Genomic DNA, 63,657 nt, shown 5'->3' on the forward strand with positions numbered 1-63,657 from the left:
AGGCCCTTCTATTCCCCCCACCCGCCCCTCCAGATCTCTGCCTCTAAACCTTTGCCCCGCCCAGAGCCACGACAGAAGCCCCCTCCTTTCAGGCCCAGCCCCTCCTGTTGGGGTCTCTGCTCCCGTCTCCCAAGAGTCCCCTCAATCCCAGCCTAAAATGGCCCCCCCAAGCCCACCCTAAAGGTTGAGGAGCACTGACCTCAACACCCCTCAACCCATCCAGGGGTCCACACTGCTCAGGACGCAGGTGCTGAGCTGCCTGGCGGAGACCTCCACTTGGGAATGGCAACATAAGAAGCGTCCGAACCTCGAAGAGTCTTTATGAGTTTGAACCAAACTGACAACAACTGCAGGGAAGCAAAACCTCAAGGCACTGAGAAGACGCTCTGGAAAATCGCCGTCTCGCACCTTCTTTTGTACGTTATGGTCAAAAGAAGAGGCGTAAGGGGCCCGTGACCCACTGGCAAGAGGTCAGGGAGGCAGAAAGCGAGGCCAGAGGGGACGTCTGGGCCTGGGTAAAAGAGTGAAGTGGTAGACACTGCTTTGCACAGGTGGGCACAGGACAGCTAACAGCTCACGGGGTGACCGTGACAGCAGCCTCGAGGGGCTCTGTGACCGCAGGGGCCCTGGCTGTGCCACTTGTGCCCAAGGGGTTTGGAAAAGGGAAGTCACCGCGCAATTCCACAGGTGTGTCATCGTAGATGCAAAGAGACAACGCAGGCTCAATTAAGGTCAAGGCTGACGTAAGTCAGGGAGGGTCCAAGCCTGGAAGCCTAGGACGGGACTGCCAGCCTTGACCCGCTTCTAGTCAGACAGCTTTAGTTTCAGAGTCTCCCGTGTGGTTGCTTCAGGTCTTGGAGTCTGTGAGGCTGTCACGCAGGCCTCCCCCGAGCCAGTTGGGGTTCTCCTGTGGCCCCTTTTTCGTCCACAGGACGAGTTGCTCTTTCCCCACCCCAGGTGCCCAGGCCCCTGCTCTGCAGAGCATGCCTGTCCACAGGGACCCCTACGCCCGTGCCTGCGTGTTCCAGCTTGTGCCTGTCCTCATCCCCTGCGGCCCCGGGCGGGGCGGGGCGGGGTTGGCTGTCTGACCCCACAAGTGTGGAGACGGCTCCCGAACCTGCCCGAAGCCATTTGTTCCTGCACAGAGCATCTCCCAGGAGCTGAGGCATCTGCAGGCACACCCGCAGACAGGAAGGAGCAGCCAGGAGGGGCCAGCTCTGTCCCTCCAGCTTGCACCCAGATGCAAGCCTGCGAGCCTGCCCCCACCCAGGCATGTGGTGCTGGGCAGGAAGTGAGCTGGGGTGGGTGGGCCGAGGAGTGTGTGAAAGGACACAGCGGCCCCATTTGCTATTGTGGCACCCCTCGCCCAGCAGGCCTGTGACCTTGTTAAACCTGACGCCATTTTACTCCTCTGAGCTTGTCCCCAGGACTGGAAACGACTGGACTGGACGCGGGAACAGAACTGACCGCTCCCTGAAGCCACGGGTGGATGGTGCCGTGGGAGCAAGCCTCGCATCCTCACGCCCCTGCAGCCCAAGGGCTTCACCACAGCAGCCCCCCGCCCTTTTTGATCCAACGGTAATCCAGGAAGAGCCCAAAGCCCCCACCCCTCCCCACTGCGCCCCTCTCCTTTCTTGGAGAGGGAATAAACACTTGACTCTACACTTTCTTCACTTTGTGAATTCCTTCACAGCCCACGTGGCCGACCCCCCTGCCAGTGTGGAGGAACGCACTTTCCTCTGCCCCCAGGTCCTTCTGGCCAGTCTAACACCAAGTAGACGCGAGACAGATGAGCAGCAGAAAACAGCTGACTCCATCCGGGAACCCCGCAAACAGGGGGGTCCGACCCACAGGCACGAGAGGTCCGCAGCCGGAAAGGGAATGTGGGCAGCGGAGACCCTGAGCTAGGCAGAGGGGAAGAAGAGCAGGTGCTTAGTGAACAGAAACTCATCCTGCCCTATGACCAGGTCAAAAGAAGGGAGCTCGGACCATCACTTGCCACAGCCAAGCCCGGGAACTCGAGTTCTCCAGGCAGGTGTGGGAGGGGCACACGTTTCTTCAGAGCCTGCAGCTGCAGTTGCCTTTAGCTCAAAACACTCCGCCTACTTACTGCTGAGGCCCGTCTTGGGGGACTTGACCTGGACCCCCACTGCAGGACCTGGCAGAGCTGGCTCTGAGGTCCCCATCCTACTTCTGGGGAGTCCCCAGCAAGGAGGTGACAGTCTTGGCCTGCCCTGCTCTCTCCTTCCCCTGCAGGCCTGTCTGGACCTTACCAAGGGCTGGCGCAGAGTGTGGCGGTCACCTCCCCCGTCGTGGAAAGTCCCAGCAGAGGGAACCAGAGCTGCAAGGCCCACCTCTGCAGGATGCCCCGTTAGTTCTCTGCACAGGCCGGAAACCCAGGAGCAGCTGGGTGCCTGCCTTCCTCTCTGCCACTGCTGCCCATCAGGCGCTGCCTCTGGCAGCGGCAGCCCAGGTGGCTCCCTGGAGGCGTCAGCCCCACTCTCCCCAATGGGTCTTGGCCTGCCCAGCGAAGAAGGCCCTGCAGCCCACGGCCACTCCTGCCCCCAGGCTGCCTGACTGCTCTGGCACACACCTTCCTGCTCCCACCCCAGGGCCTCAGCACTTCCTGCAGCCCCTGCCCCTCCGTCTGACACAGCCCCGCCCTCGGTGGGGAAAACAAGGACTGCGCTGCTCACTCCTCTAACCCAGTAGCACTGGGGGGACAGGGGCTGTGCCCAGTCCCTGCATGTCCTTGCTGTAGACCCTGCCTGTGGCCTGGCCCAGCACCGAAGGAGGACCAACACAAATGGGGTGCCACCCACTCCACGCTCAGGCTGCCCCCGCCCCCGCTGGCTATCTTCCCTGCCACCCTGGCAGGGGGACAGGGTGGGGCTGTCAGCTCTGGGCCACAGAGGGCAGGCCTGGGCTCCTGGGGATGAAAGGCTGGGACCCGCAGACCCCTAGACGGGCCCTCAGGCCCTGGCAAGTCCCTGACCACAAACAGGCAGGTTAATCTAGAAGAGTGTGTGGGTGGGGGCGGGGCAGCAGGGTCTCTGGGCCCCACTGCTCTTGGATGCCCCGCCCTTTCTCACTAAGTGCGTGGGGTCATGTTGGGGGCCTTGGCGTGCCCCCACCCCTGCCCCAGGGCCATGGCAACCACCCCCCTTCCTGTCCCAGCCTGTGTGTGGGTAGATCCAACAACCGAAAAACAGCCAAAGGTGGGGGCAGCCCCGGGGGACGGGGGCAGAGGCTGGGGACAGGGCCCAGGCCCATCTGCTTGCTCCTCAGGCCCAGCAGAGAGCCCTGGGCTGGACTCAGGGGTGAGGTCAGAGGTCCCGGGAGCTGCCCTTTTCCTTGGGGTTAACACGACCGCAATGAGCTGGGGACAAAAGGCCCTTCTTCTCCGCAGAGGCCTGGATTGTGCGGGGGAGGGAGCGTTCTCAACCCGGAGTGGGCAGGGGCGGGGCATGCAGAGCAGTGCCCCGGTTTCCCGGAACCCTCTCCACCTGCCCTGGACAGACAGGCAGTGGGCCCGCTCCAGGAAGTGATGCGCGCTGCACCGGGCTCCCGACTGGGCCAAGGCCGCAGTCCCAGGGCCAAGCAGCAGGGGAGAGGCCTGGGGGCCTGCCGTGTCCTGGCGCCTCTGTCCTCCTCTGGGCCCTGGCGCCCCCGCCTGCCTCTCCTCAGAGAGGAGCTTTCCGGATCATTATGTTTGTGCTTCCTCTGGCGTCTGCCTCAGGCTCAGCCCTGGCCCTGACCACGGCACCTCTGGCCGACCCCGACCTCCCCGGGGACTCTCTGTCTGCCCCTGTCTCCCTGGGGCAGGTGGGAGGGCTGCAGGACTCCTAAGTGAGATGTGGGGCAGAGGGCGTCTCCTGGGGGCCAGGCGGGAGCACAGTCGGTGTGAGCGGCTGAAGTGATTGCCACAGAGCCGGGCGGGAGTTCCCAGCCAGGGCAGGTGGCCGAGCTCAGGGAGGGCTGGGCAGCGGCCCTGGCTGACGACTCCTGAGGCTAGGCGTCCCATCCCTCCTCCCTCTGATGCCAAGGCTGGAGGCAGGAGGGCGGCTGCTTCCTTGAGGGCTTGAGTCACGGCCAACAAGACCCACTCAGTTTTTCCAGAAGGGACGGAAACTTCCCCGTCAGCCCTGCAAAGCAGGCCTTGCTTTTTGACTGGGGTCCCACCCGCTGGGCGGGAGTAAGGGACAAGCAGGGAAGCCAGTGCCTCGCCACAGGGGGCCTGCCACGGCCCAGCTCCTGCCCCAGGCAGGTGGATGCCCAGGGAGACGAGGGTGAACCAGGAAGCAACTGTGTGTGTCTGCAGGGGTGTGCCCCCGTCCCAGGCCCCAGGCCTCCTTCAGTTGTGGCCACTGCCTGGACGGTCTCTGCTCTCAGTCCTCATCCCCACAGCAGCCCCAGGGAGCCATGGGGCCAAGTGGGGTTCCTCCGGGCAGCAGCCCCTGGACTTTGGCGGCCCAAGTCCACTGCTCCCACCACGAGGCCCAGGCGGAAGCACCAGGCAGTTTCTGGTCCCGCCGAGGCCTGAGGTCTGTGGAGCTGAGCCAGCACGGCCACTGCCAAGATTCCCGGCGAGGGGTGGGGGCAGCGGGGATCACAGTTCTCATTTTGTTCCTGCCCCAGCTCCTCAGGCTCACGGAGCCACTTCCTTTTTTAGGCAAAGTGGAGCTCAGCCTGTCTGCCGGCTTCTCACCTGCCAGAAAGAGAGGAAGGAAGACCATTGAATCCCATCCATCTCCTTCCCAGAGGAGTCACCACGGGAGCGGGGGGTGGGGGTGGGGGGAGCCCTGTGTCCCCAGCCCCACAGGAAGGAGTGGCTGGGAGGGGCCAGTGGCTACCCCACAGGAAGGCATCTTAGGAGTGAGGTATCAGGCTCTCCTCCCCCTCACCTTCTGCCCAGGGGACACTGCCCTACCCCGGGGGGCTAGTGCCCCTTGGGTTGCTACCTCTGGTCTGGCCTAGCAAGGCTCATGAGTGGGTCCCTCCAGAGGGGGCTCCAGTGGGTTGCTGGGGGTCTGTCCTTAGGGATGGAGTCTGACCTCAGCCCTTGGTCCCTCACGGGGCAGGGTATATGGGAACAGCAATAGGCCTAACATGGTCACACGGGACAGGGCCTGGACTGGCCTTGTCCAGCTCCCATACCTCTTCCTCCCGGAAGCCAGCGGGCTGGGGATTTTGTGTTCCCCAGGAAGTCCACCTTCAAGTGTCTCGGGCTTGTGGGCTGTGTCCCATGCCCTGCATTTTTTCTAAATTTGGCCCTTCCAATCCCTGTTGGTACATCCTTGGGGACACATGTCCCAACCCCCATCACCTCCCCCTCCCCCAGCCCTGTGACCCAGGGGAGGCCAGAGTTTGGGCCTTTTTAGGGGCATGTTGTTGTTCGAGTCACTCCCACTCTCTTACACTTCCTGGGCCCTCTTGGGTATGCTGGAGGGACTTCCAGTTCCGTGAAAGCATGGCCAGTGGGCCTGGGGACGACTCTGCTCGTGATTGGGGGCAGGGGGCAGGGGGCGGGGGGCGGGGGCAGGGGGCAGGGCAGACCTCACAGTCTCACCACCAGAAAGAAGGACTGCCTTGTCTGTTAGCGTGTGTGCCCAGGAGGGCGCGTCCGAGCCCCTCCTCCGTGCGCGCGCCACCCGAGTCCGGGCCCTTGGGCAAAGCACGCGGCTGAGCGCGCACACCGAGGCGGGGCCTCTCGGGGGCGGGGCCCGGATCCAGCTCCTGCGGCAGCGCGCGTCGCCGCCCAAGAGCGAGCCAGCAAGAGAAGTGCGGGGTCCGAGTGCGCCTCGTTCAGTCGCGCGCGATGCTGCCCTGGACGGCGCTTGGCCTGGCCCTGAGCCTGGCGCTGGCGCGGAGCGGCGCGGAGCGCGGTGAGTGCGGCGGGCGCTGGGGCCGTGCTCCGACGCCCCCGCCCCCCACCCCAGCCTGGAACCATCGCTTTCCTCCCGCGGCCGCGGGGCCGGGGTGTCTGGCAGGCGGGTGGACCCAGATATCCCAGGAAGCTCGACTGAACGTGGAGGCTGCGTTCTGCCCTACCGTTCTGCCCGGATCGTGGGGCCTGGAGGGGAGAGGGAGGTGTCTGTCGAGGAGGCTGTCTCTGCCTCAGTTTCCTTCTCTTGGAATGACCCTTAGTAGTGGGATGACAAGAAGGTTAGAGTTGTCCCACTGAATTAGGGAAAACTGAGGCCCCGAGAACGAGTCCAGAACCAAGATACCCCAGGCCCCATCTGCCAGTGGCCCAGTGGTGGTGGGGCCTATCTGCCCCCAGGGGTGCCAGGAGGAGGGGGGAGGCCCAGGAGGCGCTGGTGGAGCTCTCACACTTCTGTGTCAGGTACCTTGCTTCCTGGGTGCAGACAGAGCCCAAGGATGGGGCCCGGGAAGGGGTGGCACCATCCCCGCCTGGCCATCTGGGCTGTGGGAGGGGCTGTGACCCATGCCCTGCCTCCCCTACTTCTCATCCTCCACCCCCAGTCTCACCAGCTGCTTTGTGCTCCTCTCCACGTCCCACCTGTTGCCTCACCTGGGGGCTGAGCTGCGTGGCTGAAATCCAGCCTGAGGCTGCTTCTCTGGAAGACAAGCCTGAGCCACCCCGGCGGGTCCACCTGCCACTCCCTCCAGCTGGGGGCCAGGATCCTTGGCTCCAGCCTGCTTGCTGTCTGCTGCAGAAAGGGGATGGGGGTGGGGGCTTGGAGGGGTCTGCTTTCCTTTGCAGATGGGATGAGCCCAGAGACCACCCCAGGTCCATGGCCAGGATGCTGAGCTGGGGCCCCCTGAGAGTGTGGACCTCTTGTTAGCTCAGACCCTTCTGCACCCGGGACACCACCCCCAGGGCCTTCGGGGTGGGGCTGAGCAGGCCCTCAGGGCTTACGTGGGTGAAGGCCAGCACCAGCTCAGGGAAAGCCCAGGCCCTGGGGGCCCTGCCATGGGTGTGGACCTGTCTGGCAGCCACCACGTGGGGCTGAACCCTCCCCCTTTCCCGCAGGGTCCCCGGCGTCAGTCCCCCAGGGGGACCTGCTCTTTCTGTTGGACAGCTCCGCCAGCGTGTCTCACTATGAGTTTTCCCGAGTTCGGGAGTTTTTGGGGCAGCTGGCAGCCCCACTGCCCCTGGGCCCTGGGGCCCTACGTGCCAGCCTGGTGCACGTCAGCAGCCGGCCACACACCGAGTTCCCCTTCGGCCAGCACAGCTCCGGCGCGGCCGTGCAGGATGCCATACGTGCTGCAGCCCAGCTCATGGGCGACACCAACACCGGCTCGGCGCTGGCGTACGCCAAGGAGCAGCTGTTCGCCGAGGCGGCTGGGGCCCGGCCGGGGGTGCCCAAGGTGCTGGTGTGGGTGACCGACGGTGGCTCCAGCGACCCCGTGGGGCCCCCCATGCAGGAGCTAAAGGACCTGGGCGTCACTGTCTTCATCGTCAGCACCGGCCGTGGCAACCTCCTGGAGCTGTCGGCTGCCGCCTCAGCCCCTGCGGAGAAGCACCTGCACTTCGTGGACGTGGATGACCTGCACATCATCGCCCAGGAGCTGAGGACCTCCATTCTCGGTGGGTGGGAGTTGGCGGGGCCGGGGTGGGGGGGCCCAGGTAGAACCAGGAAGAGAGCTGGGTGAGCCTTTAGGAAGAACAGCTCCTGGCTCTCTGACCGGCCCAGCCCATTGCTGGAGGCCCACAGAGTGGGGCCAAGGTGCGGGCCTGGGGCCCAAGGGCTGCAGTGGTGTGACGTGGCCCAGTGGAGGGGAGCAGGAAGGAGGTCCCAAGCCTGAGGACTCTGCAGGTGGGCAGCAAGTGCTCCAGCACCAGTGCCAGGGCCCACCGTGTCTGGGGCTGGGAGCCAGGCCGGGGGCAGGACTGCTTCCTGGGGGCCCCACTTTCCCATACTGCCCCCCAGGGTGAGGACAGCTAGAAGGCTTGAAGCAGGTTTGCTGGCAGCCCCCCACAGACTTTCTTCTGGTCTGATCCAGCCAAACCCCACAGGGGCGGGGCTGGAAATGAAGGGCCTGGGCGCTGGCTCAAACTACTGTAGCCACTGAAAAATGCCACTAACCCCAGGGTTCTTCCTGAGAGTCCGCCTGTGGGTTAATCATCCACCCAAACCTGGAAGAGGTTGGGCTGTGGCTTGTGGAGAGGGGTCCAGGGTGCTTCTGAAGATTTTCTCCAGGGACACCTGGCCCCTTGTCCCAGGTGAACCACTGTGACTGAGCCTGGGATGGGTGAGGGGGCAGAAGGAGAAAAAGCAAGCAGCTGGACAGGAAAAAAAGAGGCTGCAGGGCAGTGTGGGGGCTCCAGGGTTGGGAGTGGGCCTGGGCGGGGGGATAGGCAGGAGAGTGAGGGCCAGGCTGGCAGCCGGGGCGCCCAGCCTCAGAAGAGGATGAACAGGGTGGTGACAGGTTTAACCCTGCCCAGACACGCCCCAGCCGTGCCCGTCAGCACGGTCACAGCTGGCTCAGGAGTAACGCACACTTGGGGGAATCCCACTTTGGGGGTCACATTCTCCTGTGGTTCCCGGAGTTGCAGCATCTCCAACACCCTTCAATGTGTCCCCTGGTGGCCTCCCCTCTCCCAACTTCGCCACTGGCTTCCTGTGCCTTGACTATCCAGAGCTAAGCTGTCCCCTGACCCTCTGCCACCCTGGCTGTGGCAGGGGTTGGTGCTCTGTTCTCAAACACCACCTGGGTCCCTGCCACCTTTCAGGGACCCTTGTCCAGGTCACTGGACTGGGTAGGAGGTGGCTGAGAGACAGCTTCCCAGGAGAGCTGGGGCTGAGGCAGGCAGGGAAGCCTCTGATGGGGCCAGAAGTGAGGGGCTGCAGCCCTGCCCATCCCCCATCCTGTCACCAGTTTAGGTGTTATTAGCATCTGCTGGCCTGGCTCCCCAGCACTACTGTTCCCTGCATCTTCTGGGCTGATGGCCCCACCCTCTACTCGGATATTTGGGTCTCCGGTATCTCCTGAGTCAGCAGTTAGGGTCCCAGGCCTGGGCGGGAGGAGGTGACCTTGGTTCTCCATCCCCCTGCACCACCCGCAGACGCTTTGCAGCCGCAGCAGCTCCGTGTTTCTGAGGTCACGTCCAACGGCTTCCGCCTGGCCTGGCCGTCGCTGCTGAGCGCGGACTCAGGCTATTACGTGTTGGAACTGATGCCCCGCGCAGAGCCGGGAGCCGCGCGCCGACAGCAGCTGCCGGGGAACGCCACGGGCTGGGCTTGGGCCGACCTGGACCCAGACACGGATTACGATGTGGCGCTGGTGCCCGAGTCCAACGTACACCCTGTGAGGCCGCAGCACCTGCTGGTGCGCACGCTACCGGGTGAGCCGGCGGGACCGGGGGCGGGGACGCGGGCGGAGGGGAGCGGGGCGCGGAGTCGGGGCGGTTAGGGTTAGGACCCCACCCACTCACGGGCGCTTCCCCCGCAGAAGAGGCCGGGCCGGAGCGCATCGTCATCTCGCACGTCAGGCCGCGCAGCCTGCGCGTGAGCTGGTCCCCGGCGCTGGGCCCGGCCGCAGCGCTCGGCTACCACGTGCAGTTCGGCCCGCTGCGCGGCACCGCGGCGCAGCGCGTGGACGTGCCCGCTGGCCGCAACAGCACCGCGCTGCAAGGCCTGGCGCCGGGCACCGCCTACCTGGTGACCGTGACGGCGGCCTTCCGCTCCGGCCGCGAGAGGGCGATGTCGGCCAAGGCCTGCACACCGGAGAGCGAGCGCAGCCGCGCCCCGCGCCCCCCGCCACCGCCCGGGCCCGGGGGCCGGGGGCCGTGAGCCCGCCGCCCCGCGCGGTCCAGGGCCCCTTCTCCCGATGCCGATGCGGGAGGCGCCCGCCGCCGAAACCTGGGTCTGGGCCTGGGGGGCTGGGGGTGCGGGCCGGGTCTTGGCTGCGCGACGACTCCGCAGGACCCCCAAGTCCTCTCTCCGCAGCCGGACCCTCCGATGCGCTTCTGGCCGCAGCGCTGGCCCTCGCGACCCCTCCCCTGCCTGGCTCGGAGCTGGGCACTCGGTGGTGTCCTTTGGGCGGGATTTAGCGGGGAGATGGAGAGGGAGTCTGGGCGTGGATTGAGAACATCGGACCCGGGACAGGCCCTGGGCCGGGTCTGGAGGACAGATCTCCCCCTGGTATGAAGGGCCAGGCCCTCTTGGGGCGAGAGCTGGCTTCGGGAGGTTGGCCCAGCTGGCCACTCAGGTCCAGGGCCTTGACAGAAAGAAGGGGAAGAGCGGGAGCTGGCTCCGGCCAGGCCCCACAGGCTCCATGGATGGAACGGGTCAGCACAAGGGGGGGGGGTTGTGAAGTGTGGGGAGGTGGACACAGCGGTCAGCAGCTGCTGGGTGGCAAGGTGGTCTTAAGCGGGACACTGAGCTGGCGGCGCAGGGCCAGTGCCTGCCAGGGACAGGGACCCTGCCTTCCTGTCCCAGACCTTGCTGGGCCCTGGTAGGGGCACATTGTGGGTGGACCAGAGGCTGGCATCAGGTCCTGGGGACAGCACTGGCAGGGAGCCTCCTCTTGCTTCTGGGCTGGGGGGGCGGTGCTCCCTTGCTGGGGTGGATTCACTCCAGCAATTCTCTGCATCTTCTGACACCCGCTTCTGCCACTACTTCCTCTCGGAGCCACCAGGCGGGCCGGAGCAGGCAGCACTGCTCTCCCTCGGCCCCAGCGGGCATGTCCTCGGCCTCTCCCCCACTAACGCCCCACACTTGGAGACGCTGTGAGCCGGCGCTCACTTGGGCAGCACACAAACTAAAATACAGTGAGTCAGACGTGAACCGAGTCCTGCGGTCTCCTCGGAATACTTTGCTCCTCATGGAACCCCCAGCCCGTGAAAGGTCCCTGGGGGGGCCATGGTGCGCCGGCTGACGCTGGGGAAGGGGGGACCTTCTGTGCACCTGCTGTTCAGACAGCCCTGCCTGTCCCTGTGGGCCTGGGTCCGCAGTGTGGATGGGGCACGGGCAGGCGCAGTGGGGATGAGCGCTGCCGCGCCCTCTGCTGGCGGCGACGCCCTCGACCACACTGTGACTTCCTGACTTTCTTCTGCCCCAACCAGCAACTGGGTTGAGAGGTGGTCTCCGGCCCGGACAGGGCTCTCAGGCTGGCAGTGTATGTGAGTGTGCGAGTGTGTGCACAGTGTGTGAACCTTCGCTCCCCGACCATCGCACGATCACGTGGCCCCTGCCCAGGCCCTGAGACCCGCCCCATCCACTAGTTCCGTGTGCTAGGCATCGGTGCTGCCACACGGTCAGCCCATCGTCATGTTTGCCTCTGTGATGACGGGGCGAGAGACAGAGCCACCCCCCCCCCCCGGCCCTGACTGCGAGAGCTGAGGGAGCAGGTTCAGAAGTGGGGCTCAGGTGGTGGGTCCAGGGCCCCAGAGACAGATGGCCGGACCTGGTGGGGAGCCTCTGTCAAGTGAGTGTTGGGGTCCTCCTCCATGTCCCCCGACCCCACTGAGTCAGGCCCAGGGGACCCTGAGTGGGACGGTGGCCTGTGTGTGCACTGTGGGTTTCTGCTTATGCCCTGACTGGTGGTCAGCAGGCTGCTGAGGGTCAGAGGCTTCTGTGATTTTAGTAGGTGCCCTCTCCTGAGACAGGTGGGTGTGAACAGCAGGGTCCGTGGCAGCCAGGTGGAGCCCTCCCCGGGCCCTGGCCTGGGCCTTGGGCCTGACCTGCCTCTGAGGGTCGGAACTTCCCCCATGCAAGCTCATGGCTCCCACGCTGACTCTTCTGCGTGCACACAGATCCAAGACCATTGGCCACTCAGAGAGGTCCCCTTTCCCCACCGAGCCCCTGCCCACTGGCCGGTCCTTTCCCAAAGGCTCCATCGCCCACTCGAGACAACCTGAATGACAAGCGTCTTCCCCCCAAACATGCCTGCAAGCCCAAGAGAGGACAGCGTGGCAGGAGACAGGCCCACACCCTGGAAGGAAGGGGGTGCGGTTCCCCTCGTCTCTTCTGGACGCTGAGGCGCAGGGAGAGGGGCCCCACTCCCATCTTCCTGCCAAAGAATGTGGCTGCTGGCGTCCCTTATCTTGGAAGTGCCTCCCTTCCCGTAGTTCCAGGCAGTTCTTCAGGGGCTTTGAGTCCGCGCCACAGCAGGGGACAGGCTGGAGGAGACATTTCTGTCCCTGTCTCCTCCCCTCTTTGACGAGTAGGCCCTGACCCCTCACTCCCCTCTGGGTGCAGAGCCCCGCCTGATGCCCTTCAGGACTGACACCCTCCACCCCACAGCTCGGGCACCCATGGGCTTCCCCACACCCCTGAGAACCAGAAGGGGCTGTGCTGGGGTTGCTTCTGGTTAATGTTCCAACCCACACAGCGGGCAGGCGCCCTGAGGCAGGCGTGGGTGGGGACCCCAAGGGGAGGCCTTTCTAGCGCAGGCGGGCACCCTTGAGAGAGCTGTTTTCACAGCTGTGCTGGTTCTGCTGACGTCCCCCATGTGATGAGAGATTGGGCGTTCACCGAGGCCGTGTGTGTGCTCCCCCTCCTAGGGGCTCTGGGCTCTCCAGCTTCATGAGCTCTTGGACAAAGGCCATCTGTGGGGGCTGGGTTCTGGAGCCCTGGGTCCGTGAGGTGTCCACTGGGGGGCGGGGCAGCCAGCTCAGGACCCCCTGGGGCAGAAGCTGTTGACATGCAACAGCCCCTCGCTGGGACATGCCAGGGGCCAGTCCTCAGCCTCCTACTGGGGAGAGGGAACAGTTTAGGAAAATAAAAACTTTAGTGCACAGCTGTGCGTCTGCTGCTTTTTTTCTGGGATGAAAATTTTTCTTCCAACATTTATTAGAACAAACGGAACACAAGTGGAAGTCTCAGCTCCCCCCAGAAGCGAGGGTGCCGAGGTGTGCACACGGGGAGGCCCTGCCCCTTAGGACCCAGCCCGGGGCTGGGGGTCCCTGATCCCACTGCTGTTCTCCAGAAGGGCTTGGTCTCCTGGGCAGGGGCCGGTGGCAGCAGAGGGTGGCGGCAGCGGCGACCCCTCTGCACTGTGCTGTCATTAAAACACCCTCCACTAATTGCCCACGTTTCAGAAATGCAGGTGAAGGCACCCGTGACAAATGGTAGCATCTTAGCCACCAGTGTGCAAGCTTTGCTGGAAGAAAAGGCCCAGTCCCCACCAGGTGTGGGCAGAGAGAGCCCCTGACTAGTGTCCAAGGGAGTGGAGGCTACATCCTACCTGAGAGCACAGGGCTGCGGAGGAGGGGGTGCAAGCCACGAGCTCCTCAGCTGACGACCACGCAGGCCCACCAGCTCCCGCTCCCGCTCCCTCCTCTGCTGCAGGACCAGCCTCTACCGGACAGGAGAGCACTCCAGGCCAGGCCGGGGCTCCTCCCGGGGCCCCTGCCCTCGCAGGTGCTGCTCACTCTTGGTCCCTCCTGGAGGACAGACACCAGGGTTCCCTGACTGGCCGTGGGCTTTGAGTGGCTGTTGCTTCTGAGGTCGTTCCAGACCGTGCAGCTGAGCCATTTTGCTCCTGGGGAGAGAGAGGCATGTCTTCTGTCATCGGGGCAGGTGGCCAGCCTGGTGCCTGCGCTGAGGGCCCCCGCCCCGGCTGCCTCTGGGGATGGCCTGGCCGTGCTGACCTTCCGGGTAGCTCTCCTCCCTGGGCCTAGCTGACGGGGTGGCCGGGGAGCCTCCATGGGGACAGGGCAGTGGGATGGGGCACCCGAGGAGGCCACTGTTTATCTAAACACCTTGTGGGAGGACAAGCCCAAAGGGGCGGCAAGTGTTGGGCAGGTCCTCAGCCCCTCGCCAGTGCTGGGCCGGAGGCGGCCTGTGTCTGAGTGTGGCGACCCCCAGCCTCTCCCTGACCCTGGGCCTGTGGGGGGCAGCAGCAAGGTGCAGGGGCCTGTGGAGAACTGGGGGACCGCTCCCCCTGCTCTTTTTCACCCATTTCACTGTTCTTTTTTGTTTTTTAAGATTTTAATAGTTATTTTTAGAGAGAGGGGAAGGGAGGGAGAGAAGCATCAATGTGAGAGAGGAACAGGGATCAGCTGCATCTCACAGGCGCCCCATCTGGGAACTGAACCTGCAACCTGGGCGCATGCCCTGGCCAGGATTCAAACTGGCGACCCTCCGCTTTGCGGGACAATGCCCAACCCACTGAGCCACATGGGTCAGGGCCAGCCATTTCTTTTTATTTACAGTTTGTGTTCAATGCAAATCAATTCTGTACCATGAGAAGTTACTATGAAGCAAGGCCTAAAGACACAAACATCATGTGCAACCCAGCATAGGCGCACTGCACTCAGGCCCCACACCAAGGGCGGTGTCCCTTCACACAGCAGCTCGAGATCCGAGGGCCCCAGGCGGGCTGCCGCAGCACTCTCCAGCCGCGGAAAAAGGCATTTGGTCACCTGGCTTACTGTTTTCGCTCCTTCACGTACTACTAGCAATTCCAGTGTTAAGATTTGTCAATTTTACCTTCAAAATAAATCTTTTATTAAAAAGGTTCTATTTATTTTTAGAAAGGGGAAGGGAGGGAGAGAAACATTGATGTGTGGTTTCCTCTCACATGCCCCCTACTGGGGATGTAGTCCACAACCCAGGCCTGTGCTCTGACTGGGAATCAAACTAGTAACCTTTTGCTTCGCAGGCCGGGACTCAGTCCACTGAGCCACACCAGCCAGGGTTGAAACTGGCTTTTTAGATGCAGAGCTATATTCTCAGTTATTCCTTAGTATATGAAAATACAGAGGCTTGCCAAACGCTGGCCTGTGGATGGAGCTAGAGAGGTGCGTGGGTGTGGCCCAGGGTCGTTTGGCCAAGAGCACCATTTCCTCCTCACCCCTCTAAGCGGGCCAGGGCCGCTGCGGAGTGATCGGTGCTAGTGCATGAAAACCTCGATGACGGCCACTGGGGGGCATCTGGCTGGAAAACTCATTTGGTTTTTTCTTCATTTTGGGGGCGGGGGGGGGGGAAGCACAGAACTGTCGTTGAATTTTTTTCCCCTATTTTTATTCAGGCTCACAGTTGTTTTCAATCTAGTGGGGAGACCCACTCCACATAATTCCGGGAACTCAATCAATTCTGTAAGGAAAGAATAAAGGGGCAACTCGGATGTTGGCCCAAAGACAAACTTTGCTAACTTTGGACACTGCGGGTCCTAGAGCAACGCAGGCCTCTGTCCACCCTTATCTCCCTCTGTCCAGGAAGAGTCCTGCCTGCCCCTTTGTCCAGGAAGCAGGCACCTGGCCTTCGGAAGTTCTGAAGCAAAAGTCCTCACCAGTCAGTGACCAGAAGCCAAGACCCAAAGCTGTCCAGCCAGGGCTCCCTCTGTGGGGCTTTGGGGGACCTGCTCTGCCTTTGCAGGCTTCCGTGGTCGGAGATCAGTCATCTGTCCCCCTCCCTTACGAGCCACTTCTGAGTAACACAAAGAATCACACAACCACCGACCACTGTGCCTCGCTGAGACAGCGACAGGACGATCGGCGGGAGTGGGGTGGGAGGCCTTTCTCCAGTCCGGCCCTTCATCCAGGGACGGTGGCAGGAGACTGCCTGGGACCATGCTCTACCCTCGCGTCACCGTACCGAGCGCAGCCTCATGCTCCAGAGCCGGGCTCGCCCCGATCCCGCCCGCCGCGCTCAGGGTCCATCCCCTCGCCACCGCAGTGCTGTGCCAGGGCCACTTGGCCACAGGCATGGGTCAGTGAGGGGAGCGGTCGGAGGGCCCGCTCGGTCCTTGGGTGTCCAGGCCCCGCCGCGAGCCCTGGTTGGGGTTTTCCCCCGCGGGTCAGCCTCCTCCCGCAGATTCTTCCTCTCGCAGTCTCTCCCGTCCCGGCCGCATATCAAGAAGCCTCTGCTCTCTCGGTACCTGCCCGTCCGCCACCTCCACGTCTGGACCTCTGCGGGCGCCCGTAGCAACGGGACGCCGTTGCTACCTGTAACTGACGTATCCCAGGGCACAAAGACTTCCCAGCCCGTGAATTATGTCCCTGACCGAACGCCGTAACCAGGGGTCTCACCGCCCCCCCACCCACGGCGACCCGCCCCCAGAGCCAGTTCGGGCAATCACGGAGCGGGTGTCGATGATGTCACGGTCATCCTGACCAATCCGAGGGCGGCAGGCGGGACGCGGCCCTCCTGAGCTTCCGTCGCCCAGGAGCAAGAGGCGTGTGTCGCGCCTGCGCAGTTGCTCTGACCGCCGGCTCAGATCGCGTGGGGAGAGCTCGGAGTCGCGCGCTTTAGCTCGACTTCGGATCCTGGCGGCTGGTGCGGCGCGTGACGCTCGTGGGCTATGTCGTGGCTCTTCGGCATCAAGGGCCCCAAGGGTGAAGGCGAGGGTCCACCGCTGCCCCTGCCGCCCGCGAAGCCTGGAGCTGAAGGCGGCGGGGACCGTGGCGCGGGAGACCGACCAGCGCCCAAGGACAAATGGAGCAACTTCGATCCGACGGGCCTGGAGCGCGCGGCCAAGGCGGCGCGCGAGCTGGAGCACTCGCGTGAGTGCGGCGGCGTGGGCGAGTGCGGGACGGGTCAGGGGCTCCTCCGGGGAGGGCCAGTCCACCGAGCTCCTTGCATGCCGGCCTTCGGGGGCTTTTAGCCACTTAGTCGTGTGAGCGATGGAGTAGCAAGTGACTGTCGACAGTCGTACTTGTCAGGGGAGGAAACTGGCCTCCAGGAGTGAGTGTGCCCCAGCTACTGTGCGTACGGGGAGGTTCGGGATCCTGTCGCCCTTGGCACATTCTCAGCTGCCACGTGCCCTGCAGATGAGGAGACCAGTGCGGAGGGGACTTTGAGAGGTCACAGGTAGCAGCTTCCGGGGCTGGTCTCTGGTCTTCAGTTCCTGCCGTGTGTAGGAGCTCCTTCCCCTCGTGCCACCTCCACGTGCACCGGCCAAGGCGTGGCCAGATCGGGGGCCCATTTGTGCTGGTTGCTGGCAGTTTTCCACTGAAAGGACGCATGGTGGAGGGCCATCGGTTTTTAAGGAGGAAATAGAAGACTTACATTTACTATTGGGATACACTAGCTTTCCTGTAGGACAGGCTGTAAACGAGTCAGACAACCCAGGCCCAGCCTGGTGACCCTCCTGACCCTGGGCCCTCCATTCTTCGGCAGCAACTGGAGCTTCCCTGAGCGGCACCTTTCCCACAACTTTCCTTTCTCCTGTGGCTTTAAGCACTTGTCTCAAGTTGTAGTGCGTTTAAGAGCCTGGAACGAAGAAGATGCAGAATAAACGATGCTTGAAAGAATACAACGGCTCTCAGACTTTTGTTGAAGCAGAAGTGCCTTTTTTTCAAAGGAGATCCTATAGAGAAGCCTCGTAAGAGGTACAGGCGGCACCGGCCCTGCACGCTGTGGCTCAGTCCAGCCCTTCCCCTGTGGCTGCATGACCGTCTGGACAGAAGTCTCTGGGCCTGTGTGGCTCTCAGATCCTGGAGGGACATTCACAACATCTAGACATTTGGGCCCAGGCCCAGGACAGCCTGTTGTGCCTAGCTGGGACTCGCTCATCCCAAGCCAGGTGTGTTAAGTTCTCCAGGGAATTTTAATCGTCGGGGTGTGTTGAGAAAACAGTGGCCAGGGTCAGAGCCCCTCAGATGATGACAGACTTGGCTCTTGACAGGATTTCTTGCTAAAGGCTTAGTTGGGGGACACTTTTGTGGCTCAGCTCTCATAGGGTTTCACCCACTTCCAGAGTGTCAGAGTTTTCCCGCTTTTAGAAGGTAGAGCCGGCACCTTTCCCTGACTTTCGGCTCCCCCGTTGCCCCCCGTGGTTATACAGGGCACGTGGCCTTGGATGTGTCGGGGGCAGCGTCACGGCCTCCCTGTTCTGCCTGCTCCTGCTGCCGAGTTGCTCTTGTGTCTCCTGTCCCAGGACACTCTCCCCCTGGGTCCCCAGGGCTTCCCTCTGCTCTCCCACAGCCAAGCCTTTACTCCCCCACCAAGCAGAATGTTCTCTAGTGTCCTCAGGTGCCACCACCTGGAGTTACGGTCCCCCCATCAGTCCCCACATCTGGTGACTACCCCAGATTTTGGCTCTAACTTGTTTTTGTTCCTGCCGTCCTCCCTGGTCTCGCTGCTGCTCGCTGGGAGAGGATTTACCCTGGTGGTCCGCCCCTTCCTGTCCCCAAGCCCTTTTCCCACAGCACTTCACACTCCTGTGTCCCAGAGCCCCCGTGCAAGCCTGTCCTCCCCAGACACTCGGTTCAGGCAGCCGCGCCTGCAGTTCTCGGCCTTGGCCTGCCTGCTCAGCCAGCCAGAGCTGACCACTGCTCCTGGCAGCAGGACCGCCTGCTCCGTCCCTCAGGCCCCTGCTGCTCCCGGTGTCCAGGTCTCCAGTCTCCCCCCCATACACTCAGATGGCTGGTGCCTAAAAGAGCGCCTTGCCTGTAGTGGCTGCCACTTGATGCTTCGGAGTGCATTTGCCCTGGTGCCGAGTGGTGTTCAGGTGACAAGTGTTACTGTTGGCCCTGAAGTTGCAGCCCGTGGGTAGTGGGGCAGCTGGGCACCAGGCCTGTGCCGAATAGTAGCTTGTGTTGCCAGTTCCCTCCAAGAGTGTGGGGGGAGGCTTGACTTGCCCTGTTGTCAGGTGAGGTGCTCAGAGGTTCACCTGGCTGGCCAAAGGTTACGCGAGCAAACCGGCTGGCCGGGATTCGGTCCCATTGTGGTGGGCCTGTGGTGCCCACGTTGTGTGTGGTGCCCTCTGTTCCCTTAGGTCAGAGTCTGTTGTTAAAGCGGCTCTTGCGGTTTGATGCTTCCTGCCAAACCGCACACCCCAGCAGGCCGTGCGGACACGGAGGCTCCCGCCACCTCTGTCTAACGCATCGGGCGTCCCCCAGACTGTAAACACGTCCTCTTCAGTCAGTGACACACGTGTGCGCCACAGCGTCCTGGGCGCCGGGACTACAGCTTGCTCTGACAGCACGACAGATCACGCAGGGGCCGGCGGGTGGGCGGGCAGAGGGAGCCGCCTGGGGACGTGGCAGCTTCAGGAAGCTGGGTTTGTGGGGCCACCCTCTTTCCAGCTCTTGTGTGACAGAAGAGTTCCAGTGAAATACAGCTGACTCGTGAGCACACAGGGGTCCGGGCTGCCCACCCCACACAGTTGAAAGCCCCCCGCCAGCCCGAGTTGGCCGTGCACACATGCGGCCTCCCAACCTTGGAGAGCATGCTGTTGTCCACCCACAGCTGGCTGACTCCGCGGCGGCGAAACCCAGGGATACCGAGGACTGACGGTGTCCTCATTGAAAAGAATCTGCGTGGGAGCAGGCCTGCGTAGCTCAAGCCCATGGAGTTCAGGGGTCAGCTGCGTTGGGCCTGAGAGGCCTGGTCTTCCTCAGCTGACAGGGGCCAGAAGTGGGTTTTTTTCCACAACACCCAATGTGGACAGATGTGAGTTCGCTTCACAAGGGAAGCGCACGTTGAAGGTGTTACGGCACATGTGTTTTTAGCGTGTGCTCTGTGAAGAGCCTCCTGGTGCATGTGGCTTGTTTCCGACCTCTCACTTCGCCTTCACCTTCTGCGTGTGCCTGATGGCTGGTCAGGACGCGGCCGAGGCTTCAGAGAAGCCTGTGGATGGTGAGAAACCAGACAGTGGCCCCGAGCTTCCTGTCCGTTTGGTAGGGAGAGGACCACGCGCTGACCTCAGTGGCCTTCGGACGGAGCCCTGTGCAGGGGGATGGCCCCCGGAGGGTCTTTTTCTTGGGGGTGGAGCAGACATAGGTGACGTCACTGGGCAAGGTCTCCGCAGGAGGAAGGTGGGCCCGTGCACTTTGAGGGTGAGGAGAGCTGTGGTCTCCCTGGCGGCCGCTTGGCAACGAGACTGCTCGCCCGGTGCCCACATGTCCTAAGGCTCCCCCGCTCCCCGCAGGACATGCCAAGGAGGCGCTGAGCCTGGCGCAGATGCAGGAGCAAACGCTGCAGCTGGAGCAGCAGTCCAAGATCAAAGTGAGTGGTGGCTGAGGGGGGCTTGGCCGAGAAGGGGGTTCGGGGGGTGGATGAGGGGTGTACCTCCTTCCTGGGGTGTCGGAGGGGAACGGAGAGGTCAGAGCCTGGCCCTGGTCGGTGGTGAGTCTGGCGGCAGTACCTCTGCCCAGATGTGTGTGCCCCCCGAGGCCCCCGGGCGCGGGCAAGGCTTGTCCAGCAGGGTGCACCCAGGCTGGGAGTGCTGAGCGGAGGCCTCACGGGTCCACAGGAGTACGAGGCTGCGGTGGAGCAGCTGAAGAGCGAGCAGGTCCGCGTGCAGGCTGAGGAGCGGAGGAAGACCCTGAGTGAGGAGACGCGGCAGCACCAGGCTGTAAGGGCCGTGGGGCCACACGGGCACTGGGGGGCCTGGGTGACCAGGAGGGCTATGGGGGCGTGCCGTGGTCCCACGGGGAGTCAGGGTCTCCTGTAGTCCCGTCAAGGACATAGGGTGTCCTCGGCACATGCGCCGGGACCCCTGGGTCACTGTGCTGAGCGTGATGGGAGCCCGTGCCTGTGTGCCGGTGGACGGCTGCCCGAGGCCCTGGCGCCCAGGCCAGTCTGGGCCCAGGTGTTGGTTTCAGGTCGTCCACCCGCTTCTCTGGCTGAGCTGGGCTTGGGTTGCTCTCCCCTCCCTAGAGGGCCCAGTACCAGGACAAGCTGGCCCGGCAGCGCTACGACGACCAGCTGAAGCAGCAGGTGAGTCCGCACACCGGCACGTGGGGGCGCCTCGGCGTCTTCTGGGGCAGGTGGTGAGGACGCTGGGGCCGCGCTGGGGCCTGAGGGAGCGCTGGCACGTGCCCGCAGGCCACGCTGCGCTGCGGGGCTTCCACGGCAGAGGTGGCTCCCGTTGCTCCTGGGGTCCTCCCAGATGGGGCGTGACTGGGAATTGGGCCGTGATGGGTTCATGGGGGATTTCAAACGTTTATGCCTGTCATGGGCCTCGCAGCTTCCAAGTCTGACAGGCGAACACCAGAGTGTTTTACGACAGCCGTGACCCCAAGGCCAAGCTATGCTGGGGGTGGCTCGTGAGTCTGGCCCTTCAGTCATGTGTGTTCCTGGGTGGGTGCGACTGTTCCCTAGTTTTGAAAGCTCTTCCTTTTTCTTGTGGCTGCTTTTCAGCAACTTCTCAACGAGGAGAACCTGCGGAAGCAGGAGGAATCCGTGCAGAAGCAGGAGGCCATGAGGCGAGGTAGTGTGGGCAGCGCGTCCAGGGTGTTGAGGGCCATGTCCTCAGAGCCGGCCTCGGGGGCTGTGGCTGGAGAAAGGCCAGCAGGCCCGCTGGTGGGCAGGGCAGGCGAGGGCAGGCGCCACGGTCAGCACTGCGGGCCGCCATGTGTTCAGCGACCTGCAAGGGGCCTCTGCTTTCTGAGCTGGGGCTTTAAAGCAGAAACCTGCGGGCTGGCGTTTGGGGCTCGCTTTTCTTCTGTCCCGGGCACCCTAGGGTGCCACATGGGCTGCCGTCCTGTGGGAAGGGTTCCTGGGCCCCGGGGCTCTGACCTTGGGGCTCCCTGCCTCCCCGTGGCAGCCACTGTGGAGCGGGAGATGGAGCTGCGGCACAAGAACGAGATGCTGCGGGTGGAGGCCGAGGCGCGTGCCCGGGCCAAGGCTGAGCGCGAGAACGCAGACATCATCCGGGAGCAGATCCGCCTGCAGGCTGCTGAGCGCCGCCAGACCATCCTGGAGTCCATCAGGTGCGGACGGGGGACGGCCTCTCTCCAGCCACGTGCACAGGCCCAGTCCCTCCTGGTCACAGCAGTGCTTCCCCTGCAGGACAGCTGGCACCCTGTTTGGAGAAGGATTCCGTGCCTTTGTGACAGACTGGGACAAAGTGACAGCCACAGTAAGCACCGCTGCCCCCATGGGGTCTGTGGGGGCCTTCGCCAGGCTTGTGCCTGTCCTGCAAGGTGGTGGCTGCTGGTCCTCCCACTGCCCCCACATGTGCTGGGTGTGATGGAGCATCTGAGTTTGGGTGCTTGGGATGATTCTGTGTCAACACTGATCGTGTTGGGTGAAGGGCCTTGAGGGGAGGGGGCGCTGGAGGGGGTTCTCCTTCACCTTCGGGAAGTTTAACTGCAAACCTGCCCAGCAGCCTCAGCGGTGGGTCCCACCTGAGACACGGGGGGGCCAGCAGTCGTGCTGGGGAGCCCCCTTCAAATGGGCATTCCCACCGTCCAGCGGGAACTGGAGGTCAGCCTGGCACCCCTCTCTGAGCCGCGGGGTGGGGGCACTGCTGCGAGGAACTCCTGAAAACCCTCTGGCTGCCTGGTGCTTCCGTGCACGGCTCCAGGCTGAGACCTGGGCGCCCCAAGGGACCCGACAGCATGCTGGCTGACCCCCGGAACTGCGGCCAGCCGGGGAGGAGGGGCTGGGCGTCCCAGAGTGGCGCGCCCTGCTCTGGTCGAAGCTCCAGCCTCACTCTGGGCGGAGGGCAGGGTAAGGTCAGGCCACGCCTCCAGGACAGCAGGGACTGGACTGTCTCCGGGAGACAGCCGGAAGCTCCCATCAGGGACCTTGCAGCTGCTCAGACTAGTGGCTCTTAAAATGGCCGCTGGAGTCTTCCACCTCGGGCCAGTGATGGGGAGCATGGGCTCCTGTTCCCATCTGCTTGACCTGCCGTGCACACTGTGCAGGGGACCGTGCCCTCAGTGTGGGGCCCTGTGGAAAGCAGGTCCGCTTCCTGTGGCCCAGTGGGGCTGGGTGAGCTCAGCGGGTCCTCTGGCCTCCGAGCTCACTGCCTGGAGTCAGGTGCCACCTCCTGTCCCCTGCTTCACATAGCGAGCAGCACAGCCAGCTGCCAGGGCTGTAGCCTCCTGCAACCAGCTCTCCTGCGTCCTCCAGTGTCCCTGCCCATAGGGTACATGGTGCGGGGAGGTTGCTGCAGGGACTGTGGGCTTCGCTCTGAGACCTTGGTTTCCTGGCCCGGTGCACAGGGGCTGCCTTGGGCCCCCCCTGCCTGCCTCCCGGGGACACAGGGTGCTGGGGGAGAGCCTGTGAGTGTCTCTGCCCGTCAGCGTTGGTGAGAGTGGTCACGTGATGGAAGCAGCTGGCCAGCATGCTGACCGGTTAGTTTTTTAAAGGGATCAGTGATTTCTGGGCTAACCTGTTTCCTGGAACAAAGGAGAACCCCTTTGTAGGGATGGCCCAGCCGTGGCCTGGCCTCGGGTGTTTGCCCTGGATGCTGCAGAGAGAGCGCTGTGACTCAGGGACAGAACCTTGTGGACTCGCTCACCAGGACTCGCTCTCCAGCTCCATCGAGAGCTTCGCAGAAGTACAGGGTGGGATTTAAGGAGGTCAACGCACCTGTGAGGAAGGCTGAGGTCAAGTCCCTGCAGCTTTGCTGAGTGTGCGCGGTGGCTGCTCTCCACGATGCACTTGTGGGCCCAGTGCCGCCTGGCCCTCGTTGCAGCCTCGTCTGCGGAGGGCAGAGGGCCCTAAGGTTCCATTCGAGTGGAGCCCTGGCCGGAGAAGGGGGCCTGGGTGAGCAGCAAGTGCGGCCGTGCTCCCCACTGGTCCTGGCTGTTTGGACCAGGGAGGTGGCTCCAGGTGCCTGGCCTCCTGACCATCGGCGCCCTCCTCCCGGGTGCTGGCTGCTGGGATGCTGGTTCCACACCTTAGAGCAGGTCCTGTTCCTGGGCCCTTGCTGAGCCGGCTCAAAGGGCCACTCAGAGGGACACTGGGCAGAAGGGGGAGTCCAGCTGAGCGGGGGAGGGGGGTGGCGGGAGGCCAGCTTTGCGGCCTGTGGCTCCCATGTTCTGGAGTCCTGTGTGCGCCCTCTGCCCCTGGCGGGGGTCCACGCGCGTCCCTTCAAGTGGCCGTTGCCCCTGGAGCCATCCGACGTGCAGAGGCTCTTCCTCTGCGGGCTCTGCCCGGTGGGCTCTCGACCTCACCCCGTTCCGGAAATGCCTCTGTGGTTTGTTCTCGAGGGAATCCAGAGGCGTGTTTGCTGGTTCAGTCTCGTGGTCTGTCCTTGCCCTGGGGTCCCTGTCCATCCTGGCTGTCTGTCCTGTCTGAGAATTGAGTGTGTGTCTTCCAAGCTGGACTAACACGCAGAGGGAGGGGTGGGCGTGGGGGAAGCAGGAAGACATGAGGTTGTGGCCCAAGAGCTACTGTTCCCCTGCGGTGGCCTGGCTGTTGACTTTGTAGGGAGTAGTTCCAGGTGCTAAAGCAGGTGTCGGCGTAGGTTCTGGGAGCCCCTCGGCAGCTCCTGGCCAAGCGCCTGGAGACTGAGCTCCCACCCCGGTGCCAGCTTGTCCTCCAGCTGCCTGTTGGGGCTCCCGGGGGCTGCAGCTCCCCGCGTCCTGCTGGGACAACTCCCCGGCAGTGTTCTAAGAAACAGAGTTTAGGGGGAGCTTTTTGGGACCTTGCCTTCTGCTGTGGTGGGGAGTTGGGGCTGTTGGGGGTGGGACTGGACTCCCCCGTGTGACCCCAGCCGGCACTTGGCACAGGGTGGGTGAGGCGGTGAGGGCTCAGTGTCAACCACAGGGTGGCGCAGGGCGGTGGGCGTCACCTGCCTCCTCTCCGACCTGCTGCAGGTGGCGGGGCTGACGCTGCTGGCCGCCGGGGTGTACTCTGCCAAGAACGCGACCTTGGTGGCCGGGCGCTACATTGAGGCCCGGCTGGGGAAGCCCTCCCTGGTGAGGGAGACCTCTCGGATCTCGGTGCTGGAGGCGCTGCGGCACCCCCTGCAGGTAACAGGAGGCCTGGCTGTGGGGGGACCCAGTGTCCCGCCCACTCCTTCTGGCGTGACAGGCAGACCCCCTGTGTCCTCCTTCCCTCCGTCTTTACCTGGACGCCGCCCTTTCCCTCCTGCACGTGACTCTCCCTCCCTGATGCTGCCGCTGAGGGAGCCTCATCCCAGGCACCGTGTCACCTCTGGGTCTGTGATGGGTCCGTCCCCCTGGCTTGACTCCAGGGTGTTTACAAACTGCGGGGGCTCCCGGGGGCCCGTCTCCTGTGAGAGAAGCTGCTGGAAGTCGGCTGCCCCCACCCAGGGCAGCGGGCGTCCTGCCCAGTGTGGACTCTGGGGGCCGTCTCCTCCCACGGGCCGCAGTCTCTGTACTGCCCGTGACGTGTAGGTCGAGGACAAAGGAGGCCAGGTGCATCTGGGGGCAGCCCAGCCCCACGAGCAGCCTGCTCTGGCCGCTTCCCAAGGCTTGGTCCTGTGTGTCCCGGGCTGTGGGCCCCGGGGCACTTCTGTTCCCGCGGGGCAGGCTGGCTGCCCAGCACTGGCGGCTGGACGGTGGGCTGCGTCAATGACCCGATGACCCTGACCGTGTGTCCTCCACAGGTCAGTAGGCGGCTCCTCAGTAAGCCTCAGGATGCCCTGGAGGGAGTGGTCCTCAGTGTAAGTGGCGCTGCCCTAGCGACCCAGCAGAGGTGGGGGTGGGGGCTCTGCTTTTGCACAGCCTTAGGAGGGTTGGCTCGGCAGCAGAGCGTCCCCCAAACCCAGCGCCCTATCTCCTGGTAGCCCAGCCTGGAGGCGCGGGTGCGGGACATTGCCATCGCAACGAGGAACACCAAGAAGAACCGCAGCCTGTACAGGAACGTGCTGATGTACGGGCCTCCAGGGACCGGCAAGACACTGTTTGCCAAGGTGCGAGGTGGTCTGTCCCCGGGGCATGGCTGCCCGGAGACCCTGGGCAGGGCTGTGGGCGGCCCTCCACTTGGGGCCCTGTGTTCTCCAGGTGCCTGCACAGAGGTGTGGGCAGAGGGGAGGAAAAGACCCTGCTCACCTCCCTGTCCCCAGCGCCTGTTTGTGCCGCCCGTTTCCCCACCCACGTTCCCCCACCCCCGCCTTCCGCCTGCTCTCCAGAAACTCGCACTGCACTCAGGCATGGACTATGCGATCATGACGGGCGGAGACGTGGCCCCCATGGGGCGGGACGGTGTGACTGCCATGCACAAGGTCTTCGACTGGGCCAGCACCAGCCGGCGAGGGTGAGCGGGCCCCTCCCGACCCCGCTCCGGGCAGGCACCGCCGGTCCCGCTCCCAGTGGCCACTGGGCGGTGGCTGCCTGGAAGGGTCCTTGACTCTCCCTGCAGCCTGTCCTGGTGTCCCTGTGGCCCCACAGTGCCCGGTGGGGTGGGAGTTCGCTGCGGTGCGGTTTTCGGGGGCCGGGTAGCTCAGGCAGCGCCAGGTCAGGGTCCTGTGTGTCCCGGCCGCTTTCTCCTGACATTGGCAGCGGGCATGACGCCTCATCCCAGGTGAGGGCTGGGGTCCCAAAGAGCCGGGGGCTCCTGACCCCTGACCGTCCCAAAGGGGCAGCGCGTGTGCCGGAACCTTCCCACTGCTCACGTGGCCCCACCCCTTCACAGCCTCCTCCTCTTCGTGGATGAAGCAGACGCCTTCCTGCGGAAGCGAGCGACCGTGAGTGGGGGAGCTCTGTCTGGTGGTGGGCCTGGGCTTGCGGCCGGCGGTGTAGCCCAGCCCAGGGCCCTGGCTGCGTCTGCGCTGGCTGGGAGGGCCGCGGCCCAGGTCTGGCCCAAGTCTGCTCTGCACAGGTGCTTTCTTTCTGAACTCCGTTTGAAACCAGAGGTCGTACCAGAGCCATTTTGTCGAAACTTCTCGAAGTCAAGTTTCAGTCTTCCAGGGTGGACTGCGGGACACTGTCACGTGCTGGGGGTGCACACACTGCCCTCCGGCGGGGGGGAGGGTTGCTCACAGCGCTTTGCCGCTCAGGCGGGCGGCTCGCACCTCCTACTGGAACTTGTCTCTGCAGGAAAGGATCAGCGAGGACCTCAGGGCCACCCTGAACGCCTTCCTACACCGGACGGGGCAGCACAGCAGCAAGTGAGGGCCACACGCCGGTCCCGGGGCCCTGCGCACAGCACTTCCTGCATTGGCCCGTTCAGTCCTCACGGCGGCCTCCCACAGATGGAGACCAAGGAACTGCCTCTGCTTGTGCCACTGCTGCCAGGCAGGGCCAGGAGGTGCCCGAGCTGCCTCGGCAGCGTCCCGGGTTCAGGGCGTCTCCGGCCCCTTTGTTCATGTGGTGTGCCCAGGCCCCCTGAGAAGACCTGCTGGGGGTCTCAGGCAGAGCTAGGCAGCAAGGTCAACGTCCCTGGCACCTCTGGCTGCCCCCCTACAGCCGGGTACCCTGGGGCACAGATGCCCTGGGAGTGGGCTGGCCCCTTCTCCACCCCCTAGTCACGCTCCTCTGCATCGGCAAGGCCCCTCCAGTCCCCCCACCACTGGCCAGCAAGGGGGTGCCCAGCGCTGTTGGGGAGACATGTCACCCTCACATGTTCTAGCCGAGAACCTGGAGGGGCATGTCTGCCTTTGCCCAGTTGCACGCGGCGGGGCAGGCAGACAGGGGCGGCAGGGCCCTTTTGCTCGGACGAGTCCCGGGTCCTGAAACCCATTCTGGTTGAGGGGGTAGCAGTCTGTCTCAGCCCCTGGGGTCCCTGTTCTCCTGTGCAAGGCGAGGCTTATCCAGCTGCCCCATCGGGTTGGGCTGTTGGCTAGAGAAGCGTGAAATCGGGGCAGGGACAGAACTGTTGGGGGGAAGGGGGGTGGCACAAGGCAATACAGAGTCTTACAAGGCTGCCAAGTAGATAGAATCTGCTAGAAAGCTCCCCTGTGTGGGTTTGAGGCCCGCGCCCCAGGAAGTGAGCACTTGGTTCAGGAGCCCCTCAGCCCTCAGCCCCCTGTCTGTTGGCACAGGTTCATGCTGGTGCTGGCCAGCAACCAGCCCGAGCAGTTCGACTGGGCCGTCAACGACCGCATCGACGAGATCGTCGGCTTCGAGCTGCCGCAGCTGGAGGAGCGGGAGCGCCTGGTGAGAATGTATTTTGACAAGTATGTTCTTAAACCAGCCACAGAAGGAAAGCAGTAAGTGTCCGGGGCAGTCCGCCGTCGCTTCCCGCCCTGTCCCACGGGGCCTGCCAGCTCTGGGTCCCCACACTGTGCTTCAGTCCCACCCTGTGGCTTCACGAGGGCCTCGGGGGGTCACGTGAGGCTTCATTGCTGGAGGCTCTGCTTTGCTGCTCCCTGTCCACCTGCTGCCCCATCCTCTCTGCCCACTGCTCCCTGTCTACCTGCTCGGCCCCAGAGCTCCTGTCCACCTCATCACCAGTCTCCGAGTCGGCAGGCCCTGACCCTGTGCTGCTGGTCTCCCCACTCTTTTCTGGTACGCCAGGGGCCTTAGGAAGACAGAGCCCAGGTGGCAGCCAGGCCTGCGTCGTTAGGGGCCACGGTGTCCAGTTGCACTCACAGAGAGTTACTCTGAGACCACCATTCGCTGCCCACCCTGACTGCCAGGGCCTGGGGGCCTGGTGCCAGCATGCAGCAAGGCCCCCTTCGACAAAGCCCCTGGGCGGTGTGCCCTCCACACGGTCCAAGCCGCGCCCTCGCCCTCCACTTTGTTGGGAGTGCCCCAGATACACCGCCGCGGCCGGGCTATTTTCACCGTCTCGGGGGGCAGCTCTCAGCAGCGCTGACCTGAATCCCTGCTGTCTCTGGCAGCAGCAAGCAGCTTCTGCTCCAGATGGCCTTGCCCTCCTGCCACCCCCCCAACACTCCCTCTGGGCCGCCTCCTCCCTGTGCCCCTGGCTGCCTCCCTGGGCCCCCACTCCCCACTGGCCCCCCCAGCCCGATGGCAGCCCAGACATGGCCGTGGGGTATGTCTGGGTGGTTTTGTCCTCCCGGGCCTTCCGCCTGACGCCCCTGCAGGAGGCCCTGTGGCACCTGGGGTTCCAGCGTGAGCCTCGCTTCAACTCAGAACACCGGGTGCCCCCTCTGTGGTCTCCCGCCTGCATGTCCCCCGGCCCCACCCCTGGAGCCATTGTGGCTGCCCTGCAGTTGGGGTGCAGGCCAGGGCCTGGTGTGAGGTGGACGTGGTCCTGCACCAGGGTAGGGGTGGGGCCCCCATTCTCCCAGGTCTTCACCTGCTCAGCAGCTGCCCTGCGGCATGTCTCCCCAACATCCTCACTTCACCCCCCCCCCCCCCCCTGCCATGGGCTGCCAGAGGAAAGCAAGTGCCCAGGAGGACAGGAAGGGCGGATGCACGGTGCCTGGGGGTCCCTGAGCAGGCTGCTGCCCTCCCTCTGGGTGGGCGTCACAGGGCCTCGCGGGCCTCTGGACTTGCCCGGGTCCTGGGGCGCCCTGGCGTCACCTAGGAACTCCTGCTCGCCAGGCGCCTGAAGCTGGCCCAGTTTGACTATGGGAAGAAGTGCTCGGAGATTGCACAGCTGACGGAGGGCATGTCGGGCCGGGAGATCTCCCAGCTTGCTGTGGCGTGGCAGGTGAGTTGGGGGCACGTGCCTGAGGGGGACAGATGTGGAGACCCCTGAGTCCCATGAGGGTGCATGCTGCCTCACTGCCCCTGGGGTGTTCCTGTGGAAGGGCTTCCAGCGCAGACGAGACCCCTGCCCGTGCCCTCACTGTGGTCACCCAGATCAGGGTGCTCCCTGAAGTCAGACGGGGCCCTCTGCAAATGAGCCTCATACTTGTGGGCTTCAAGGGCCCCTGGGCTCAGGGTCTCAGCAACGACTGTACTGTCCCACCCAGGGTCCAGGGCAGTGGCTGCAGGCAGCCCTGCAGGCCCTGGGGTCCAGGGGGACACAGCCAGGCTTGGGCATGTCCCATGAGCTATCTCTGAGCATGCCAGGGCTACCAGGGGAGGAGCCTGGAAGGGACTCTGGCCTGATACAGTGTCAGGCAGTGTTGACGCCTGGCATTCAGGGTCCCCTGCTCTTGCTGGAGCTCTCTGGGTTCTGGTGGTGAGGACAGAGTGGCTGAGACCCCACGGGCACCCTGGCCATCGACCACACTGGGTGGCTTCACCTGTGTGCTGTGGCTCAGGGCACACAGGCCGGGGGCTCTGGCAACCCCCCGAGTCCATCTGCCTCGGAGACGGCCTGGCAGCCCTCCTGCAGGCGTGCGCCGAGGAGGCCTGGCCGGGCCGAGGCTGCCACGTGGCTGATGTCTGCGGCCGGCATGCACCCACTCTTGTGTCTGTCTCGGGCTGTGTCACAGCCTGACTCCTGGAGACTTACAGGTGCTTTCCAGCGAGCGTGCGCCCCACTCAGCGAGGGCCCCTCTGCTTGGGTGTGAGCCCTGCAGCCAGGTGTGCGGGGCCGTGCTGGAGCAGACTGGGTTGTGCTGCTGTAATAAACAGCCCCAGAGCAAAACCTGTCCCCTGCGGGTCAGCTGGGGGCTCTGCTCCCGGCCTCCTCCCCGCAGGGCCCTGGCCTGTGATGTGGCTGTCCCCAAAGCCCACAAAGTGGAGGACAGGCGTCTTAGCTCAGTACGTCCTAGCAAACGCCGCAGCCTTTGAGTAAGGGGCTTGCTCACAGTCACTTCTCATGGTTCTGCAGGTGCGAGTGTCAGCCCAGGGGGCCGCACGGTGCAGTTCTGACGAGGGCCACCTCTGTGTCCTCAGGGCAGACACAGACGGCTGCCTGGTGTCTCCCGATGCGGACTCCAGTCCTGTAGGAGTGGGCCCCCATGATAGCGCCACTCACCCGCCCAGGTCCCCAGGGCCCATCTTCAAGTGCAGCCACATGGGGTCAGCTTCGTCGTCTTCAGGACTTCACGGGGGGTGGGCACTCAGTCCCTAACTGCACCAAGGCCCACACACCTCCATCCTCCTCACACCTTGTCGTCCAAACCAGGTGACAGGCCCGCCGAGTGCCTGGCAGGCAAGAGCCGGGGACTGTCAGGCCCCACATGAGCGTGGGGGGGGGGCAGCGAGTGGACACCCAGGGCCCAAGCAGCACCTGCTGGGTGTCTGGTTCTCACACCAGGGTGTGTCCGTTTGCTGACTGGCCATTGCAGCCTGAGGCCGGTTTGTCCTCGCCTCTCCGGGGAGGAGGCAGGTGCTGTGTTCAGGCCATTGGGGACGGTGTGTGGCCAACCTCCCTCAGCCCGCAGAGTGGGGCCTGGACCCTGCTGCAGTGGTCTTGTCGACGAAGCTGGTGCCTCTTACCACCTGGAGCCTTTGTCAAGGGGGACACGCACCGCTCCCTCCCCCGACACTTCCGCACACACAGCTCAGGGGCCTCTGGCGAGTGCCCACTGCTGTGCAGCCGTCACCACTACTCTCTCCAGAACTTTCCGTCTTCCCGAACTGCCCCACCGTCTGCTCTGTCTCTGTGGGTCTGACTCTTCCAGGGACCTCCTGTGGGCGGGGTTGCGTAGCCTCTGACCTTCGGCGTCTGGCATGTGTCGCTCAGCACGATGCCCTCCGGGTCCATCCACGCCGTGGCGCGTCACAGCTTGCTTCCTCCGAGTGACGTTCCCGTGTGCATGTGTATGAGAGAGACTGTTTATTCGTCACCCGTGGATGGCACGTGGGTGGTGGCAGTGTCGCTCTGACCCCGGCTCTGCGAGCCTTCGGGGACACACCCGGCAGCGGGACTGCGGGCCCGTGGTCGCTCCACTTCACCTCCCACTAGCACGCAAGGGTCCCGGACCCCGGTCCCTTCCTGTTTGTTCGGGTGGCAGCCGCTCTAAGGGGTGTGAAGCGATGCCTCCTTGGGGTCTGAACTGCGTGTCTGTGGTGGCCAGTGATGCTGAGCAGCGGTCTGCGCTCGCGGGCCCGGGTGTCGTCCGGGAGAGCATCAGTCCACGCCCTTCACCATCCCCAAACGGAGCTGGGTTCTTCGTTGTTGACTGAGGCGCTCCTTCCGCGTTCTGGGCATAACCGCGTATAGGCCTGTGGCTCGCAGGTCTTTCCTCCTCTCCCGTGGGAGCCTTACTAGCATCGTGTCCTGTGACGCACGGACCCCTAATCCTGACGCAGGCCGATTTGTCTGTGTCTCCTTCTGTCCCCTGTGCCACCACCGCATAGCTCTAGTGTCTGGAGGCTTTGCTGCTGTTTTCTTGCGGGATTTGCCATGTGGCGTTGGACGCTGAGGTGTCCGGCCCATTTTGAGTTAGTGCTGTACCTGGTGTGAAGTAGGGGTCGGACCCCACTCCCTGCGTGCGCACGTCCGGTTCTCCCAGCGCCGTGCGCCGTGGACACGGCCCTCGCTGTCCTGGCGCCCTTGCTGGAAACCATCAGAGCACGGGTGTGAGGGTCCAGGCCGGGCGTTTGCTCTGTTGCAGAGTGGGCTCTGTCCCCCTGGGCTCCATGTCCGTCTGCCAGGACCACCCTGGTGCGATCGCTGTCGTGGGTAGTGGGTTTCCCGCCAGGGAGTGCAGGGCCTCCCGCGTCGTTGCTCTCATTCGGGGCTGCTTTGGCGGCTCAGGGTCTCGTGAGATTCCACGTGAACTTCAGAGCGGGTTTAAAATTCTGTATCTGTAGGTTGCTTGGTACAGTACTGACATTGTGACAATATTAAGTTTTCTGGTGCACAATCACAGATACCTTTCTGTGTTTTGGCCTTATTTTCTTTTAGCAACATTTTGTAGTTTTCCATGTACAAGTCTTTTCACCTCCATGGTTAATTCCTAGGTATTTTATTCTTCTTGATACTATTGTAAATGTAATTTTTTTTAATTTTCAAAGATTTTACTTATTATTTTTAGAGAGAGGGGAAGGAAGGGAGGAAGAGGAGCGAAACGTCAATGTGTGGTTGCCTCTCACAAGCCTCCTACTGGGGACCTGGCCTGCAACCCAGGCATGTGCCCTGACTGGGAATCGAACCGGTGACCCTTTGGTGCACAGGCCCGTGCTCACTCCACTGAGCCACACCAGCCAGGGCTGGAATTACTTTAACTTTCCAGATTGGTCATTGGTACTGTATGGAAACACAAATGGTTTTGTGTGTTAATTTTGTATCCTGCAAATTTGCTGAATTATTTCAACAGTTTCTTGGGGGAATCCTCAGGATTTCCTCCGTAAAAGAGCATCATCACCTGTACAACAGACAGTTTTATTCTTCCTTTCCAATCTGGACCCCTTTTATTTCTTCTTCATTTTCAACCCAGTTGCTCTGGCCAGAGTCCCCGGTGCTGTGCGGGGTGGAGCTGGTGAGAATGGGCTCCCTCGTCTCATTCCTGTCCAGCCTCTCACCTCTGCTGGACGTTTGCTGTGGGTTTCCGTCTGTGGCCTTTATCCTCGTGAGGAAATTCCTCTCTATGTCTAGTTTATCGACCATTTCCACCAAGAAAGGGCGTTGGATTCTGCCAAACAGCTTCCCGCACCGACTGCGACGACTGTGTTTCTGCCCGTCGTTCTGCCGATGGTGCGCGTCACGCTGGCTTCCTGTGCTGCAGCCTGGGGCGCTCCCACCTGGGCGCGGCCTGTCTCCCTCTCCTGCTGCCTCGTGGGGTTTGCTGGTGCCCTGCAAAGGACTTTTTGCCCCTTACACCCCCGAGTCTGGTCTCATCGCGAGCAGCGCCCCCCCGGACTCGGCCCTCCCCAGGATGCCCCATTGCCTTTGGTCCTCGTGCCTCCTCCCCAGGCTCCTCTGGGCCAGGACAGTTCTCAGGTGGTCCTTGTTTTTGATGGCCCTGGCAGTGTTGAGGGTGTGGTCAGGTGTTCTCTATGATGCCTCCCGTGGGGTTTGTTTGGTGTTTTTCTCGTAATTAGACAGAGGTGGTGGGGGGTTTTGGGAGGAGGCCACAGAGGCTGGGTGCCTTCTGGTCACACCATTTCTGGGGACCTGAAGTCCACACAGCATCACAGGCTGTTGTCCTGGACCGCCTGGTTAAGGTGGTGGCCACCGTGTGTCTCAGTGGCCAAGTCGCTTTTGTCCCCTTTTCCTTGTTTGTTTGGGAGCAAGGCACCAAGCCCCTCCAGCCCTGCCTCTCTGGGGGGACGTGGCTGCTCAGATGCTCTGGGGTTCTGGAAGGAGCAGCTGCACTTTCTCCCTGCCGCTTCCTGCCAGGGAAGCCCCTGGCTGCTTCTAGACCATGACCCTGTGGGTCCCTGGGCTGGGGTGCACCCCTTAGGGTCAGACCTTCTCCGCAGCTCTTCAGGGCTGTGAGCTCCTCGGGGTGGCCGTTTGGCAGCCCCTCTTCATGGCCCAGGCTGGGCACTGAGGCAGGCGAACAGAACCACTGCTCCCTCAGACGATGGGACTCGTCCACCACGGCCCACTTGGGCTCTGGCCCGTGTGGTGGGCGCCAAGTGCTGGCTCAAGACAGGCTCCGTCAGAGTCGGGGGCGGGGCAGGGAGCCGGTGGGTCCTGGGCCTTCGGGGCGGGGGGGGGAGGTGTCGGGACCACAGCGGGGCCCAGTTAGCACAGGTGCCCCCCACCAGGTGATTGTCCAAATTCAGGGTGGGGAGTCCTGGGCGTTGGGAATGCAGCGTGCCGGGTGGTGGCTGGCTCTCGGTGGATCACAGCTGCCCAGTGTTCGGGGGCGTTGGCCTGGCAGGGCCACTCCTGGGACTCGCTCTCCCTGGGGACCCTGCCCTCCCACCTGTTTCCAGGAGGACCTGTGCCCGAGTAGCCTGTGGTGGTTCTGTCCCCTACCCTGGCGCTGGGGACAGCTGTGTGTCTGAGAAGCAGGCCCCCCAGGTCTGCAGCGGGGGTGGGGCGGCTCCCCAGGCCCAGGCCTAGGCCTGGGGCTTTCTACTGTTACGACAGCCACCCTGAAACTCGGTGGAGGGAAGAGGGCCGGGGCTGGCGGGGGGTGCAGGGGGGGGTGCAGGCTGCGACTGCTTGTTGGCAGGTGAATGTGAGCACATGCGTGTGAGCACATGCGTGTGAGCACACTGGAGGCCAGACGTGTGCTGTCAGCAGGCAGGAGTGTGTGTGCAGCCCAGGGAGGGTGTTGGCCAGCCGTCCACTGGTGGACTCAGCATCCCTGGCTTTGCTCCCACCTGCCCCCATCCCGAAGGAAGGCATCTCCAAGAAAAGTGCTCATGGGTAGGGGGAAGCAGTGTGAAGGGCAGGGCCAGCCTGGCTGTCATCCTTGAGTCTGGCCCTAGTCTCCAGGCTGGTGGCCCCTGGTGGCCTCTAAAAACCTGAGGCCAGGAGACTCCTTCCCTGCAGCCAGCCCCTCTGGGCGCCCTGCTTCAGCTCTTTCTCTCCCTGCTAGGCCATGGCGTATGCCTCAGAGGACGGAGTCCTCACCGAGGCCATGATGGACGCCCGGGTCCGGGACGCCATCCAGCAGCACCAGCAGAAGATGCAGTGGCTGAAGGCGGAGGGAGCTGGGCCTGATGGCAGCCAGCCCCTGCTTCCACGTGCTCGGACTGCCTGAACAGGGCCTGGACCCCGGGGCGCTGGGGCACACTGGCCGGGGAACCTCTTGCCCATGTCTCCCAGAGGTCAGTGGAGGTGCTGCACAGCCGCCCATCCCCTGGCACTTTTTAATGTTCCTCTGGTTGGGGCCGGGGCAGTGTGAAGGCCTCTGCTGAGGACTGGCCGTGGCTACGCTACCTGTGGTGGCATCGGCCCCCTCCAAGCTTTGGTTTTGGCTGGGGAGGGTCAGCCTGGGGCTGTGCCCAGGACACTCCTGGGAGACATGTCTCCAAGGCAGGCCCGGAGCCGGAGAAGCACAGCCCCCACGCCCATGCCCAGGGGCAGCGGCCACACTGACCCTGCCCTGCTGGTGGGCTGCCCCGGCCATGACCAGCAGTATGGGAGCCTGGACGGGACCCTGTCCCACTTGGGACCAGAGCCCAGTTAGGGCTGAGCAGAGGGCACGCCTTTGACCCACACACATCTCAGTGCCCTTGGATGCCTGGTGGAGGCTGCTCCTGAGATTGGAGGCCCCCACCCTGCTGGCTAAGGTCACCCAGTGCTGGGGACCTGCCCTGGCCCAGATGACCTGCAGCCCACCTGCTGTTGGAGCTGGGCTCTTTGTCCAGAATCTAATAAAAACGTTGACACCATACCTCAGTGTCTGTCTCTTGGCTGATGGGAGGGGCAGGGCTTGAGGGGGTCACCATGTCAGAGGTGAAAAAAGAGGCAGAGGCTGGAGCTTTCTGGAAGATTTACTGACCAGCAGGGTTGGGGGTCACAGTGAGGTGCTCACTGGGATGCCCTGGATAGGGTGGCCGCACTTGCCACAGTGGGGCCCAGAGGCCTTATTGCTGCTGGGCCGGGGCCTCCCCCAGACCCCCGCCCCCCACCCCCCATTGTGGCCCGCGGACGCACACGCCCCATGCACATGCTCCCGTGTGCAGACGTCGGTGCGGCCGAGGTCCGGCCCCCTTCCCTGCCCAGACCATCTCCCGTCTTCCCCTCTGCCAGAACGGGGAAGGACACGGGCGCACAGGAAACAGCCGGTTTTAAGTAACGGACGTGGTCCCAGGCCAGGCGCAGGCTGGGCTACAGGACGTGGGGCCCCCCCCCCGCCGCCCCCAGCCCCTGCGCCTTGCCCAGCCCCACCCTGGAGACCAGTGTCCTGCCCCCAGACCGGCCCCACCCCAAACCCTTTATAAAAAGAAGAGGAGACAGCACCTTCCGCTGGACACGCCCGGCGGCCGGGGCGCCCTGGCCCAGGCGGCTGTCCAGTCCCATGTACGGGGGCGCGGTGGCCGGTGGCCCCGCGAGTCCTGCGCGCGGCTCAAAGGTGCCGCGGGCTCGGGTGGCCGTTGTGGTAGAGTTTCTGCTTCACGTGTACCATGTTTCCAGCCGCCTCCTCGAAGGGCCTGTGCGGCCGCCGGCCAAACTCCCGCAAGTTGCACAGCTTGGGCAGCCAGGTCCACGAGCCATCTGCGGGGGGCGTGGCCAGGGGCAGCGGTCAGGTGGGGCGGGGCCGACGTGCTGGTGTGGTCGTGCGGGAGGGCTGTCTCGGGGGCGTGGCTTTGGTGTGAAGCTTCTGCGTCTGGGCTTGGTCTGGGTGGGGCTTGGCCCAGGCAGAGACCTGGCCTGGGGCGTGGCGTTGAGGGGCGTGGTCGGGCTGTCAGCTGGGTTCAGGGACCCTTGGGGTGTGGTGTGGAGGTCCAGCAGGCCTGGCGTGGGGGGGGCGTGGCTCTGGTGCGGAGGTGTGGCCCTGGACTTGGCGTGGTAGGGTGGGGCTTTGTGGGGCGGGGCGGGGCGTGATGGAGGGGCGGGCCCGCGGGTCCAGGCTGAACTCACCATAACGCCGACCAGCCCTCCAGGCACGCACAGCGCAGTGCAGGACCCCGTCCATCCACACTAGGAACCAGCTGATGCAGAAACCGAGCAGCAGCCCCAGCATGAGGTCGATCTCCTGCTTGGTGACGTTGTCTGTCACGAAGTAATTCTCGGAGGCGTCCACCACTGACTGGTCCCCGTCGTACGGGATCACGTAGTGGATGTGGTGCCTGGGGGCGGCAGGGTGGGCTGGCACCTCTCCCGCGGGGCGCGCGGGATCCCTGCTGGGGTCTTTGAAGCAGCCCCTGTGGGAGCTGAGGTCCGGAGGGGCCTGTGACTCGCCCAGGGCCCCAGTCCCCAGGGGGAGGCTGCCCAGAGGGTGGGAGTGTGTGACATCAGTGGTCAGAGTGAAGTCCAGGAGCTGGCCAGGGGTGCGTCTGCCCTCCCTCCTCTGCAGTCTGAGGCTCGTCACTGACCCTGACGGGTTCACAGAAACAGTGCAGGTGGACCAGTCCAGGGTGAGGGCCCAGAGCAGGGTGTCCCTGTCTGGTGGCAGGGTCACAGCCCACCTGCTGGATACGGGGCTGAGGCAGCTCCTCTGAGACCGCCCCTCTGGCCTCTCCCTCTAGCCTGACACCAGCCCACAGGTGGCAGACACAAGACCTGTGGGCCAATTCCGGCCTCCACCTTGTTTCAACCTGGCGGCAGCGTTGAGCTCTTGCTTAACTGTTAAGGAGCAGTTACATTTACACAGTCCTAACAAGACACTAGGCCCTTTGAAGGCCACCGTGAGGCTGACATGGTCCCCCAGTGACAATGAGTTTGACACCCTGCACTAGCCCTTTCCTCAGCTTCCACTCCAGGCAAAGCTGAGCGCCCTCAGCCTTGCCTGGGCCTCTGGTCTTCCTTCTGTTCCTCCGTCCCCGATTTTCTGCTTCTCTGCCCAGCGCCCCATCCTTTCATCCCCTCTCCTGGGGGTGCCCCGGGTCTAATCTCTGCGTGGGTCTGCATGTCCTCCAGCCCCTCTAGGTGGACGGTGGGATGGCAACATTTCAGCGCTCCAGGATTCCTGGAACCATGGCCCCTCTCTGCCCGCCAAGGCCTGGACCCTGCGTCTCAGCCCCCCCTCCCTCCACTGGCCAGACTGAGGCTACTGAGCCCTCGCTTGCCTCTGAGGCCCACATTAAACCCTCCCACAAGGCCCCTCTCAAGCCTCAGACCCGCCTGGATACCCTCCTCCTCCAGGAAGCCCCGTGGGCCCCGTGACCCCAGATGGCGAGGCCCTGCCCAGCAGACCACACTCAGGACAACAGACTCTGGGTTTGTCTGTCCCCCGTCCTCCCCACAGTCAAGAGGGCCTGGGAGCCAAGACACAGCGGGGCCCACGCACCCTTAGCCCCCGGCCATTCCTGCCAGCCAAGACAGCTCCTCCTCTCGCCCAGCAGTGCAGAGGCCAACCTGGGGTCCTCCCGCCCAGGAGGCCACCTCTCCTGGTTCTCCTCCCTAAGCCCCTTTGCTGGCTTCTCCAACTCTCCATCCCCACCCTCCTAAAGCCCCTGCTGCCCACCCCGCACCCCACATGTCTGCTCCAAGCTCCAGCTGCCTGCTCGGCGTCTCCACGTGGGATCTATAGACACCTCAAACTCTCACCTAAAAATAGGTCCTCCCTCCCCAAACCTGCTTCTCCCATCTTCCCTTCAGTCAGATGCCGACACCTCCGCCTGGTCTTCAGTGGAGCTAGGCCCCTATTTCCCGCCCCCCCCAGCCTCACTCCACTCCCCCGCAAAGAGACCTTCCCCCAAGGGAGAACAGGTGGTGTTCTCCCTGACCTCAGGCCCCTGCTGTGCCCATATTGGCCACATGCTGACTTCCTCCCTGGAGAGTCAGGGGAGTCCCGGAGCCCCAAACTCAGCCCAGGGAAGTGGCAGCAGGCAGCCTCTATGGGGTCAGTCAGCAAGGACTGCCCAACACTGCTTTTCCCATCAGTTTGTCACTAGCTATTGTGAGTCATCAATAAGTGATGGAAAGCGATTAATCCCCGCCTAGGATGTGCATCAGACGGCTGCCAGGCCCCCAGGAGAAGACACCCTTCAGGAGCCATCGGCAGTCCCTGTCACCCAGAGCACCCTAGGCCTCACAGGAGCTGATGGCACTGACCATCACCCCCTCTCCAGCCTCCCTGGCCTTTGGGGCCCAGGACCTCTGATAGGGTCCCCTCAGGACAACCGCTTCCTACCCCTGGTCAGGGCAGGACTCTGTAAAGGTTGGGTCACTAATGGAGCTTGAAATGCCCCTGGTGCTCTGCAGGAAGGATGAGGCCGGGCCCGACCACCCCAGCTGTCTCAGGGCTCCCGAGGGCTGGAGAGAACAGCCTGTGCCCCATTGCCGGCCTGGCCCCTGCGGCTCCTCCCCTGCCCTCCTTCCTCCAGTGCAGGCCCCTGGAGGTGGGGCCTCAGGTCTCCCATGTGCACACGTATTTCCATGATGTGTACATGCATGTGTCCTGCATGGACCAAGCATGCTGTGTTTGCCTGAGGCCCAACACATGCCATGTATACACGCCAGCCACATGCACAGGACATGGTGTGTATACCATGGACTTGGCCCATGAGCTCCACATGTGCACGTGCGTGTTTGCCTGGCACAAGTGTCGTGCGGACCCCATGGGGATGCACATGCAAGTGGCTTTGCACGCCCCCTCTGGGCACATGCATGGATGTGTGGGCACAGACGCCACCTGCCGGCACACGCCCTTTGGAGCATCGCTCTCCACACATGTCCTCTGCATAGACTTTTCCATAGAGGCATGTAGAAGGCACACACTTTGTGTGCATGCTTACTCTGTACATGGCATGTACACACATGGGTAGAGTCCATTGTGACGATGCATGTACATGGCTTATACACGGATACCCCATGTGCAGGACTGCTCTGCAGAGTGGCTGGGCCCACATGGAGCACACCAGTCACTGTATATTGTATTATATCCATGTACCGGGCATACACATGTATGTTGTTGATAAACAAGACTGTTTTGTACACTGAATTTACATACCCTGTATGTAGTGAAGTGTACAAAGCACACACATGTGGACACATACACGCAGAAACACTCAATGTCTATAGCAGGCATGGCTTTCCATGTTCTGTGTCCAGAGACACACTAACCCGTGCACGCTGGTCCGGCTCAGCGTGCACGGCCCGTGTGTCTGCAGGAGTCCACACGTACTTCAGACACTGCGTATGCTGCACACACACCTGTGCAAGCACACCCTGAAAACACCCTGCCTGCCCTCAGTGCGAGCTCACAGGCACACAGACGCTGGTCACAACACAACAGCCCACACATGTGAAATGTGTGTTACGAATGCGTCCAGAGCTCGGCGTCGGGGCCCAGTGCTGTGCCACCCCAGTCCCGGGAGGGCCTCCAGTCTCCTGAGCCTACACCCACTCTGTCGGGGCCGCCCCAGGAGGCAGTGAGCCGATCCCGTCCTCTCCTTAGTGTGGGGTCGTGCGTCCCAGGCAGGCACCCACGCATCTCTGGGCAAGTGCGGCCACCCAGGAAGCACCCGGCGGTTCCTGGCCAGCACAGGTGAGGGGTGTTTGCGCTGCCTGCTCTGCTGCCACGCACCGGCCAGCACCCCCAGGCACTGAGCGTGCTGGGTGAGGAGCAAGGCCCGTTGGAATCCCCCGCGTGCGCGCACTCCTGGAGCAGGCCGGGGAGGAAGGACCCAGCGTCCAGGTCCGTGCCCCGTCCCTCACTAGCTGTGTGACTTTGGGCACAACTCTGTCCGCCTCCTCCTGGGCCCCAGTGCAAGGGTGTCCTGTGGGGGCGAGGGTGTGCATGCGTGCTGTGTACCCACATGTATACGCACAGACGGCACACACACTCGCGTCTCATGAGATGTTTATTTCGTACACGGACGTACAGACATGCATGGCCCGGAGGACGCCGCCATACATGTGCACAGGATGGGGCCACGGTGGGCGGAGGGGCCTGGGCTCTCCACGCTCTCTGGGTGACCTTGAGCAAGCTCCACCCCCTTGCCTCAGTTCCTCCTCTGTACCATGGGGGGGTGGGGTGGGCCCTGCCCGCCTTGACCAGCTGCACTTCCCTGTACCTGGCTCCCAGGAAAGTCCATGGCACCGTGTAGGGTCCAGGGTGGAGGCTGCTCTGCTCTGTGGGCACAGCCCTATGCAGGGTCCCTCCCGGATGCCAGGTCGGGCTGCTGCCTTTCTGGGCTCCAGGCCCTGGACCAGGAGGCCTGGGGCCTGTGCTGACCATCACCCACTCTCTGAAGGCATTTTGGGAGGGGTCCTGGCTGACTCAGGCATGCTCCCCCTCCCGAACCCGCTTGGCTAACCCCCAGGTGCCTGCAGGAAGCTGGAGAGTCCTTCCCCCACCCAGGGCTGGCGCGGAATTCAGCAGCCCCTCTGGCCTAGCGCGGCCCTTCAAGGCCTTCCTGGGGCTCCCCGCACCCTAGTGGGCCCTGCGCCCCACACATGTGTGATCACGCGTGTGCCCCGCCGGGCACAGACTCACCGGCCACAGTTGCAGTGGCAGACGCGATCCTCGCCCCGCAGGTGCGGGAGGATGTAGTTGTGGAATCGGTCCAGCAGCGCGTTCATGTCCATCAAGCACGCGATGGCCTGGAAGAGCCCATGACCGGTCAGAGCCCAGGAGCCGCGGGCTGGGGTGTCCAGGTGGGGGTGGGGGCGCTCAGGACGGGGGAGCGCAGCGGAGTAGTGGGGGAGCACAGGCCGAGGGGTGGAGGAGCGCAGGCTCGGGGAGAAGGGTGCTCAGGGCAGCCCGGAATGGGGAGCGCAGGCAGGGCAGGGGGAGCGCAGGCCGCGCGGGCCGGTAAACAAGGCGCGGGAGGGGGAGGTGGCAGGCGGCGCGCGGGCGCGGGAGGCGGGAGCGGGCGCGCGGGAAGCCCCTCCGCTCACCATCACGATCGACGCCCCCAGAATCATGAAGATCATGGTGTTCGCGCTCATGGACATCGGGCGGGGCCGGGCCGGGCCGGAGCGCCGCCCCCCGGCCCCGGCGCCCCCCCGGCCCCGGCCCGATGCTGAGCCCCCGGCCCCTCCGCAAAGGTCAGCACGCCGCGCACCCACCGCCGCAGGCCGGGTAAGAGGCACAAGCTGGGGGGCGCGGGGCACGGGACGAGGCTGCTTCGGGGTCGTTCGGCCGCCCGGCCACCGCACTCGCAGAGCTCCGCTCCGCCCTCGGTCCTGCCTCCCTCCCTTCCCGTGCGCGCTCCGGCCCCCTCTCCCTGCGCGCCCGCCTCCGGGAGGGACCACACGGCTGCCCCGCCCCTGGGCGTCTGCCCGACCCCTCCCCGGGGCACCTGGTCAGCGTGGGCCCCAGTGCCCTGCCCACATGCCAGCCCGAATGGCACCCTGGAGAGAGCTGGAGTCCCTGTCCCTCCACTTCTCCCCATATGTCAGCCAAGGTCCTCCTTCTGAGTCCCTGGGGTGGCGATGAGGGGCTCTGGGCTGACGGGCAGCAATGGGCCCAAGCAAGCAGCTGCCTTTACTGGAGAAACCTGCCAGGGGTGTCACTCCAAGGCCAGGGACACGAAGCCCGAGGGCAGTCAAGCAAAAGCCAAAGAACAGCCCCCAGAGGGGGCAGGACCAGCTTCAGCCTGGAAGCCCCAGGAACCTGGGCTGGGCAGCCTGGAAGCCTGGAGGCCTGCACTCCTGTGGCCCCCTGACACTGGGGCCCGGGGGAGGCATCCCTGAGTCAGCCCCTCACCCACAGCCCCTGCCTGGTACAGATCTGCCCGCTCCCCAGAGGGGTCACTGAGAAAGGGTGCTTGGGGCACACTGGATGACAGAGGGGTCTAGGTGCCACAGGGAATGGTGCCCCATTCGGCCGGCAGCCCCAGCAGGGGCAGGGCCTTCTGGGTGCTGGGAAGAAGGCTGGACCCAGAGACCTTGGACCATAGCCTGGAGCCCTTCCTGAGGGCTGTCAGGGGCACAGGGGCACCTAGCCTCTCTCCTCCTGGCATCAGCGTGGGGCCAAGTGCAGGGCTCAGGACATGCGGAGGACCAGCAGCATCAGTTTCCTGGACAACTGCAGGTTCTCCCCAGCAGGTGTGTGTACACCCCAGCCAGGTACGGGGGCAGGGAGGGACACACAGTGAAGGAGACACACTGGGAGAAATGAGCTGTGAACCGTGTTTTGCTTAAAGAAACGAAACTTTAATGTCACACTCAGCACTAGGAGTGGGGCGCTGCACTCGGGTGGTGGGCCCGCACTGAGCCTGCCTTCTCAGCAGGGTGCACGGTGCGGGCGGCCTGCCGCAGCCCTTGGCGAGGAGGCAGGGCGGGGAGAACCAAGGTTAACATTAACCACGGCTGAGGCGGCCGCAGGCTCAGTAGAAGCAGACGGTGTGCAGGAAGGCCCGGCCGCTCTTCTCCTCGAACTCCTGCAGCAGCTCGTCGATCTCGTTCTCCATGTCCTCCGTGTGCTGGATCTGCATGCAGAGCGGCTGCCTGAGCAGGAGCGTGGCCTGGCGGATGCTGAGGCCCAAACCCCTGATGCTGGTGCTGACCAGGGCCTCCCACTCTCTTCGGTCGCTGGCCCCAGGCCCTCCCCTGGGGGTCCCTGAAGGGAAGGGGGCTGGGCTCTGAAGTGGACTCCAACTGTGGGCCCGCTGCTGCAGGTGATCGTGGGCACAGAAGGTACAGTCCCCACCCAGGGCGGAAGCCAGCCCATGCAGGCTGTTAGGCAGCATCTGTAGCCTCTGCCCACCGGCTACCACTAACGTCCCTCCCAGGTGTCAGACCCACGAGTGTGCAAACACAGCCGGGCACCCCTGGTGGACAAGCGCTGCCCTGAAGGAGCAGGTGCTGTCAGGGGACAGCCCTGCAGTGGCCCAAGCCGGACAGCAGCCAAGGCTGCTTGCTGCCCTGGTCTCAGCCTAAGTCACGGCCTCTGAAGCGCTGCACTCCTGAACTCAGTCCCAGTGCACCCCAAGTCATGCAGGCAGCTTCTGGGATGTGTCTGCCCCACGACAGCCCTTTCTCTTGTGTGACGGCAGGATCATGGGCACACCTGCCAGAGTTCCAGCAGCCACAACACACCACGAGGCGCACTGGGACCGAAGCTGTGCCGGGCCCTGAGCTCGAAGCACCGGGGCCGGCCCACCCCTGGCCAGGGCCCTCTTTGCTTCTGTTGCCCACAGCCAGCTGGCCCCGTGGGCGGGAAAGAAGGCAATGGGGCCCTCCTTGCTGGGAGCTCTCGTCACATGGGAGAGAGAGGTTCTGCTCTGAGGACAGCCGCACGGTGCTACTAGCCTTGTGGTTTTACGCACACGGGGGACGCGCCCCGGGCTGCACAGGCACTGGGTGAGTGGAGTGACAGGGACCTCCGACACCCGACACATGGCAACTTCATGGACGCGAGACACCAGCAGTCACTGCCTTCTATCACCCTAACGCCCCAAGTGGACTAACCAGAGCCAGCCACTCAATTCTCAACCTGGGGGCACCTTCGCATGGCCTGGGTCTCAACCTTTGGAAATGCCGGGAACGTGAATCGAATTGTGTGACAGTCACTTCCACCGGGAGACTCTCACGCGCAAGAGGGTCTGGACCCCGGCCCCCAAGTGGGGGCTGGCGGGGGCGCAGATACTCACGCACTGGCAGAGCTCACAGATGAGGAAGGCCCCCAGGGTGGCCTCCTCGTGGTTGTCCTGGATGTCCACGTTGATCACGTGCACCGGCTGGCAGGTCTCCTGCTCTCTGGAATTCAGGTCTAACCGGGACAGAACAGCGTGGACATCAGGGCGAGCATCCAGGCATCTCCTGCCCAAACCTCAACACCAGGCCCCACCCCCCCGGGGACACACAACCTGTCCGGGGCGCAGCACTCAGCAGGTCCCTCCGAATACCAGGTCCCCCCCCCCCGCCCCGCAAAGGGTCCTCATGTGCCCAGGCCCTCCAACCCCCACCATGCTGCAGGCAGCACCAGTGGCCTTGCCCAGGAGAACACGGTCAGCCAAAGGCCCAGGCCAGGGCCCTTCCTGGCTGCTGCCTGGCCCACTGAGGCTGGGGGAGGACAGGTGTGAGAGAGGCACGCAGGACAGAGGAGACCACAGGGCCCAGGCACAGGTGGGGGTGCTGGGTCTGCGGGCTCACCTTCCACCACCTGGTCGTACACTCTCTCCTCGCAGGTGAGGATAAGGTCAAACAGGTCTTTGCAGTTCTGGAACCTTTCTGGCCGGGGCTTGATCCGCTTATTTCTGTCCAACATGTGCAAAATGCCGTTCTGCGTGTAGCTGCACACTGAGGTTAAGGAACTTCCGAGGAGGCTTGCCCTAGCTTGCCGCAGTGCCACCCACCCTGCCCAGGCTGCAGGGAACCAGGCAGGTCGGTAGACCTGCCCACCTCAGCTGGCCAGGCCACGGCTTCCAGGCCAACACAGCCGAGAAGGCAGAGACTTCGTGCCTGCCTGCAGCCTCCTCTCCTGTCTCTCCAGCCCGCCCGTCACCTTTGTGGCTGGGCCTGCAGCGCCTCGGCCACACTGGCCCCCACCCCCAGCACAGCAGCACTCACCTGAAAGCCCACCCCAGCCAGGCTCGGCCACAGCAAAGGAACCCGAAACCCAGCAGCCACAAGGGGGTCCTGGGGGGAGATGCTGGGCCACCAAAGACGACGAGAGCAACGGGGGCCCCCTCGGGCACGGCAGCGACGTCTGTGCCAAGCAGGTGACCCCAGCGCTAGCTGTGCTGCCTCCAGGGTCCTCCAGACAGGGCTGCACCCCCGCCCGACACAGTGGCCGTGTCCTTGGGGCCCCAGGGAGACGGTTCACCTCCTCAACAGAGACAGAGCCCTGGCTCCGGGAGGTGGCCTCCCAGTGTCTCTCTGGACAGCAGGGGAGGAGTACCGCACCAATTCCACCCTAGGGACACAGACTGGCTGCTCTGGGCATTCCGGGTGATGTGTTTAATGTGCCCCAAACTTCAAAGTTCTCACGATTTATTTGAAGAAGCTCATGTTACCACACATTTCTCCCTTTTTTGGATGCTGAGAGCAGCTGTTACAATACATTTAAGTGGTTTATCTAAGAGACGTAACTTAGAAAGATGCTGGATCCTTAGCTGTAGTGCTTGGTTTTTGACACTTTCTGGCCAAGTTCACGAAGCTGCTGCCCAGGCACAGCCCCATCCCGGGTGGGCCTGGGGCCTCCTTTCAGCCCCACGAGCGAGCAGGCACTGTGCTGAGGGCAGCCCACCTGCCTGCAGGGCTGGTAGCTGCAGCCAAGCTCCTGTGCTCCCCTCCCAACCCCCCATCCCTGGAGGGACAACCACCAGGTGCTCAGTCAGGGCTGCAGTGCTCCTGTGAGCTCTGGAAGCTCCATCCTCCTTCAAGCCACCCCCACCCCCAGAAGGTGATGTCCCAGGTGAGGGTCGTGGAATTGAGTAGAAAGGCCCAGTTGGGGGATCAGACCCCGCCCATCATCCCTGGTGCGGAAGGAGGACAGAGGCTTTTCTAGACAATTTTTGGGGGCTAACTCTAGAGGTGCAGGTCCTGGGTGGAGCCAAGCAGGACCAGGGACAGGAGGGCTGTGCAGGGCACCTTTGAGGACACCACGACCCCTCATGGTTTAAACCCCCAGGGACCCCCACCTGAAGCCCCACTCAGGTCACAAGGGGTAGGCGGGGAGGGGGGCGGTGAGCAGGGCAGCCAGGCCAGCAGGAGAGCAGTTGGCCAGGACAACGAAGCCCTTGTCAGAGGAAGGCTGGGGCCAGCGTAAGGGCCGTGAGGGTCCGTGTGCGGCCGGGCGCTGCTGGGAGGCAGCAGCCCTCAGATGCACTTAGAGAGTGAAGTATCTCATGAAGGTGGCCTCCAAGTGCAGTGCTTGGCCCTTGGCCCTGAGCCTGAGGACACATCCTGGGGGACAGCAGGCACCGGGAGCCGGACGAGGACAGGGCTGACCACCCCCGAGACTGCCAGCAGGTGAAGACTTGAGTCTTTAGAACCCTGGGCCCGCCACCCCCCCAACCCCGGCAACACACACACACACACACACACAGGTGTTCCCGGGGCTGACGGTGGCGAGGTGCGGGCTGGACCTCCCCCGCTGTTGACTGGGCTGCGAGACGCATGCTGCTGGTTCCAGGGCCCCACTCGGGGGCATGGATGCCGCCCACCCGTCCCCACCCCACCTTCCAATCCCCAAGTTCCCTGCTGAGCCCCAAAGGAGCCTGGCCTCCGTGACAAGGGAGGTTCCTATCATGCTTCTGTCTCCCAGGGACCCACGATGCTTCCCAAGTTCAAGACAACAGGATGAAGCCACAGTGAGGCCACTAGCTCCGGTGGACTTCAACTGTCCCTCCTGGACACCTGTGGAGGGCAGCCAAGGAGTAGGGTCCCTACCACGTGACGGCCATTCCGCGTGTAGGAGCACGTCGGGGCCGTCCACGCAGGACTCAGTCTGGCTCCCATGGGGGCAGATGGGTGGGGGGAGACAGGGGCTGGGGTGCAGCAAGGTCCAGGCAGAACACCCCATGGGCACTAAACGCTAAAGTTGGGTCAGGACCCATGAAGGAGAGGGGGAGGGCTGAGTGCTTCCAGAGAAAGGGAATGATGCTGGCAGGACTCGGAAAAGGGACCAGACGCTCCCTGGTGAGGCTGCAGCCCGGCAGCAGAGCCCCTGCATCCCAGGGCCTCACCCGGCCACAATGGGGGCCCCGACCAGTGGCCTTCCACCCCTAGCCCCAGTCCCTGGTGGACAGCGCAGGTGAGGGAAGCACAGCCCCAGCCTCACTGGGCCCGTCGCCCATAGAACATAAGTGAGAAGAGGGGCAGGAAAACACTCAGAACACTTGGGGTGGCAGCAGGGCCCCCAGTGGGAACGGAAGCCCGAGGGGTGGGGCAAGGAGGCGGAAGCAAGGGGCGCCTGACCCCGAAGCGGCTGCAGAGCCAGCACCCGGCAGCAACTGAACAGGACAGGAGGGTGGCCCTGACCGCAGCCCCCTCAGCCCCTGCCAGCATGAGTCACTGCTGCGGGGGGCAGTGCTCAGTCCTCACAGGGCCACTAGGTGGGCTCACAGACACCCGAGTCACTGCCAACACTGCCTCAGTCCCCAGATGCTGCCACACCTAATTCGCGTGTCCTCACTGTGCGCCTTGGCAGTGACCCCAACCCTCCGTAGTCAGTGCTCCCTGAGGGGGGGCCATGCCTGGGAGCCGACTCAGCATGGGGGTCCTGCCACCTAGTTTTACTTCCAGTCTTAAACTTGATCAAACGAAGTCAGACATGGGGCAGGGAGTCTCACGTGGGGCCCAAGTCCCCTCCGGAAGCCCCCAAAGGCCTAAGTGAGCACCCTCTCGTGACTCAGCCAGGGTGCAGGTGGTCACAGCGTGGCCACACATGCTGGGCTGGAGGACACTGAGAACTCAGGCACACACCCCCACGATGGCCCAGGGCCCCTCCTCCCTGGCTGTGGTCTGCAGGCTGGCAGTGCCACGTGACCAGGGAAGCCCAGGGCAACGCCCCCATCCCAGTCACCATGAGGGGCAGCCCCAGCCTAGGAGGTCGGACTCACGGTCAGCAGCCCCCTCTCCTCTCTGAGGACTTTGAGAGTCCCCTCTGACCCCTGCCCACCTGGAGGACCACCCCGGGAGCCCCCTCCCACTTCAGTGGAGCCTCCTGGGCACCCAACGGATGGGCAGCTCCTCAGCAGGGAAGCTGCTTCCCAGCCAGGACCCGGGGCAGCTGCGGCATTTCAGGTTGTAGGGTCGTCGCGTGTGCAGCAGCAGCGCCTCTGCCTTTGTTTTTGGCTCCCACTGAAAGAGGCCTGCGGCCCAGCGACCTCCAGGCCTCAAGGACCGGGTGGGCCAGGGCCCCGGGCTGCTCGGCCTGGTGTCACCCTCTTCCAGTGCCCACAGCCCCCTCATCAAGACCTCAGAAGGCCTTCCCTGCCCTGGGAGGAGGGCTGCACGCCTGGGTGCCCACGGCAGCACACCCTGGGGCCTGCCACGGAGGCCTCCAGTGCCACGGGCCACCTCAGGGTACAAAGGAGCAGGCTGACCGGGACCACAGTGTAAATCATTGCAAAGCACAGCCAGTGTGGACCTGGGGGTGTCCCTTGGCCCTGTTGTGCGGAGAGGCCGCCAACCCCAGACCCCCCATGGCCGGGCAAGAAGCCACCAGGGTACACTGCAGCAACGAAAGCTTCGAGCCAGCAGTTCTTCATGTTAAGAAACAAATCTGAATTCACTTTGGTAATGAAAGCAGTTTTTGCAAAATGTGCAGGCTGCACGAAGATGACCACGGGAAACCCAGCACCGCCCTGACCGTGCCGACTCCAGGCCGGGGGCCCGCTCCAGCTGCAGCGGCCTCACATCACGGTGTCTTTAGGCAGAGACCTCGTCTCAGGTGGGGGGACCACTTGGTCCCCTAGGCCTGAGCGGACATGCAAAGCAGTGGGCAGGGCTGGGGCACCTCCACCAGGTGCAGACCCACACATGAGCCCTGGCGCTGCCTTAGCCACTGGCTCTGCTCAGCGTGTGGCATCGGGTCAGACGTGACGAGCAGGTGAACAGCTCAGACAGGACAGTGACTAGTGTGCGTTACCCAAGACATCTTAAGGCTGCGACTTATGTTTTAAGCACAAGAGCTTTTCTAAAACCTGAGGGCCTACCAGCCACATCAGATCACCTGTTCTCTGGGAACACATTCACTTGTTAAACAGACAGACACTGCTTTCCAAAAACTATTTAGAAACACAGCTGCCAGCCAGGGTGAAAGGAGATGAGGACACACGCAGCGGAAGCAAGCAGAAGCCAGCGCGAGCCCGAGGCCTCAAGCGCTGGGTGCCAGGTGGGCAGCCAGGGGCCTGCAGGGCAGGAGTGTCTCCCGCTCCCCCGCGCAGCGTGAGGAAGTGTGCCTGCCTGCAACAAGTCCGAGGAGACCCAGAGAGCACGGCCCCCTCCCGAGCAGCCGTGTCCGCTAACCGCACACCCAGGACGGAGGTCAGGAAGCTGCGGGGATTTACAGTGTGAGAAATCGTTTTTATTTTTACCTTTTGACCCAAGGCAAGAAAAAAGTGCACAGTGAAGAAGGCGGTACACACATAAATTAAGCCGAGGTCTGAAAGACAATGAAACTGAGGCAGATAAGAACAAGCAGTTTAAGTTAGAAAACCCTGACCCCAGAGCTGATGGTCAGGGAAGGTCCACAGGAGAAATCACGCTGGACACGGGCTCCTGTGTTCAGTCTCCAACTATGCGAACAGAGCCAGGGTCCAGGAAAGGTCACGACTGCGCTCCCAATCTGCGTGGCGGGACGGCTGGTCACACGTACTGAAAACACACTAACTACATCCAGCAGCAGGCTTTTACTCGCTTTAAGGCAAGTGGCTCTGTAATTTACCAAGCAGTCACGAGCTGAAAGGCCTGGCCCCGAGTCTCCTGCAGACAGGCCAGCCCTCCTTCCGTGCCCACCGCCTCCGTGCTGCAGGCTGGTCATCACTACGTTAGGAGAAAAGAACTTGATCTTTCCACCAAAGGCTCTCCAAGTGAGCACAGGGTTCAGCCACAGACCCGACCATGGAAGCTGGAGAGCCCTGGGAGGAAGCTCCCGAGTGGAGAAGGAAAAGCCCCGAAGCCTCGGCCCCAGGAGCCCGACTGACGCCTGCAGGAAGCAATTCAAACATAAGCCGCTCTGGGTTCAGGACGACTCCACGGCAAAGGGAAGAGAAAAAATATGGCCAAGGGGAAAATGTGCACCTAAAATGGGCAGTTTGAGGCCAAGAATGTCATCTAGAAATACTCTAATGCAAGAAACGGAAAAATAAACTTGGCTTTTGTTTAAAAACAACGCAGTCCGACACCCACTGCCACGTGGTCAGGTCTCAAAAAACGCCCCCGGCGGTGCGGCCGCCAGGAGGCCACAGGCCATCTGCTGGAGGCAAGGCCACCCGGAAGAGGCGTGTCCAGAGCAAGCTGGCCTCGGGCTGGGAGAGCTGGGGACCAGAATGAGTGGCCTCCCGGGGCCTCAGGGGAGATGAAAACGTTTAGACATCTGCAGCGGCAGCTGCGCAGCCCCGTGTGAGGCACCAAAACCACGGCGCTGCACGTGACCTGGACATGCTGCGCAGCACCGAGCACTTCCTCCCGAGCAGGCAGGAGAGAAGCTATTTCTTGTCTGTGGAGGGTCAGGTGGACTGTAGGCAGGTGGAACATGGCAGATAACCCCACAAAGAAAACGGTAACGAGACACTTCCCGCCCCGACGGAGCTTCACTAGGCCTGGGGGACCTGCACCCCACCAGCCTCGAGTGCCCCAGAGGAAGGAGCCCCTCAGTCTCTTCAGCCCTGCAGTACAGAAAGGAACGGAGCCTGCATTTCCTGCCACCCCATCTAAGCTGTGTGACGTCACGACTCTGTCACGCAAGCACGCCTGCGTGCCCTACACCCCCTTGACCCTGTCCAAGCGGCATCAGGAACAGACTTAATTCTCTGGAAGGAGAGGAGGGTGTCTGCTCTGCATGTGCCCGACTCAGCACAGGGCGAAGCTGCGGCCACAATCCACCCGCCTCCCGGACGCCTCCACATGCGGGTCGGCATCACACCTGCGCCTGAGGGCCCACCTGCCGCAGACAACCACGCGGGGGTCTCCCAGGGGTGACCGGCTGGGATACAGCTCTCTGTCCTTCCTAAGGAGGTCGTTGTACATCTGGTCGTACGTGGTTTTGAAGTCGTATACATTGGGCTTGTCGGGCGCCGGCCCTGGGAGCTTCACGTGAGTCCCTGTTCCGAAGGACCGGACGCTGAAGCCCCGTTTGCTGAAAGACACGAGGGGAGACGAAGGTCACAGCTGGGTTAAGTAAGACATAAAACCCTAAGAATAGGCGGCACGAGATGGGAAATGGACAAAATGAGTAACTGTTGATATTCTAAAACAAGTTTTTAAATCCCTCACTTGCCATACTTTATTGAAATTTTAAAGATTTATTTTTATTTATTTTTAAAGAGCGGGAAAGGGAGGAAAGAGAGAGAGAGAAATGTCAATGTGTGGTTTGCCTCTCGTGCACCCCCTACTGGGGACCTGGCCCGAAACCCAGGCACGTGCCCTGACTGGAGACGGAACCAGGGACCCTTCGGTTCACAGACCCTTTGGTTCACAGGCTGGCACTCAGTCCACGGAGCCACACCAGCCAGGGCACTTTATTCAGAGTTTAAAAAGCCCTGCAGCTACACAGAAGCTGCACAAAACCGAAAACAACAGACAGAGGGCCCTCCGCGCGGGGTCCCCAGCACGCAGTGGGCACATGCTCGATCACTGCTGAGTGGCGAGTGGGGAGGTTTCATGCAGCTGTGGGGGTGACAGGAGGCCTCTGGGTGAGGCACCTCCACCCACCCTCCCCGCTGGGACTCCCCCACGCACCTGCCACCAGCCCTGGGACGGGCAGCTACAAAGGGAGCCTGCAGGCCGCTCACACAGGGGGGCACTTCCTGCCAGTGAGAAAGGGTGAGGGGCCACAGGTGCACAGACCCCCAGCATCCGTCAAGGACACGGTGGAGCAGGAGACAACGAGCGACAGACCTGACCGGGCCGCTCGACTGACTGTGACAGTCCCGCTGTCTCGTCAACACTCAGACCCTGGCGGGAAGGGCGCCAGGCAGGGTGTCCACACACGTGCACTGGGACAGGAGGGTGCCAGCCCGGCCACCGAGCACGGACACGCTGACCGCCTCACCGAACAAGAGCCGGCTCCTCACCCGTCAGGGGGCACACAGGACGAGGATCAGGTTTTGTTGAAGCACCAGCCTGCACGAGGTCACGGTGACCACGGTGGTGGGAGTGTGGCCATCAAGGCAGCAACAGGCACCAACTGCCTGCCTGGCTCCACGGTGGTTGTAGTCACACAAGGTCACCTGGCAGCTGCTTCCCTGGAGGTCACGCTCCCCCAGGAGTGACCACTGCCCCATAAAAGGCCAACAGGCGCTAAAAAGACGCCAGACACGCCCCAGCAGCCCAACGGCTGTTTGAGGTGAAAAACCTACATGGAGGAGCAAGAGTGGACCAGTCCTTAGACCAGCCTGCGTCTGCGCGGGACAAACACCTGGTGGCCCGCAGGGCTCCTTTGAGTTCACTTTGTGGCAAAGGATGGAGACCAGGCTTTACACCAGAGGGCAGGAGGGACTCATGGGAAAGCGGGGCACCCAGCTGCACCCCGACTCTACCACCCACTTCCCTTGTGTGGGTGTGGGTGACCCTGAGGGCGCTGGGGCAGGGCCAACAAGACCAGGAGCTGCCTCTCCCGCTGAGGAGGGGGGACACAGGCTCTGAAATGGGACCATAACCCCGGGAGGACAGGATGTGGCACAGAGGCCTGTGCCCAGCGGAAGACGAGGGTGTCCCCGCAGAGGGCACAGCCAGGTCCGGGAAGCACACAGCCAGAGGTGTGAACTAACCAGGAGGTAACACCTATGGCCAGGAGCGACCTAAGGTGTGAGAGCCACGGCTCAGTGCTCGGGAATCTGCCTGGGCTGCTCAGAGCCTGCAGGTCTCGCCTGGCTCTCAGGTGACAGTCCCACCTCCTGGCAGTAGCTCGGACCCTCTCAGACAGACCACAGAAACCACAGACAGGAGCAGCCCCCCCACTGTGCTGTGCAGACACTACAAACCAGACACCTGTGGCAAACCCGCGTTGGCCAAGTCTACGGGCGCGTTTCCAACTGGCTGAGAGGATGGTTTGCGTTTTGTAGCAGTAAGTTACTTTTTAGAGACTTTATTTATTCACTTTTAGATTTCATTTATTTATTTTTAGAGAGGGGAAGGGAGAGAGAAAAAGGGAGACATCAATGTGCGGTTGCCTCTCGCGCCAGCAACCTGGGCAGGTGTCCTGACTGGGAATCGAACCAGCAACTGTTTGGTTTACGGGCCGGCACTCAGCCCACCCTGCCACGCCAGCCAGGATGCAACCAAGTATCTTCAACACGTACACTGTGGTCCCACGCGGCGCTGTGCCGCACAGCACCCGCACCTGCCCCGGGGCTGGTCTGGAAGGCAGCCCGTCCCGTTTCAGGCGCGCCCGCAGAGCGTGAAGGGGGCACTGGAGAGAGAGCTCCTTTAGGGTCAAAGGAAGAAACACAGTCAAGACCCCTCTCCTGTGATCCGTCAGCCACCCAAAAAGCCCGTTCCAGGAGTCCCCAAAACCCCTCCGGGCAACAATGGGAAAAGCAACAAGCTCCCCAACAAAGACGTGAAGACTCACACGGATCCAGTTCGCGCGTCTCTGTAAAAACAGGCGTTTTAACGTGACTCGGCTATTTCTGTGCCGTCACTGCTCCCAGGCGCTCGGCCAGAGCTTGAGAACTTACCACCGCGGCCCGGGCAGGGCCACTCTCCATACCATTATCAAGTGCCCAGTGGGCGCCCCCTGCTGGCAGCTCGAACATGGAGACCCCCACCCGGAGTGGCGGGTGCGCCACTCCCTTCTGATGCAGCAGGGCTTCCTATGTGCTGGGGCACGGCAACCGTCTACAGACCTAAGCCTTCTCCTCAGATCCTTGGAGGAAGCTGGGGGCCAGAAAATAAACAGAACACCTGGCACCTGGGAGAGTGGGCAGCACAGCAGGGAGAAAGCCCAGGGGTGGGCCTGGAGGTGGCGGGCACGGACCCTGGGCAGTGTCTGATGTTGGGGGTCGGCAGGCACGCCACCTACAGGTTGCCACAGGGCTCCCAGGGGGAGATCCCATGCAGGGTCTCCCCTCCACCTGCCACCTGCCACCAACACCTGAGTCTGACCTGCCTGGGGGACACCACCGCAGGGTCCTTCCCCTGCCCCGCTGGGTCCAGGCGGCACTGGGTGTCCGGGTGGAACACCCTCCGTTTCTGTCTGCCCACACCCTCTCCGTGAACTACCCCCACCGTGAACTGCCCCCACGGTCACCTGGCCCCACCCCCCACCCAGCGGGCCCTGGGCAAGGCTCCTCACTGGCCAGGTTTCTGTCTGGAGGGAACTGCCGGGTGCCATCCTCCACCCTCTGGACTCCAAAATCTTCATCGAGCATGTTTAAACACCCCAGGAAGTGCGGTTCACTCCTCCCCAACAAGTGCCGTTTCCTCTGAGCTGGTGTAGCGACTGGACAGGACAGGGTGACGCTCGGTCTGTCACGGGAAAGCCCCAGGGGCCAGAACACACTCCTGACGCCCCTGCGGCCTTGTCTCAAGGGCCCACTCTTTTCACCGGTAACTAACCCTCCAGACACAGGTTCTCCCAGTGTCTCCAAGAGCACCGAGTGTCCTCCGCAAAGAGCCTGTCACATCAAGTGTGAACTGTGGGGCGCCGCCACCTGACGGCTGGAGGTGACACACGGATGCGGATGCGGGACAACCGCCAGAGGCTCAGTAGAAACGGTGCTTCTCTCTCCTCTGCTGTGACCGCCAGCCTCACGAGAAGCGGGGCTCTGGTGGGGTTGCTGCCCTAGACCCATCACGGCACCTCTGCTAGACAGACAGACCTCTACCACGTGACCTCGTACTCTCGTGCTCAGGGTACACGCACGGACAGCTCCCCAGCCATCACGCCTGAATGCCTGGGAAGACATGCTTCTGAACTGTCAACACCCCAGTAACACGTACGCGCTCACAAGTAAACTGTGGGCCCTACGCACATTTCAATACGCATCTTCTAGCATTTGTTCTCACCCTCCCGCACAAGGTCAAGAGCGAAGCAGAGCAGCTTGAACTTGTGACACAAATGCCAGAGGCCGCCCCACTGGTGCCTTGCTTAGGCGTCTCCCCTCCAGGCCCTGCGCCCCAACCCTGGCTTCCACCTTGCTCTGCTGGCCACCGGGGCCCCTCCTCTCAGCACCAAGCGGTCAGTCCTAGGCAAGGACAAATGACTGACCGCCGCCCCTGCTCGGGGCCCCTCCCGCTCTTGTGTGTACCAAGAGGCTGGAGAGACCCTACTGCTCCCGCTGCTGGAGCGGTTCCCATGCTTGGTCCACCTGGTTCTGTCCCAACGTTTGCCTTCACACGGAACTCTGCCTCCTCTCGGCCCTGCCCCGGAAAACAGGAACCACACAGTCTCTCAGAGCCCCGGAAGGAGAACATGGTAGCAGGCAGGCACCCCTTCGTGTCCTCTGCCATTCTCGGGACTCAATTTCAGACCCTGTGACCTTCCCACGTGGCTTCCAAGTGACTTTCTTCCAATGTTCCCAGAACTGAGGTCTCAGAGGTGTGGCCCCAGGGCCCAGCTGATGCTCCTTGGTAAGGGATTTCTGGAAGTGTGTTTGGACCAGAGGTGCCTGGCGCTATGCCTGGAAGCATCCCGTGTCCAGGACCTGCCAGTTTTGACCGCGTGAGCTCAGGTGGCCCTGAGATGCTCCTGTCCAGGCGGAAGCCCAAGCACCTCTCTCTCAGTGTGCCTTGGGGCCCACACTCTCTAGCCACAATGTTAAGAGTTGGGAACCCCTCCCAAACCAGAGAATCACAAGACGTCAACAGAGCCCCACACCCTGGGCTCCTCCGTCAGCCGGTTTCTTCCATCTTGAATCTCAATCCTGTCACTCATCTACCACGGCCACAGCCCCTTGGGTCCAAAACCTCGATGTCATTCAGAAGCTGGGGCTTCTGGCTCCAGGTAGTGCCCCTCCGCAGGTGCGAGGGTGCCCCCAGAAGCCATCCGGGCGCTATTGGAAGGGGCGGGAAGTACCCCGGACGGAGGGGCTCGAGAGACCGGCTGGCCTGCTCCTCCCCGTGCGCAGCCTCTGTGCATCTCCCAGAGCCGCCGGGACGCTGGGCACAGGGACACAGGAACCCCGCCCAGCGAGGCCCGGCGTCTGTCTGTAAAATTCGTTCCAAACAGCTGCAACGAAAACTGTAGCTTCCAAAAGCAACAGGCTTCTTAACAAATAGGGCGCAGTTTAGAACAAGAAAACGAATGAATTGCTCTAAAGAGAATGTATTTGAAGCAATTTAGTCTCAAAAGACCAAACACAATCACCCCAGGGAGCACCCCGACTAGCTCTAGAAAGTGCCATGGCACTTGGGAATGACTCGTCGGAAAATACAGTCCAAGCTAATTTTCACCAAGGCAAAAAGAAAACGAAGCGGGGCTTCACAAATAAACTACCTACTGCGTGTGCCCAGCTAACGGCATTCCTTCCGGTGCTTCACGTCGGCAGCGCCCTGTGCACCCGCCCTGGCTGGGACCAGACTGCACACCACTTCCCTTTTTAAGTCTGTGCCACGTTCCCACACTTTCCACCGAATCACCTTTAAGGCTGAAGGTTCTCCAAGTTGTAACAGAAAACCTTCACATAAATTTCTTCAAGATGCTTTTAAAAAATCCAACTACATCACTCTGTAAGCAGTTTTTCAGAAGTGGAAATGACATGAGTAGTTGTTCAATCTCTACAACAACTTTAAAACTAAAGGCAGGTGAGACCCACCTTTTGGCCCAGGTCGCATAAGAAGACTGTGAGGAAGCGAGAATTTTATAAATACTTACTTTCCGGAATGCGGTCCAACAGAAACGTATTAAAAGGTGAAGAATGTCTACCTCGGACTCAGCAATTCAACCTCCGAAAACTCAGGCCAAAGGAACCACCAGACGAGGGTGACGACGTTTACCAGGCACAAGGCTGCTGACGTCGTAGGACCGAAAAACAAGAAACCCAGACGTCTCTTCACGGGGACAGGTGACTCCTCTGTCCCGGGCTGCGGTTCGCAGCCACCTGCCGCGCAGGAGCAGGCGTGTTCCGACTCCAGCTGTCCGCCCGAGCAGAAACGCGCGGCAGTCGGACCGCTCACCGCACGGCGTGGGGCGAGGCTCCAGCGCTTCTCCCTCGGTGAGGGGGGCGGCGCCATCTTCCGGACACTACTGTTTTAACTAAGGAAAACGGCCCCCCAACCAGCACTTCAGAAACGCACAACTCACGCCTGAAACAGCTTCACACTCACGTCAGTACCACGCTGCCTAAATCTCCCTCCTTCGTCCCCATTTGAGCCCACGCTCTTCAGGGGTAAACGTGGAAGACAGTCACCTGGGCAAAAGCCCCCCCAGAACCCCTGCCCTGCGCTCTCCCTGCCCTGGGGGTGGCCGGTCCCCTGAGCCGGAAAGGACCTGTCTCCCTGCAGTGACTGTCTCAGGAAAGCAGAGGCTTTGGCGCTGACTTCGCTAACAACGTTGCTACAGGTGACTTTTAAAAAGCTTTCCTTTCCAGCCCTGGCTGGTGTGACTCAGTGGACTGAGTGCGGGACTGCGAAGCCAAGGGGCACGCGGTTCGATTCCCAGCCAGGGCGCAAGCCTGGATTTCAGGCCAGGTCCCCATTAGGGGCGTGTGAGCGGCAACCACACATGGATGTTTCTCTCCCACTCTTTCTCTCTCCCTGAAACTCAATAAATAAATGTTAAAAGAAAAAAGTTGTTCTCCTTTCCAAAGATTTCAGCCCAACTTTGTCAAAAGGATCGCCACCCAGAACCATGTCAACTGTTCCCCCAACTTAAAATATTCACTCTCGTTCTCCCCGAATGATTCCCCAGGGGTGTGAATGCTGTATTTGTTTGTTTAAATTCACCAGATTTTAAAGGACCGAACATGAAAATGCAGTTTGGGAATATGGCCTACCGCAATGTACTTCTAGCACACTTCCAGTTTTAAAGTAACTTTCTAGTTTGAAACATGACACTAAGCGACCGCTGTGGCCAGCGTGGTAGATGTTGGGGAGAATCAAACTGCTGGGAGCAGACGGTGCCGCTGACGCCTCCGGCCTCAACGAACTATCGGAGCGAGGGGCGGGTCCGCGTCTCTCAAGTTTACTCGGGAGAGTCAATACTGGCCTGACGAGCAGTGCAAGCAACGGAGGAAAAAAACTGTAAAAAGCAGAAATACACGTGTACAAAACACGTGCACCACTGGGGTCCCAAAAGAGGGGTTCGCACTGAAGCAGAAACTCGAAGCTCCAAACCAGGTCCAGAAATCACCGCCTGGAGACTCCCAAGGGGCCGGTTTCCGTGAGACTTGAGAACGTCGCTAGGAGCAAACATACAACTCGCGAAGTGGACAAAACAGGCCCTTCCCCTCTCTCCTGGCCTCCTCCTGTCCTGCAGTCGTGTCCTGCACGCTGCCGGCAGATAAGATCGAGAACGACACGCCCTGGATGGCGGCCGCCGTCTCCTACACCAGCGTCTGGGATCAGCCCTGGTCGGGGGGCCGTCTCTGCCGGGTACCCCACTTTCACGGGTCCAGGGGCCTGCGCGCACAGTGGGCGCGCGCGGCGCCGGACCTTCGGATATGCCCGGACCTGTGAGGTTCCCGAACCCTGGGAACGCGGGCTCACACCCCGAACTTTCCCGCGATGCCACGCACACGTGGGGGCACCGCGCAGCAGACCGAGCGTAGTCCACTCCTCGTAGCGCTGCGCCCCCAGGGCCGACAAGCGCGGACCCGCACCCCTCGGGCTTCCGTCGGGGCCACCGCCGCCAGCTCTGGCTGGGGCGTCCCACGGGCGTGCCTACCTGAGAATGTTGTGGGCCTCCATGCTACGGTTCTGGTTGCTCGAGCAGACCACCGCCACCCGCAGCGGCGACGACGGCATGGCGGCGGCCGCCCCGTCCGCACTCTCCGGCTCCGGGCTCCCACCCAGTCGCGGCTCTTCCGCACGAGCAAGATGGCGGCCGCGGCTCCCGGAAGTCATGACGCGAAGCGGCGGCGCCGAAGACGTATCGCGTCGGGACGCGCGGCGTGGGCGCACACACGGCGGCCCAGAGGCCTCCCCGCCGACTCAGACACCCGGCGGCGTGCGGAGGAAGGCCCACCCAGCAGGCGTCAAGCTGCCGGCGCGCTTCGGCCCCGGGCGTACGCAGCCGAAGCCCGCAGTCCTCACAGGAACTGCCCGCCGACCTGCGCCGGCGTCCTGACGTCACAAGGCGGCGCCGCCGTCTCTAAGAGTGACGCGTGAGGCGTCACGAATGTCCCGCCGTCGTCGCTGGGAGTGACGCCACGCGCGCCCAAACAGGCGTGGCCAGCGACTGGTGGCGATCCGACGCGTCTCTGGGCAACCGTGCGCTCTCCGCGGACGCCACGGGGCTCGCGGTCCTAGCTCCTGCCGCCGGGGCCATCGCGCCCGCCGAGACCCGCTCTGCGCGCACTCTCGGCCGGTCCCGGAGGGCCGCCACGTCTTCCCACTGCACGCACTTCTCCGGCAGCGACGCCGCTGCCTCCGCCCGCCGCCCGTGCGGCAACTCACGCAGGCGTCGGCCATCGCCCTCCCGCGGAAACCCTGCAGAGTTTCACGTTAGGTGAAGTTACGGGCGTGTGTGGAGAGAGGGTTAGAGAGGAAGCGTAGATGAAGGCCTGTGGAAACATTTATGACGAAGGTTAACCCAGCCAGGGCGTGTGGGAAGAGATTTCACAACCGTGTCACCCGGGGAGCCCTGCAGGGTCGGCTCTGGGGTCCGGACCGAGCACCCCGGGGGTGAATGCACCCGCCCTTAACTTCCTCTTCCGCTCTCTCCAGTACTTTCTCCATTTCCCTCCGGGCGGAAACCCCCACAAGTCTGGCCTTGGCGTCACATTCCGGATCGCAGTCTGTCTTTACCCCACATGAAATCTTTTTGCTGCGTAGGCACCTGGCCGACTTTTTACTTACGTCTGGCATATTGGCGGCTCATCCTAGAGAAGACCCCCACGGCTCCAGGGCTGGTGAGCAAACAAGTTTCCAGTTTTTCTCCACGGCTCGAGAGCTAAAGCGTGTTTTTCTCCTGGACCCGAGCTTCTGCGGGTTGTGTTCTGAAGTTTTCTGGGCTTTATTCATGATCTATTAAGAGTTTTGGGGGTTTTACCTCTTTTCTTTTTCCTGTTAACAGGCTTTGTTTGGACTCTTGTTCGATACTTTTCCTTGACCACCTAGGGGATCAGGCTGTTTCTTGGGACCGGTTCATTGGTGCCAGCAGTGGCCGTTCCTACGCTCTGGAACCAGACTGTCCCACTGAAACTGTCATTCAGATACCAGGTGGGGAGGAGAGATTCCTCCAAGGCGTGACCTCTGCCAGACCCTGGGGCTGGACCAGCCCAGTGCCTGTGAAGTGGATCCGGTGTCCACTCGCCTTGCTGCCACACCACCACAGGCCCGCCGCGAGTGAGAGTTTCCCTTAGGAAGTTTTTCCAGTCCTCGGACGCTGTGGCAGCCTCTTCCTTAGGTCTTCCCCTGGCCTCTGCTGGGGGGGGGGGGGTTCAGCCTCCTGGTCTTTCCCTTGGGCTGAGTCCGAGCTGGCAGACCCCAGGCTCCTTCCCGAGCAGCTGCTCTCTCCAGAATTGGCTGTTCGGCTGACCTTCCACGGCCCGGCTACCCTACAGTGACACTGTCAGGGACACCGGCCAGTACTGAGCCTCCTGGTTGCTTGAGCTGTTTAGACTGTTTGGGCCCTTGCGGTAGAGAGAAGTCTGAAAAATGGGGTCTCAGTCATCTGAATATTTTCAGTGTCCTTCCTGCAGGGACCCCTGCTGAGTTCGTGTTTAAAAACCACAGTCCCGCTCTGGCTGGTGTGGCTCAGTGGGCTGAGTGCCCTCCCGCTTCAGTTCCTGGTCAGGGCGCGCACCTGGGCTGTGAGCCGGGTCCCTGGTTGGGTGTGTGCGATAGGCAACCAGTCGATGTTTTTCTCCCTCTTTCTCCCTCCGTTCCCCTCTCTCTAAAAATAAATAAAATCTCAAAACAAAGCGAAAAACTATGGTTCCTTCCTGGCCGGTAGCTCAGTTGGTAAGAGCACCCAGGTACACCAAGTTTGCGGGTTTGATCCCTGGTCAGGGCACATACTAGAAACAACCAATGAATGCGTCAATAAGTGGAACAAAAAACTGATGCCCCCCCCATTCCTCTCTCTCTTTCTCTAAAATCAACTTTTCAAAATTTTCTAAATAAATAAAATGAAAACCACAGTCACTCGTGTGCATTTTTAACTAAAAGGACAGTGTGACCAAAAGCAAGTTAGGCTGTCAGTAGCCGTGGTTCCAGGGACAGGGCAGGGACCTCAGAGCACGGCCCCTCCCGAGCAGCCGTGTCCGCTAACCGCACACCCAGGATCGAGGTCAGGGAGCTGCGGGGATTTGCAGTGTGAGAAATCGTTTTTATTTTTACCTTTTGACCCAAGGCAAGAAAAAAGTGCACAGTGAAGAAGGCGGTACACACATAAATTAAGCCGAGGTCTAAAAGACAATGAAACTGAGGCAGATAAGAACAAGCAGTTTAAGTTAGAAAACCCTGACCCCAGAGCTGATGGTCAGGGAAGGTCCACAGGAGAAATCACGCTGGACACGGGCTCCTGTGTTCAGTCTCCAACTATGCGAACAGAGCCAGGGTCCAGGAAAGGTCAGGACTGCGCTCCCAATCCGCGTGGAGGGCCGAGGGGCCGCATGTGATGAAGCTGCACTGTTTTGCACACAAGCCATCACTGCGGGAATTTCGAGAGGCCACTAGCTGAGCTCCAGCAGGTGAGGCTGGGGACAGATCCCTGGGGTATTGGGTGGCGGCATGGACGGCAGTCCCGTTGGCTCTGACGGATTCGCCTACCTGGCTGGGAGCCTGGCAGCAGGCCTGTGAACTAGGTCCTACTCCTGTCTCCACCTTACACCTGAGGCAGTGAAAGGCAGTGTGGCCTTCAGTGTTGCCAATCCAAGCTAGTTACTTCTATCTGTGTCAAGAAATAAGCTTCATATCTTCAGGCACCAGTGAGACACACAAAACCTTCACCACAAACAAGGCATGTGGACCTGCCTCCAGGCACAGGACAGCCCTGGGGTTCCCAGGAGAGCAGCCTGTCACAGAGTTTCATACAGTCTGAAATGGGAAGGGCCGCAGAAGAGCAGAGGCCACCATCAGAGAGGCAGGAGGGGCCGGAAGGCTCCTACAGGAGGTGGGTACGGAGGGAACTGGACAAGGTGCACTCAGTCTGTCAGGTGGGCCAGAGGGGCTGGGAAGGGAAGGAGCCTGGGTGTCTCTTGCACCCCTGGAAGGATGATAAGACCACCTGGGGAGGAAGACTGGGAAATCAGGAGCAGAAGTGCTTGGCTGGCTACCAGGTGCAGGCTGTCTACCGGGCCAGGCTCACCCGAAGAACCTCGCTGGGCGGGTGGCTGGACTCCAGGCCTCTGAGAAGCCCCTGAAACTGCATCTCTGGAGAAGCCGGTAGGTCAGGGCGACCAGCCCCTTTGTCAGCTCATAGGCCAGGTCTGTGGCCCTAGCTGGTAGGAGCTCGAGCCCATAACCAGAGCCTGAAATCAGGAGAGGGGAGGAGGCCAGTAGGGCAGGTCTCAGAACCACGTGGCCCCAGCTCTGGAACCCAAGCGCCCCCAGAAGTTGGAGGATGGGCCATGGAGCCTCAGACAGGGTTCGCTACAGGCCCGCCTGTATCCTGTGGGAGACAGCGGAGCATCCTTCACTGGTAGTCTGGATCAGAGGCTCTCCGTCTTCCTGCTGGAAGTGGAACCCAGCCCACTCACCCCCGCACTGCTGCACCCTCCCCCTTCCACCAGAGGATGAGTCACTCCAGAGCCTGCTGGTTTTGCTCCTCAGGGTCACAGCAGCACCAGGATCTCAAGGACAGACCAGGTAGTGGAGGGCTGATTGGGAGGGTGGGTGGTGAGCTAGTGCATGTCACGCAGGAGCCCCAGGGCTACCAGCTGTCCCTGCCCCTCCAACTCCAACACTGCAGGAGGGGGCCAGGTCAGGAGGGGGCCCTTCCTGGGACCACCTAATTGCTGGTTGTCACAGCTCAAGCGGGTCACCCTGACACCCGGCTATTACCAACTACAGCAGGTGCTGCCCACACCCCAACACTGCACCCCACACTGTGGGCCCAGTAAATGTTTCCCCAAGTTGGTGGGTGGGCAGGCCCACA

At 62.6% G+C, this 63,657-nt stretch overlaps 4 protein-coding genes across 6 annotated transcripts; 2 read left to right on the plus strand and 2 right to left on the minus strand.

Moving 5' to 3' along the window:
- The first annotated feature begins 5,659 nt into the window (after nt 1-5,659).
- Nucleotides 5,660-12,709, plus strand: VWA1 (von Willebrand factor A domain containing 1). Its single transcript, XM_053920930.2, has 4 exons — nt 5,660-5,885; nt 6,998-7,555; nt 9,035-9,313; nt 9,421-12,709. The coding sequence occupies exons 1-4, from the start codon at nt 5,819-5,821 to the stop codon at nt 9,759-9,761; spliced, it is 1,245 nt and encodes a 414-aa protein (XP_053776905.1). The 5' UTR covers nt 5,660-5,818; the 3' UTR covers nt 9,762-12,709.
- A 3,393-nt stretch (nt 12,710-16,102) lies between these two features.
- On the plus strand, nt 16,103-35,619 carry ATAD3A (ATPase family AAA domain containing 3A). Of its 3 annotated transcripts, XM_053920714.1 has the most exons (17): nt 16,282-16,420; nt 17,037-17,442; nt 19,792-19,868; nt 20,116-20,217; nt 20,523-20,582; nt 21,006-21,075; nt 21,412-21,577; nt 21,657-21,726; nt 24,419-24,574; nt 25,174-25,230; nt 25,354-25,479; nt 25,699-25,823; nt 26,202-26,253; nt 26,606-26,676; nt 27,550-27,717; nt 29,021-29,129; nt 34,819-35,619. In XM_053920714.1, the coding sequence occupies exons 3-17, from the start codon at nt 19,824-19,826 to the stop codon at nt 34,981-34,983; spliced, it is 1,542 nt and encodes a 513-aa protein (XP_053776689.1). In that variant the 5' UTR covers nt 16,282-16,420; nt 17,037-17,442; nt 19,792-19,823; the 3' UTR covers nt 34,984-35,619. The 3 variants fall into 3 exon arrangements, 2 of the variants coding, with proteins under 2 accessions (XP_024409908.2, XP_053776689.1); XM_024554140.3 differs by lacking the exon at nt 17,037-17,442 and having other exon boundaries at nt 16,103-16,420; XR_006654581.3 differs by lacking the exon at nt 17,037-17,442 and having other exon boundaries at nt 16,124-16,420; nt 27,550-27,664; nt 34,819-34,957.
- Nucleotides 35,620-36,140: 521 nt separating this feature from the next.
- TMEM240 (transmembrane protein 240) lies at nt 36,141-42,017 on the minus strand. Its single transcript, XM_053920715.2, has 4 exons — nt 41,736-42,017; nt 41,332-41,438; nt 36,810-37,018; nt 36,141-36,443 (listed from the first exon to the last, which is right to left on the minus strand). Exons 1-4 carry the CDS (start codon nt 41,790-41,792, stop codon nt 36,295-36,297), a joined length of 522 nt encoding a protein of 173 aa, XP_053776690.1. The 5' UTR covers nt 41,793-42,017; the 3' UTR covers nt 36,141-36,294.
- A 956-nt stretch (nt 42,018-42,973) lies between these two features.
- Nucleotides 42,974-59,636, minus strand: SSU72 (SSU72 homolog, RNA polymerase II CTD phosphatase). The gene is made up of 5 exons (XM_024554141.4): nt 59,281-59,636; nt 51,448-51,591; nt 44,937-45,076; nt 44,435-44,553; nt 42,974-43,270 (listed from the first exon to the last, which is right to left on the minus strand). Exons 1-5 carry the CDS (start codon nt 59,457-59,459, stop codon nt 43,169-43,171), a joined length of 684 nt encoding a protein of 227 aa, XP_024409909.3. The 5' UTR covers nt 59,460-59,636; the 3' UTR covers nt 42,974-43,168.
- Between the last annotated feature and the right edge of the window lie 4,021 nt (nt 59,637-63,657).

The sequence above is a fragment of the Desmodus rotundus genome, chromosome 3, assembly GCF_022682495.2.
Source record: "Desmodus rotundus isolate HL8 chromosome 3, HLdesRot8A.1, whole genome shotgun sequence".
In the NCBI taxonomy this organism is placed as follows: domain Eukaryota; kingdom Metazoa; phylum Chordata; class Mammalia; order Chiroptera; family Phyllostomidae; genus Desmodus; species Desmodus rotundus.

Excerpts from the sequence above, each read along its gene's own strand:
- TMEM240 (XM_053920715.2), bottom strand. The coding sequence starts at position 41,792 with ATGTCCATGAGCGCGAACACCATGATCTTCATGATTCTGGGGGCGTCG. Across the intron at positions 41,439-41,735 it reads TGGGGGCGTCGATCGTGATG|GCCATCGCGTGCTTGATGGA; the intron begins GTGAGCGGAGGG and ends GGGCTCTTCCAG. Across the intron at positions 37,019-41,331 it reads TGCCACTGCAACTGTGGCCG|GCACCACATCCACTACGTGA; the intron begins GTGAGTCTGTGC and ends TGCCGCCCCCAG.
- ATAD3A (XM_024554140.3), top strand. The coding sequence starts at position 16,219 with ATGTCGTGGCTCTTCGGCATCAAGGGCCCCAAGGGTGAAGGCGAGGGT. Across the intron at positions 20,218-20,522 it reads AGACGCGGCAGCACCAGGCT|AGGGCCCAGTACCAGGACAA; the intron begins GTAAGGGCCGTG and ends TCCCCTCCCTAG. Across the intron at positions 27,718-29,020 it reads CCAGCCACAGAAGGAAAGCA|GCGCCTGAAGCTGGCCCAGT; the intron begins GTAAGTGTCCGG and ends CCTGCTCGCCAG.
- SSU72 (XM_024554141.4), bottom strand. The coding sequence starts at position 59,459 with ATGACTTCCGGGAGCCGCGGCCGCCATCTTGCTCGTGCGGAAGAGCCG. Across the intron at positions 44,554-44,936 it reads GTACGACCAGGTGGTGGAAG|ACCTGAATTCCAGAGAGCAG; the intron begins GTGAGCCCGCAG and ends TGTCCCGGTTAG. Across the intron at positions 43,271-44,434 it reads TCTGTGAGCTCTGCCAGTGC|ATCCAGCACACGGAGGACAT; the intron begins GTGAGTATCTGC and ends CTCTGCATGCAG.
- VWA1 (XM_053920930.2), top strand. The coding sequence starts at position 5,819 with ATGCTGCCCTGGACGGCGCTTGGCCTGGCCCTGAGCCTGGCGCTGGCG. Across the intron at positions 5,886-6,997 it reads GCGGAGCGGCGCGGAGCGCG|GGTCCCCGGCGTCAGTCCCC; the intron begins GTGAGTGCGGCG and ends CCTTTCCCGCAG. Across the intron at positions 9,314-9,420 it reads GCTGGTGCGCACGCTACCGG|AAGAGGCCGGGCCGGAGCGC; the intron begins GTGAGCCGGCGG and ends CTTCCCCCGCAG.